Below are 72,089 nucleotides of genomic sequence, written 5' to 3'. Positions count from 1 at the left end.
AGCTAGTAATGTGTTGATGAGGCCTCATGAAACAGCTGATGAGGCATCATGACGCCTTATCTTCATTTTGAAAGCCCCACTACATTAAAATTAGTAAATCAAAGCCAAATATTATGAATCCAGCCCCTCAGATAAAACACTGTCTTTATCTGCTTTTATGACATGGAAGGGGTCAAAAAACTGCTTGAATAAAGAGAAAGAAGTTCTACAATACAGCTACATCCTCATAAACTACTAGTATTCCTTTTTTTTTAGTTTCAGCAGTGCAGGAAGTGCATGACAATTCTCATGACTTGATGCTGAGGAAACATTGCATAACAGGATCACTTGGTACAGAAGTCAATGGTCCATAGTTGCAGCCCTGACAGCTTACCATTACAAGAAAACAGCAGAGGACACAAACCATAACACTATGGGAGGGTTCTGATTGAAAGCCTTGGCAGAAAACAACAAACTCTATAGAGGGATTGGGGTCACCCTAACCTAGTGTCGCCATAAATCTTGCTTAAATGCTGCCCTCCCTAGCAGGGGTTTTACTATTAATGTATTATTTCTTTGAAACTGTCGCACGTAAGTGTAATGAGAGACCCACGGTCGGCAGTAGAAGAGCTTAAAAGTACAAAAAATAAAACAAAAAAAACAACAGTTTAGGTCAAGTCATGAAGTGACAGGAAAAGGCATCACAAAGCAAGGGCAGACAGGAAGTTACCGTGACGGAAACATTAACAACCCGCGTGCAAAGATAGACTTGAGCAGGATATATTCGTCAGTAGAAAGTTGGTTCTATTCAAGGAAGAGAAACATTTTAAGATCCCTACCTTCTTGAAATATTCACCGATTACTCTGATAACTCCACCATTTCACACAAAACGGACCCTACACAGAACATTGAAAAAAAAGGAGACCAGACATTCTCTTGCTCCCCAAAGGGTGGAACAGTCTGCTCCCATTAGCTCGTCTAAGGTTAGTGGCCATTTTCATTTCCTCTGATGTGCATTTCTAAACATTGTATAAGCTTCCTGCATTATTCATTGGCCTTATTAGAAAGTGGTGGACTTAGGGTTATTGCGAATCACAGGAACAAATATTAACCCATGGCATTAGCATACGAATGAGCCGACTTGAAGCTGGATGACTTACACGGGGTGGTTTTACTGAACGTGCCCCCGAGCCAAGTGTGGCAGCAATGTCAACGCAAACAATATAGACGCGCATTAAATTTGTATGACAGTCTCTCCTGGAAGTCTAGCTCGGCTCCTTCAGTTCGGTGAGCATCACAACAATGATAGAAACAGTTAGCCTGAGCATCAGGGTCAGTAGAAGACTCGTCTCCACCGTAGGATTGGGTGGATGGCATCCAAGTCAACACACGTGCCAACACTGCTGGGGCGCGTCTATTAATTTTGGATGAAAAATCAATGATCATCTAGGATCAAGTTGTCTGGAAATGGCCTGAGGATTTTTATTTCTGAGATGGTGGGCTAATGAGGCGCATACACACTCGCTTCTTACCGATCCTGCACCCCCCACCAGCCGGATAGTCTTACACTCCCCATGCCCAGATGCAGATGTCTCCAACACTGGATACTCATTAGCCATAGGGTGCAATTCCGGTCTTGCTTGGCGTTTTCATTTATTATGAAATAGCCATATGAGAATTATTTACAGCCTCAGAGAAAACTAATGGTGTGTCTCAAATCACATACTTCTCTTAGTATACTTGCGGTTAGTATGCATCAGGATAGTGTACGTACTAACTAGTAGGCAAATTCTCAAATCAAACACTGCTGCTAAGCACTAACCGGAAATGACGCAACAGCTTCTTCTTCTACTACTATTTAATGATAGTTGCAACCAGCTGTAGGAACACTACCTGCTGGCAGCACGTTTTGTTTGGATCCAGAAATATGAGAAATGAAAAATTTGCGAGACATTTATCAGCACCAAAGACGTGCCAGCATCCTACTGGCAGAAAATTCAGTATATGAATATATAACGTGAATTCTGTTTTCAACGTCAACGTCACTAAGATGGCGGCCGTTTAGGGTAGAACGTCTGCTTTTTAGTACGCCAATTTGGTGTGCATTGTGTACTAAATTGGCGTACTAAGAATTGAGACGAACTTATGCACTAAAAATACTAACTTTTAGTACGCAAGTATGCGATGTGAGACACGGCTTAAGATCCGTTAATGTAGCCACACTAGCAAGGCAAGGCAAGGCAAGAAGAAGCAAGTACTTAACATCCACCGTGTCCTCACAAAAGATAAAAAACAATGGCTGTTTATTTATTTAAAAAAATTGAATGTAAAGTTATTTTTAAAAATACCTCTCAAGATCAACCCTTCAACAGCTTGCAACAGTTACTAACATATATTAAATTGAAAATTCACAGCGTCTTGTTCATTCCCGTCAATCATGTTTAGCTTGGCAACACCATCTGCCGCCATCAGATATAGCGGTAATCATCTCTTTTTCAGTCAGCATGTACTCACTTGTCATCTCGGTGACGCACACAGCTCAACTTAGCCTGAACCGGTTACATCACCCAGACATCTCTCATCCGTCTTGGTCGCTCATAATTACATTACTGAGAGAAGCGTATGTGTGATTCTGTGCAAGTTAGAAGGTTGTGTGGAGCCGAGCCATAAGGGTCGGCTATAGCTCACCATCGTGAGATCAGTACTAAGGAAAAGATCAAATAAAAGCATGGCAGCCATGAATAAGTCTTTCTTCTAATTCTGACTTTAGATTGACTTCATCGGGCAACACACAAATGACTGAGTTCAATCAGCTTTGCTCATTTTCTCGCAAATGGCACATATGTCCAATTAAATCATTATCCTTCTGGCCAATTTCCACACTTCTATTTTTCCATTGGGCACCTCATTTTAATTATTCCCTCCTTTTTACCTCCAGTTTAAAACCCTCTCATTTATTTAGGAGAAAGTCTTTCTGTTCCTCAGTGTGGGAAGAATAAAGGTATCATCATCATCATCCTTCCTGAAAATGATTGTCCTTAGGTTTTGTCGTTTTCATTCTTTTTCATTTGCCTTTCAACATTAAATAATCCTCTCAAATGACACCTTTTTTGACACTTGTAACTGTATTGACTACCTTTCCATTAATATGATGTTAGTAATTATTTTTCTAATTTCTAATTCTGTACATTTTATTATACTATGGCTATAGTATAATAAAATGGCTATACTACACCATTTCCCCACCATACAACACTTCTTCCATACAACTTCTTCTGTTACAGTATTAAAGTAAATGTCGTTGATATGTGACAATCTGTGATTTACTATATGTGTAAAATATATTTGAAGCATTAACAAAAATCCTCTTTCTTCCTTTATGGCCTCTGGAACACCTCTCCACTGAGACTGAGGGCGGCCAAGACTCTTGGCAGCCCTAAAAAAAACTGGAAACCTTTTTAATTCAAAAGCTCTTATAATTGTTGATTTTGAAAATAACTTTTATTCTCTCTCCTTTATCTGTTTTAACTCTACTGTAGCACATCATGCATGACCAAAAGTGCAATACTAATCAATTGTATTATGATTTACATTATTATTGAACACAAGTTTTACAGGCCTCTTTAAAAGTGCCAGAAACTTTAGATCAAACTCATTTTTTCAGATTTGTTCAAGAGGTTAAAGGTGCTATTTCTGCCTCAAAATTAAGTTAAATATCTAAGTGATTAAACGCGTAACCAAGTATGTAGGTGGAAGGGAATTGCATGATAAGTGGCCCTCTACAAGTCTAAAGGTAGACTATTCTATTGTATACAGTTCAATTCATATCCTTTTTTTCCTGTAGCTTAATTTAAATTCAACTTTTTGATCACACCCATGATTGAATTTGACATGTCTTCTTGGGAATCAAGTACTTACTTAATCCATCTTAATTAAGGGGTGTAAACAACGATATGCAAGAGGAAGCCCACGTAGATGAAGAAGTCTTAATACTGAGATAGGCGGTTCATTGACGAGACTTCGCTGAGGCCATCAGTCTCCGAGATACTGAACCGCAAGCCCGGGTTGTCACGTTTAGTTATAAAGGTCACACTTTAATACTTGTCAAGATGTGACTACCCACTAAATTCTGAAAATACTAAGCCCATTTTTGGTAACCGTCAGACTTTGGACGCCAACTGAGAATGCTAAGAATCAAAACTATATTAAAATCCCTTATTAAATTGGACGTGTGGGAGAAGATACTTCCATTATTTTATCCTTAATTCTTATTGTTTCTTTACCAACTTCATGTTCTTCCATCAGCGCCTCCATGAGACCCACAAGACAGAAGGAGCTTTTCTTTTCTGCCATTTGAGATGATCATAAACATGCTGCAGGCTCCAACTCATCAAATAAAAGACGTTCTGTAAGAGGTCGCGTATCTTGTTTGAAAGGAAGATAATTCAAAATGATAATGGGGAAGCGGCTCTGGAAAAGATGATGAGAGGAAATGGCTGTGTTTTCATCCACTTGTATGTAAGTTTTTCCGCGCTTCATGATTCACTGTCTCAGCACGACAAGCCAGTAATGAGAAAAACTTGAGCAATGACGTTGAAATATGGCCGCCTGTAGGGCTGTCTGCGTAAACTGTTTTCATTTTTTTGGGGTTCCAGCTGAAATGACCACATTGTAAGTGGGTCAGCCGTAATAATGGCCCTCGCTGTCGTCCTTCGTCTGGTAATTTGTGGCATTGATTAAACTCCGTCTCAACTTTTGGTGACCTGAGATGCACAGGAGACACCGTGTCACTCGGGAGGAAGGACAGACAGAAATCAGCAGAGTGGTGGAAGACAGGAACGCGTTCTTCAACATGCTTGACTTGCTTCTTCCAAATATAGCAGCATTTGACCTACAGTCTTGATGTCTGCGGGGAAGATTAAACTTCACTAATAATGAGCCCTCCTTCTAAGAAATTGATAATATACGCCATAGTTGCATGTTCAATGCTTGTTGTTAACCACAATAAATACGATCACTTATTCAAAATATATTTTATTTACATCTCAGGCATACATTTTATATTAATATTTTCCTTACTTTTATCATATCCGAATAAACCACTTCGTCCACCCTGTAACTGACCTGTTTACCAAATTTAATTTATTTTAAAACATATACTGTACATTTATATAAAACATTATAGGACATTTAGTTGGAGATTCTCATTATTTTCGATTCTTTCCTTTTGGGTGGTAAATGTAAGTAAGTAAGTCATTTGTATTTATATAGCGCTTTTCCAGACCAGGGTCACAAACTAACCTTATGTACAAAATGTAACCTTAGAATAAGTGAAGCTAGCACTATTATCATCTAAATCTTAAGCTAGCAAGTTTAGCATTTATTCTAACTTCAAAAAAAAAACCTGCAAATAAATCAAATTGTGTGTGAACCTGTGTTGACATGATCATGAAGATAAGAAGACTCCAGTTTGTGGACCAAAACAAATGATTTATAGAAATTGAAATGAAGGATAGTAAAAAAAATAGTAAATGTGTTGAACTAATATTGGCATTGGGAAGATGTAATAAGTTTTCACTATTCTTATGTAATAGTACAACTAAATAAGTACCAAAATTAGGTTGATCCTTTATTTCTATTGTCGACTACAGTCCAAAAAAAAAAATGTAATATTAAACACTGGTTCAAAGTAATATTGTTTTATGTGACCAAATTTAATAGATATATTTATATTATCATAAGGACACCGTAGTTTTGATTCCAAGAGTCAAACTCCAGCCATTTAAAGGTGAATTTGTAAAATTGAAAAATGATATCTTGTGTTGACAAAGTACATGTTTGTTTGTTATTTGTTTTTAATGTTTCACTCTGCAATCTGCCACGTCCATTTCATCTTCCATCAATGCATAATTGATGACAGGAAGTGGAATTAAGAAGCAGAGTGGAGTACTTCGCCAGCTGTTGGAAAAAAATAAAATAAACTTTTGATAGAAAATCAGCTCAACAACATTTATCAAAGACACTGAAAGATAAAAGTCCTTCCAGGAAGGTACTTCAACATGTTCATGCAAACCTAATGAGGTCAGAGTAATACTATAAAACTGGTCTAAAAATGTTTCCAACTTTTTTGGGAACATTATTTTTGGGTTTCACACGCATTGCATAAATCCAAATGCATGAGTCACCAAAAGTAGTTTGAAAGCCATTTAATTTCAGTCTAAAAACAAAACACCAAACCCTGGCTTATTAAGGTAAAACAAAGAAACAACAAAAAGGTCCAGGAAATATTCCAGGAAGGAAAAGAAAATGAAAGACTAGCATGGCCTGGACAAAGACGTAAAGCATGTCCATGACATCAACGGCGCAGTAGTAAAGGACAAAGTAAGAGGGGAGCCTTAATAGAGAAGGGACCAGGTGTTGACACTCACACCAGGTGCAGACAATGAAGGGTAATCGGACCAGACGTGGAGCAGACACGCAGGAGAAGGAACCATCACCAAAATAAAGCCAAGCGGCATAAAATCCAAAAAACAAGATATGTTAAAACATTTGAACAACATTAGATGACCTTTGACCCTTGTCATATGTATTTCTGGAAGCCAGGGAGGTTGATTACCTTGAACCTGAGATAAGGCCAGGGCTAAACATTAGTTGTAAATTAAATTTTAGTTCATTAATTTGAGTAATTTTGTTCCCAAAATAAATCAAAAGATAAATGTTTATTATTGAGGATATTTGAGTGATAAATAAAAGGACACACAATGGAATTTCAACTTAAACTTAATTATTTGAGTTAAGCTTTTCCATCAAATGAAGCCATCTTTTCTTCATCAGTTCATTTGGCTCAACAGCCTGCCATGAAAGTCACATGCTGTGTCTCAAATTCTTCTCTAAGTGCTCTGCTTTACACTACACTGTAAGACAGTGCATTTACCTGTGCAGTGCTCAAATTTTGACTGGGTAGTACTGTCTCAAATCAAACACTACCGCTACAAACTTGACTCGACAGCTTGTTCTTCTACTCCTTTTTAACGCTGATCACAACCAGCTGTTGGAACACTATTGCAGACACTTGACAGCGCTTTTGGCCAATTGATGCAAGTTATTAAGTTGTGTTCCATTGTGTCATATACTGTTGTTGTAAGATGGCGGATTTTACGTTGAGCTACGATTGTAAAAAAAAGAAAGAAAAAGAAACAGGGGATGAAAACCTCTGTGATGAATGGTTCTTTCATTTTCCTTCCTTCGAGAAATGGTCAAATATTTCTAGTTGACCGAATACGCAACGACGATGACAGCCACGTTTGTTCGTTTTAGTTATTTAGCGTTCATCGCTACTCCGATACCAATAATCTCATTGTCATAATCAATGTTTCCCAGGGGACAAGGCATGGATCGCCCAACATTCATGGCTAAAGATTCCAATACAGGTCGTACGATTTGTCCTTGCCCAACCCCCCCTGTTCCCCCTGCACATCTATTTTCTATTGAGTGCAATTCATCATTGGCTCACTCAAACATGCTTCATGTGAGTACACATAATGTGCTCGTAAAAAGACAGATGCCGGGCCGCATAAGCAGCAGCAGATAATGACCTGCTTTCTTTTTCTGGACTTGAGGGTATTTGTCACTTTTGTTTGTACACCAAATACGAAAGGTGCACCAGCAAGGACGACTGTGGTTTACATGAGCCGCTGGCAGGCAGCCGAGCGAAGACTAATAGCGGAGATGGGAAGAAAAAAAAAGAAGCCACCTCACGTCGTTTGTTGTGCTCAAGACAGAGGAGTGATGTGTCGACGACGTGTCACAGGAGAGATTTGTAGCATCTTCAGCTTCCAGCGTTCACTGATCGGACTTTTCTATTCATGCTCTGTTATTCAAATTCATGTTACAAAAATTAACAAACACAAATCCTGATCAGTGAGCTGAACTCAAATGTGAAAACAAAGACCACATTTTCACATCCCAGATCCGGACAGGTTGTTTTGAAATATTCCAACGCGTCTAATTGTGCATTTTGAGCTGGCAGAGGTCAGCCGCTTGATGCTGCGCTGACACACATATTATTTCTCCCCTGTGGCCTCATCTTCCTCGATCTTGCTCTCTTTCTGACAGTGCTTTCTCTGCTGCAGCCAGATGGCATTTCACAACACAAATGAACCCGGGTGCTGAACGAATGCCTGAAACACGGCAAAGAAAAAAAAATTGTGACGTGCGAGTGTGGCGATGCTGAATAAATCATGCGCTGTAGAACAAAAGCGTCCGGCGGTTTGATCAACGGTGCACATTTAAATCTCTTTTTAATATGCTAAGACCTGCGGAATGTATCAACCTGGCTGCATTAAACTCAGATTAACATTTCCGACGACGTGAGAGAAGCTGTTAATTCCTCATTTATCTGGTGGAAAAGGCCACTCTACAAGGTGTGCTTTGTTAGTCTCTATTAGTCAATGACACAGTTGCTTCTCGTCCTCATTAATTGGCTCTGGTTTTGAGTGAGTCTTTTATTCAGAAAAAAATGCTTCATATTTTTCAAAAGTAAAATGAAAGGTAGGCCCACAGGAAATCCCCACACATCTTTGACTTTGGAGTACAAACACCTTTAAAAAGTTAGCTTGTTATTTTCCCATGATTATAGTGTGTAAAAATCAAGGCTGACGGTTCAGATCCAGCCTCAAAAAACTCTTGCCTGTGATGTACTTGTATGTTCTATAGAATAAATATCCAACTACTGACACAATGGACCACAATGAAAAAAAAAGCAATAGAATGGTTTCTCTAGAACAAGATGATCACGTATAGTTTTACTAATTTTAACAATTTTACAGGCTTGTCTACTCGAAAACCTCACCTAGTCCAAGTCAGTGTCAAGATGTGTGAAGAGGCTCACGTTACTTAATGGAAAATCCGGTCTATAAAAAGTAAAATAAAAGTACACAATGTATAACATACATTTTTTTGATTTACTTTTGGTAGTAAAGTATCTCAAGGACCTGGTCGGTACCAAACCCTGCCCTTAAGTGGAGGACTTCTCATTTCCATTTTTAATATATATTAATCCATTTTAATTATCACACCTTTAAAGCTTAACATTTTTTGAGTATTTGTGATCCATTCTTGGCATTGGTGATCTCCAGATTCGTGGAAAGAGTCGCTGAAGGAGCAAAAAGAGAAATACCGTGACGGACGGCACTGTCTGCCGTGACCGATGAAAACTCAGCTGTCATATCTGGCTTGTGAGCTTTGAGGTGGACATGTATAGCTGTATTTTTTGTCTCTTTTCTGATTAAGGTGATGTATTTCAATCTTTACGGGACTAACTAGCTAACCTGTTTGTGGTTAGTATATGTTAGATTGTGTTTGCACAGTCGTCTATAATTATTTTAATGTCCAAAAGGTCAAGATTGTGTTTGTTTTTACGTGTAAATAAAGTACATTTCCATTCCTCATCTAAAGCAAACCTTGGGAGTATTGATCATCTCCTGGCTCTCCTTTGTGTTGGCATTCTGTGAGGAATCCAGCACATGTTCAGTGGCTTTCTTTCGACAAGGCCATCACCAATCAACAAGTATCTAGTATTCCTTCACATTCGACACTCACTCAAAATGTTTTTTTTTCTTCTGTTCTTTTCCCACATCGCACGACGATTAACCTTTTCAAAAAGACGGCTTTGATACACGCGGGCCAGCTTTACGCGTTAATTAGCTTCCTAAAATCAACCTTTTCATGATGACGAAGTCCCTGTAAAAGCTGCGTCAGAAATGTAGGTCAGGTCCAGACACGACGTGCCGGTTATTGAACACTGCCATCCTCGCCCGCCTCCACCTCGTGTTTATCTGACAGATACTCTCAAATATTGACCACATGCATTAGGCAGCTGGGGGAAACACAGCTACAAAAGTTGCTCATTAGAAGTTTGGGTTTCTTTCAACATAATGAGGGGAGGTGCAGTATTGATCGCTTCAAGATAGCTAACTGGAAAACACTTCCCATCAGAGAGGGCTGAAGCTCATTTGGGAGGAATGAAGCTAGCAAGCTGGAGACTATTCCACATCTGGTTATTGGACCCCGGGCGGTAGTGAGTACAACGAGTTTCTCCTGCAATCAGGAAACACTAGGAAATCTATATGTGGTAATTACAAATTCATGCCACCACTGTGAAATTGAACACTTGGCGTCATTATAAAGTAATGGGAGCATTAGAGGGACAATGATTTCCCTCTATGCTTCTTCTACGAGTGCCATCAGCAGTGATCCTCGGCAACATTAGACTGTCACATTGTGCGGAGAATGATAAGATATGAGGCAGCGACAATGAAGTGTGCTCGCAGAAACAAAGTGGGGAGATACTGAAAGAGAGGATCATAGATTCTTCTCTAGTGCAAAGTAAATCCTTCACTTTGCTTACCAAGCTCATTCGGAAGCCATTATTTCAACAAGGGTTATTATATTTCGACGACAACTGCACTTTAGGATCTAAAATATATTATGACTCACATCTTCTCTTTCCATGTGTGATACAATTACCTCACATGCTGTAACTGTAACTCCATAAATATTCATTAGATTCCAGCAGTTCATAGGATGCTCTTCAACGGAAGCAATATGGCAAAGAGAATGAAAAAAAAAAAATCTATGTTTGATGGGATGTGAACGGCTGAATTAATCCCCAAAGCCACCAAGACAATAGACATAGGTCATAAAGAATCAAGTCCACCTCATCACACAGAATGACTATCATTATTTTACACAGAGGCCCACTTACGGGCTCATGCATTTGATAAAGTAAAAGGAAAATGTTTTCTTTTATGGTCGTATATAAAAGACTTTTTTTTTGTTACTCAGCCCATCATCGACAGCCTTTAATCAGCGCATAAAGCCAGACTCTGTGGTACCAGCTCAATAGAAGGCTTGTTTTAAAGAACCATTTTTTTTTATTCATGATTATCATTATTAGTATGTACTTTGTGTTCTAGGGATCAAAGCATCTCTGATTCTTGTTGTTCAGAAGTACGTGCAGCTTTTCTCAAATGCATCCATTTGCTTTATGTGAATGTCGAGCCACTGGCGCGAATCCAGTGTGGGCTGCGGGGGTCCAGGCTCCCACGGAATTGTACCCAACAGTCGTAATTGCCAGCCTACGACCATTTACATCCTGCTACCACACTTGCGTCGGTTGGTTCAGTCATAAGTCACACGCAGGAAATTGAAATGGCAGCAACGCAAAAGGTTAGTCGGCTGAATTCGCCTCCCACTGTGAACCCAGTTGGGATGTCTTGTAAAATATGCTCTTTTCCTCAATATACTTTCAACAGGATGTGATGGTAAACTATGGCACTCAGGATAATAGGGAGGAACATAAGAAAGTACCGCTATCTACCAATAAAAAGTGTAGTTGTAATGCCAAGCTACTGTGTGAAGTTCTCCCTCTGGCATACGTCAACATGACTTATGTATAAACCACTTATAATGCTTTCCAAGTCCGTTAAGATGTCCAGACTCAGTCCAGGGAAACAGCGAGAGTCTCTTTTTCCTCTCGCTGGTCTATCCAAAGGTCTCCCCCCCATCAATCAAAGGCTTAAATGATGTGTACAAAGCTAATTGAAATGCTTCTACGAGGGCATCTCTACCTTCTTGTTGTTTTTACTACACTGAATTTGGGCCCAGTCGTCTGGAAATGAGAGAGAGAGGTGGTGACGGGTCGCTGTTTGTTCTGGCCATGCTTGATGAGGCTGCTAATTGTCCTTGGCCATGTAAAGCTAATGTAAACCTGCAATCCCCTTTTTCATTACGGCTCCTGTGCTCCCTCTTTCTTCTCCCGGACCGCCACTGTACTCCTGGAGCTCACCGCTGATAAAGAACAAAGGGCCGGATCTTGTACATCAAGTTTCTTTTTTATTCCACGGAACCCTCCTAGTCAGCCGTGAGCATTAGCAGGACACATCCTCGGTGACGCATATAATGGTGATTATTAACCTGGAATAAAAGTGTGAGGAAAGTCCCTTGATCCTCTGGTGTATCCACAGATTAACAGCCTTACTGTGACATTTTCATACTTAAACTGTTCAAGATAAATGTCGATGTAAATTGAATCAATAGCATCAAAGTTCAATGTGGTTTGTATCTTGTTGTTGAATGGGCTTTGAGTCCAGTCATTATACTGGTTAATCCATTTCAGGATTACCTGATGTCAAACAAATGGTTGGTTCATATGGTTAGGTAATGTACCTGCATTTGCACTTCTACATATTTTTCAAATGAACAGGAAATGTTTAGAATGGTACAAAGAATAGATGATAACATTTCAGTGCAGTCCACTTGTTCCATCTGGAACCTGGGAGGTTATAGGTGAACTGGGATTCACTTTAATTGCTTTTAACTGTAGATACTAGTGCGCCCTTGAGTGCTAGATACGAAAACTGACTGTGGTGACAAAATGTATTTTAATTTTAAATTGACATTGTGTTACTGCTGATAAGAATCAACAAATAAATAATAATAAATGATAAATGATAAAGAATAAGAAATAGGATCAAGTACTCATTCATTCTTCGGGCTACTAAATTGTACAATTCTGAGTTTGGGGGCAGGAGTGGAGAAAAAGTTTCATTTTGTTATTTTATGTTAGTCTTTGTATCCTTTGTCTTTGTTATTTTTCTTTGATCTATGTTTTTTATCTTTATCTTTAGACGTAGATTGTATCATCTTGTTCTTTCTCTTTATTTCTCTTTGTTCTTGTTATTATTTTATTTTTATTTATTTTTTAATGAAAAATTGCTATATTTGCTGTGGCTAATTGGAAAAAACAATTTCCTGAAGGAGAACTCCTGAGAGATCAATAAAGTTCTACCTAACCTATAAGCAATTCTAGTAATACAGCTATTTGAATGTCTCCTATTGAGGTTCTTTTACTATTTTTTTAATCAACAGGTTTTAGTTTTTTGTTGCTCTGATTGTATGCTGTGTTTCATCCATCTTCCTGGCGAGGTATTCACTGCCTCATTGGTTTTCCACTTTAACATAACGGATACAACAATATGGGAAGGAAATGCCTTGAAGGTTAACAAAAAGAGAGTATAAGGAAAATTAATTTAAAAACTGAAAGAAAATAAAAGAGCAAAAGATTAGGTTGCAAATGTTTATGTTATGATAGTTGAGTGCAGTCTCTTTACAACAAAAGGAGCTAAACTAAGGAACATTCAGGATAAAAACTGTTGCCAGTATCTGGTACATTGATATGAAAAGTTCTTGTCAGATCACCTGCCTCTTTCAACACACAGAGGAAACAGGAAGTGACCATAGCAAGTAAAACAAAAACATATTTCTGTAACATGGAACAAAATAAAACACATGTGGGTCGTTGACAGGGTTAACACCTACGTGCTGCTGTTTCTGTTCGAAGCTTCTGAGGTGCAGGCAGGCTGGAAACCCTCAGATAAACTCAAGATTGGGTTTCAATAATGGGGATAGTTCATCAATTATTGCAGGAAAAAAAAACGGAGACAGTTTGACAGTAAGTTTCTTGATGTGATTGAAGTCGATTGCGACCAATGGAGGCTCCAGGGCAGCATCATGATAGTGTATCTTATGGTTATTTAATTAAAAAGCATGATTATGACCTCATGTGGTTGGGCCAAGAGTTGTATAAATACAATGTAATTGCGACGTCTAAACAAAATTTGTTGAGAAAAAAAACTTTGACATCCTTACAATTATGCTACTGCCCAACCCCCGCCAACCAATTAAACAACTTGAACTTTGACTCTTTGCACTTCGACGCATTTTGTTTCACCTCTGTATAGTCTAAAGCTTCAAATAACGCAAGACTGACACTGACAAGTGGTGATTTAAAACCCTAATGATGGGCTTTTTGCTCCTTTGACATGCTTGAGTTAGTTTTAAATACAGATTCAAGTCATGACAAGTCAATCGCAGCAACAATGTCGCTGAAGGTGCTTGAGGTGATACGAGTTATCCTGGAACCAAAGTGAGCTGTGTGTGACATACCAACAGTTGAGTTTGAATCTGACACTTGACTTCATTAGAATATTTTCTCCAGCAAAACATGTTTGAAAGATGTGTTATATTGTATTTGTATTGAATATTTGAAATACAAGGCAGCTCTGAAGATGGAAATACAAATGTTTATTAATTGCGAGCATCAGTGAATAAGCAACCCTGGGGTTTTTCACCCCCCCCCAATGCTTCTTAAGTCACTGGCACTTTAAATTGTTACGCTCACACTCACAAAACACACCAATGGGCTTGACAGCTGAAATAAAATTGAAACATCTCAGTGAAGTTTCAGTTGCATGCAATCACTCACGGGGACGTTGCGAGGCTTCATAAATACTTCCCGGGGTCTTCTTAACATTCCTGCAGAATATTTGGGACAGAATGCTGAGATTAATGCTCGAATGTGGACTGCCACCTCGCCTCGTCTCTCGCTAATGCATGGCATCGAGGAAATGTATAAATCTGACGGAATCACTGGCGCCTTTCATTTTTCAATATAATGACTGTGGCATTAACAGCTGCTAGTCGTTGTCTTATCGTCATTTATTACCACCCATGTTATCCCAGTCTGCCATTTTACTACCATAGCAGCATAAATCAGAGGGGCAAGAAGGGGGCCAGCGCCCCCATCCACGCCTGTTTCTGGAGAATATATGGCTTATTGCTGAGACACCACAGGAGGAGGTGGAAATATGTCGGGAAAAGTAGCTTTTAAAGTGTCTTAAAAGTGATTTAATGGAAAAACTCGAGACCAAAAACACAAATATTGTCACTCCAGGCATGAGTCATATTCCACCTTGATGACATCACAAATAACAACAATTACCGCCGTAAAATAAATACCGACATCAAGCATATACTTGATAAATAATTAAGAATTTGACCATATTTTTAACGAGCAATAGCACGTATGTTCCAACAGTAACCACAACTCAACTCTTCTTCGATAAATCATTCAATCATTTCCCTATAGGCCACTCAGACTAGTGGAGGGCCAGCTATATTATTCATCAAACCTCCTATAAAGAAACATGAAGGAATAAAAACATTTAAAGGAAGAATGTAGAAGATGGGGGAGGACACAGATTAACATTATATTAAATATAAGGACTATGATGAATAATTTTTAAGAGGGAAAAAAGGAAAAAAAAAATCTTATTACAAAGAGTAAAATGCATGAAATCCCAATGAAAAAAATGTTAAGAACCTATCCCAAAAAAATGTCTTTGGCATCATAAGGGGTTCCTTCAAACCCCATGTTGAATAATGCCCTCACATGAACAACATGAAAACCTGTGCCAGATGAACTCTTCAGTGCTACGCTAACAAACCTTTCCGTCTAACTCTTCTACACCAAAGTCGTCCAGAGTCAGAAATTCATTCTTGCCCATTCTCTGGAATATGATCTCATAAAATGCTTGCTTGTTTCCTTACTATTGACCTTCCATAATTGTTGGTTGGCTCGGATACATGTCAGTTCAGTTACCAAACAGGTATTTTTTTGTTATCCATAAAACCCACTGGTGTGGAAGACTGAACAGACTTGTTTCTAAGCACCGTCATTTATGAGCAGTGTTGCACTTTAGCACCAACACCTCAGTTTACATCTGCATTTAGTCGAACACAAAAATAAATACTCTTATTTTGGAGTGTTCTCAGACCCTTCATGGAAATGAATGCAATCTCCATCTTAAACCGTCATAGAGCGGCTTGATCGTCACATTATAATTTGTCCAGGTAACCTTGAAGAGCACCGTTAAAATATTACTTAGTAAATGATACATTTTAATCACCAAAACTAACTCAGGGTGCCTCACTGGTGGTGTGACCCACCAGGACCTGCTTGAAAGACTGTCTGGCCTGGGAATGCCTTGGAGATGGTTGACCCGACTCCTGATCCGGTCTAATTTAGGCGACAACAATCCAACAACACAGCGTCAACCTCATTGTTAATTAGTTGCCACAGTTTTGATTAGTTAAACTTCTGGATGTACGGTGCTTACAAAACATACATTTCCCAATGCCACAGTTTTAATGGGAATCTTTTTTGATATGCAAGCTGCAACCATCTGGAGTTGACAGCTTCCTCCATCTGTCATCAAAATGGGCCTAAACTGTCATTATTATGCACAACAGGAATCCAGAAATCATCCCATTTTGCAACTGCAGCGAGAAGATTAGCAGCAAAAAATAGCATTTAGCGGAAGTATATGTTTAAATAATTTGAATCAAAGAGTCAAATTGGCTATAATGCCGCAGTCGTTTCCTGTGATTAAGATCCAGTTGGTGAATAGATTCCATGGCCAGGCACTTGACTGTGAGGGATGTTCCGATAAGAAGTGGGGGAACAAGTATATTTCTACTGACTCGTAGCCTGTCTGATGTCTGGAAACACCAGGGAGTATATAAATGTTTTGGCCACAACAGTGCGAGCCAATATATCCCTGCTTGGCCCATTTGCTCCTGTGTGGCATGGCAGCACGCCGCATTTAATTTCAGCTCGACTAAATGTACCAAGGGAGGCACTCCATAATTCATGAGGGAAAAGAAAGGGGGGAAAAAAAAACATGATGAATCTACAGTTGCTATTCATGTATCCCCTTTCTGAATTTTCAACTGAATGATAATAGGCAGAGACAAAAGAAAATAAGAGCGATGTACACTGGCGGCAGAGATACATATCCCAGGTTACTAAATGCGAGGATGTGTTTGGGTGTGTTTGTGCAGACGGAGCATGATCCCAAAGTGAATTGCAATGAGACAGAGGGAGAAGTAATCTCAGACTTTGCATTTATCATTGCCAATTCTGTTCCTAGCCATTTTCTTATCTCCATAATTAAGTAATTAACAATCCTCCGTGCCAGTTAGCCTCACGCTCGGACGCGACACAGCAAGAAAATAATAACAGTAAATCACTCAAGCAAAGCAGCGTTTTTGGAACTGACTCTTTGCCTAATCAAAGATTAAAAGGTAACGAATGAAGGAGTAGTAGATGCTGGCTTGCCAGTTGCTGGAGGGGGGAAACATTCTCACACTCCGGGCTGCGTCTGCGAACGCACACACACACATTTACACACAAGCCCCACAGAGAGAAGAAAAATGACCACAGGCGTTTTCACACACTTAACACTGCGGCGCATGCTCACAAGCTACGAACTCACCCACAAAATGCATAAAGCTGACCTGTAAATCAGCTCTTGACAGGAGAGAATTCATTACAGATCTTTGCACTTTTCTTTTCCCACATGGGACCAAACACAAAGCCCAAGAAGCGATGGTGATATATTGCTTAGATTCTATCTCGCCGACGACACACTCATGATGAGAAATGGCGGTCAATTAGTAGCTCGGCTTCATTGGATATCAATACGCTTTTTAAAGTTGATTTTTCACCTCGGATTTATGCTCGTCGACCTTCTGGAAAAGTGCTTGCCCCGTTCCCAGCGTGAGCTTCTCGCACCTGGTGCCGCTGAATGCAGTTTATTAGACGCGATAACAAACGACTGTAAAAGTTAACAAGCTCACTCTTAAAACCAGTTTACAAGGTTGACGGCCACACGGCATGTAGGATTAATCTTTACGTTTCATTTTGCATTCTGCTCAACGCCTGCTATCAATTTATATTATAATCAATAACTTTAATGTTATTGCGCAATATTAATAATAGAAGTCATGTTTACGCTTCTATAAACATCGTTGCTGTTGTTCATGCTCCCAATAATCAAGGCCTTGAGTCTAGACCCTGACGTTGTGCGTACTCGGGGCCACTTGTGTCTCTTTAAAAGCTTTTTAACTCTCATATCAACACTGTTGATTTATGTATACTCATTTGTCAAGCTTGAAAATAAGTTTATGTATTTAAATGATCAGCGTAAATTGATGCAGTTTATAGTTTTTTTATCCTCCACTTTGTATGCAGAAGAGATTGCGTCTGCTGATACTAACAAGTCCGTACAGTGACTAAGGGACCAAGACAAGACTAAGAACTTTCCAGATGCAAGACCAAGACTGAAATCGAACACATAATTCTATTAACAACTTTAAGACCACTGTAATGGCCCATGACTGGGTAAGTGGGAGAAAACCTCAGACAATAGACTGACGAGACCAAGACCTATGCTGTGTCTCAATTTGCGCACTTCTCTTACTGCATTGCTTTACAGTACACTGTAAGAGAGTGCACTTAATTGCGCTAATTTACTGGAAATGACTCAACAGCTTCTTCTTCTACTACTTTTTAGGGCTGATTGCAACTGACAACACCATCGATGCCACTTGACAGCGGTTTTCACCAATTTAAACGAGTAATTAAGTTGTGGTTAATTGTGTTTTTATAGTTGTTGTTCTTGTTTTGTGGCAAAATGAGTGTTTTCTCAAACATTAACGCCGGTATCTGCTCCATAGAGCGTCCGTTTAGCGTCATCCACATTGTAACGTGGCGGCCATTAAGGGTGGAAAGTGTCCATCGATCCACACTCCATTTTTTGGCCATTTGAGTGCACCAATCGAGTACATTTTACACACTGCTCAGTTTGACCACACTTGTGTACTCAAAATATTAAGTGTAAGTGCAGAAGTGCGCAATTTGGGACACACCACTTATGAACTTCATCACTTTGCAATGGTTAATCTAAACTAGACCACAAAGTAGACCAAAAGAATAAACCATTTATTTTATTTTCATGTTATAAAATATGAAATTGTGAATGTTTTTTTGTTATAAAAAATGATTTATTTTCTTTTAGACCTTACATTTTGTTTGTGCCACTTGTCAAGATGCTTTTCATTGTCATACTGATACAAAAATAGATGATTCTGCAAGAAACCTTAATGAAAACAATACTTAATGGGACCATGTTGTTATAGAGAGAACACCAAAAGGATAGGGACAGAAATGCAGTAATCTGGAGGTGTGTCAGAGGAATCTCCTTGCAAATGTTTGGCACAGACACTATTACTACCTTCAGTCGAACAAGCTTGAACAAGACATAGCTTGACGAGCAAACCCTGGTGTGTTACATGGCTTGAGGACAGTGAGGAGGAAAAAAAAAAAAAAAAAAAAGATGCAGGGAGGTTTGTTCCAGCAGTGACATCAATGAATACACAAATGACTTGATTAAATTGAAAACATGGCACAAGATGAGTGAAGGCTGCTTAGTAGTTGAGGAGTGAGACAGCTGTGCTATTTAAATATCAGCTCACAGTGCTGTTAGTACACCAGAGCTCAGGAGGAATCAACAGACTCATCAGCTGATTGTTGGAAGCGATCTAACAGATGGAACTTAAAGTGAGGACAGAACAAACGCTTAATGCTCACCTCATTACTTATTATGAATATGAACAATCCAAAGTGTCTTTTAAACCTGTTCTTAAAACGATTGTCGACAACTAACCTTCAAGAATTGATAGTCTGAAAACTTTATTGTGGTTTCTCTGTAGTTCAAACACAGTTGATCAAACAGTTCTTCTGTTTTTTTAGTCATATCCACTGTGTTAAAGCACTTCATACAATAAATCCATGCATCCGTTTCCTTTCACTTCAAATGTAAGGTTGCAGGGTCAGTAGTCGAAGCAAAGACACGGACTTTGTTCTCTGTAGAATCCTCTCTTTTGGCCCTTGGACACCCAGAGTACAGGACTTTTGTTCAAATGTCCTAGTGTTGCTTGAGATTTTTCCAGCACTTATGTCATAATCAGTTGTCGCCTTACAACAATGACGACAGTGTACTGCTTATGTGCAAACACCGGTTGATCTTATCTGAGATATTAATCCATAGTATTCTGGTAATCTCACATTATAATGAACATGAATATGTACTGCATTGTTTTTTTGTTACTTTCAGTGTTTTATGTTGACACCTGAACTGCTTTTCTTTTGCACTTTTTTTAAAACGGGGAGGAAAAGGATCGGATTTTATCGTGGTGTGGACGAAGCACTTCTCTTCTCCATGATTACAGCAGTGTTTCCTGAGACAACTCTCAGGTCCGATACATCCAGGATTTGTGGCTCTGCTCTGCTCCTCTTCCACTGGTTGACCAAGGTTCTGTCATTAAGGCGGAGCTCAAACACTCAGGTGGTGGTAAACAGAGAGGTGTTAAATTGATAAGGAATAAAGCTTCACAGATTCCTTTTACAACTCCCTTCTTAAAGCGTCATTGGCAGACCATAGACAGGTGTCTTTATTGAAAACGTATTGACAGCATATTGATTTTGTAGGAATGGAAGGTTTCGGATCGTTGTTTAGTCAATACCGGATTACTAGGTCAGTTGAATCGTAATACTTTTGAGAGAGCTTGCATTTTAACGGATGATTAAATAAAAAGTCCAGATGTCTGATGACAGTGGCATGAATGAGGGATTCTACAAGATAATCTTTAATTCTGGAGTCTGGAATGATTCTGTTGTGTGAACAATTGCTGATCTGTAACATGTTTGATGTTGGATTGAAAAGAGCAGTGTCCAGAATGATCACACAGGGTAGGCCAATGAATGTGCAAAACCTTCCTTAGGAGTCAAAGTTGATTGTTACTCAAAATGAATTTAAATAGACTGGCCATTATTGGATTTTATAATGGCACTTTGTGAGTCATTACCCATCTCTACAGAGACACACACATCTTTCCCTCTGACAGATACACACCAGAGCACATAGGAACCATTCATTCCCATCACGAGCAGAATGTCTGGCAGATTAAAAAGAATCTCAGAGCTACCATACATCAAGAGGTCTTCTCTGCTGGTAGATCTTCCTCTGTGGTGCCATTGTGAGAGCGCGAGACTCTGCTGGGGGTAGGAGGGTTGCTGATTTCCGGTCGCCGCTAGTCTTTGTCATATTTCTCTTCCGAAGCCCTTTTATTAAGGGTGAGATAGGCTGGGCTTGCAGCTGGAGTCGGGTTAATCCTCCGCTATAATAGTCTCTCTTTTCCTCGACAATGTATCTGAGCATGTCCTAGTGATTCTGAGGCCTTGTTCCAATCTGGCTCCAATCAGCGTTTTGATTCGTCGCTGATTTTCTCTCCTCAGATGAGTGATCGTGGGGAGACAGTCGGACATGCGCTGCCAGGCCTGGATCGCATGTGCTGCAAAATAACACAATCTCGCGCTGAAATGACCAACTGCTTGTGTGTGTCCGCGAGTACATGCGTGTCGTGCCAAGGCAGTATGCTGAAGCAAAATGTACTGGCCTGCATCCAGAGTGAACATTCTATTAATCCTCCATCTGCACGGTTACGTGCAGGTTCACCGTGCACCGAAAACCCAAATACCTTCACACATACTTATGAGCGTTTCCTGGGCGAAGACACAGTGATATTGTTCTGCTTGACTTTGATGTGGGTGAGTGAAAAATCAGCTCTATAACCTGTTAAAATGCCTCCTTGCTGGGAAAAAAAACCCTCTGTTCCTATTGAAGTACGATTGTCAATGGCGACCTACCGGATCAAAACCACCACATTGTAAACCCCCGTTGCTTTAACATCTTTGACGATTCCTTTAGAAAAGGCTAGGCAGACATTCAAAGAGGACATGGGAGAGGTTATTACTTTGTCAAAGAACAAGTGCAAATGACAAAAGATGAGAAATATTCTTTCTCTCTTGGAAACAGCGGGTGAAATTGTGAAAGGGTAACCTTGGCGGTTGGAAAATCACTGACCCAGGTCACTTTCCCTGATGTATGATGCGGCGCCACGCCACGTACAGCACATTTATTAGACTGCGTAATGATAAAAAGATAGCTGGGGAAATGGATGATGGTTGAACTGGAGCCCACACATCGCGACGAGGCTTCTACTTGCAGTCTCTTGATGGTAATATCATAAAGCAGGCGTGAGAAGATGCTCCCCGGGAATACAAATGTTGCCTTTAAGTTGCAAACGTGTGGCCTGAGATGTGCCACCATATAAAGAGGGGGACGATTTAGCTCTTTAGCCGATTAATCTTTGTCATCATCTTGGCATTGTGGAAATGCAATTTAGATGGTAAATACAGTTCGCAATCCATACATCATCGGGTTGGGGCCCTGGCAAGGCAGACTTTGGCGGCACATTTGTGGGATAAACTAGATTTATGCTGAATAAATGTTCTTGTGTGTCACAGGAGATTTTTTATTTTTATCATGACACCAACAAGGAGTTTTATAAGCATATCTAAATTTTATCATCGTTGGGAGATTTTCAACGGGTGGGACAAATAGTCGTTAGAAGGAGAAATGTGTTACTATGCATGTAAATAGAGTGGGAGACATTCCTAAGCCACCAGTTCTGCTGGGTGGGAGACACTTTATCACTCACCGAACCCGTTACTATGGCCGTAGAAAACCAAACTGTCACTCAGTTGACTAAACACAGGGGAAAGGACGTCAAAAAATATTTTTAAATAAGCAACTTAGAAAAAGAAGTGTACTTAATGTTAATACATTTTCCAAAGGTGGTGAAGATATATTGTTTGGAAATACATAAAAAACAAGCTTTTTTCTTAATAAACAAGTGTGACGCTGAATCCTGTATGTTAGTTTTAAACTCACTGCATATCTTTTTAACTTTTGAGGAAAAAATAGCCCATTTTCTTCATTGATTTTCTTTATAACTCTCTCCTAAATGCATTTTGTTGCCCTAATTATTTGAAAATAGATGCATCTCTCTACTGTCTATAATATATTGATATATGGTTGGAACACTAATAACTACACTAGTGTGCTCGATAAATAACATTTTAAGTTATTAATTCCATTCAACACTCTTGGTAATTACCGAGATCCTTATGTTCGCTACAAATCTTCACTCTTACGTTGATATTCTGAGTTGGACGTTCAACCTTTATTTCACACCATTTATATCGACATATTAAAACATATGTTTCAAATTCTACGCATGTTTATTTATACACGTGTGGTGGTATCTTCCTACACAACATAGTTCTTTTATATCACCGGAACAAGGTAAGATTACAAAACTGATTTTAACTGATTGATAGAACTGACACTAATGATTTAACTTTTTTTTAAGTGCTTTTTTTGATTCATTGATCCTTTATGTGAATTTTTCTGTTCCCTCAACATAAATTGATAGTACGAAATACAAATATATATATATATTATATATTTGTATAATATTATTAAGTCTTCATTCACAATTAAATAAAATGTGTATTGGCTTAATGGTCCCTCACAACATTCAACATATATAAATGGCTCTTTCCTGCTCTTAAATAAGCAGTTTACTATCATTTTAAACATTGTTGTCCTTGCACAATAAAGGTTAATACAATTCTATTGTTCATGTTTTGAGATTCTCATTTATAAGAAGTTGTTATGGCAACAGAATCTAATTAAGTCTTCTCTTTTTCCATGGAAGCGCTCTGACAAATATTTGTACAACTAAACCTCCCACTGCTCACTCAGGCCACCATCTCTGCGAATTTCAACACATCTGATGTCATAACCATCTTAACAAAATGGAATTGGGAGGTCTCTTCCCACTGCTGGGTCTGCTTTTCCTCTCGTCAGTTTATCTAATGTGCAAAATAATCCTGGCATCCCTACAGAACCAAAGCCGCTCCACCACTTCCTCCTCGATTTCTCTCTTGAAAAGAATCACAGTGGCACAGCACAAGAAGGATATTTTTCTCTCGGATGAAAACATCCGAGGTCGACTCCGAGCGGACGGGTGACAGCGGAGGTTTGATAGTGGCCTGTGTTTTCTATTCAGAAGTCAATGAGGTGAAAAGTGAATTGTACTTCAGCCCGGCAGCAACAGATTGTCTCGTCTGTGTGCAAACAAATGCAAAACAATTTTTACATATGGTATTCATATGACATCCAAAGCTAATGGAAAAGATATAGGACGCGTCGTCACGCTGAGTGATGGATTTTTAAATTGTATTCTACACATGAATGGCTCCGGGGCTGACCGCTGGTCCTGAGACGCCGCTGTATGGTAAACAGAGGCAGAAGATTTCTTCCTCAGGAAAATAAAAGAAGCAGAAAGCCTCCTCTCTCTCTCGGTATCAATGTGCAGTCAGATTTCAATTGAGGATGAAACATAAGAGAAGTGAACCATCATTCATCAGTTCACAAGGAAGCTTATCCCAGCTACCCGGAGTCACTCGAGTCACACACCCTTACAGGGACTATCCCGTGTCACTCGCCTGTATTCTTTTTTGGACCAGAGTGCCTCGAGGAAACCCCAGCAAGAACAGGGAGAACATAAACTCCTCGCAGAAAGAACATGTTCGCTCCAAACCTCATTCATTATCGTGACAGTCTCCAGGCAGACTTCACCAGAAAACGTCTGACTCTGCTTCGGCTCGTTCAGAAATTCTGCTGCCAGAGGTTTAGAAGCGATTTGAGCATATTACTCCAATTCTTAAATCCGAACATTGGCTCCCTGTAAGTCAGGAAATTGATACAAAATATGGGAGGGCCGGATTAAGTTTAGAATAAACCTCCAGATGATTTAAAGAGTCGCTCCGATTGGGACCACATTTAGAAACAAGCCTTAAGAGTTTATTTGTTAATTCAGCAGTTTTTTTTTATTCATTTACCACACGTCCAGCTTTGCACTTTTGTGCATCACAAGGTTTAATCTATACTTGTGTAGACTGAATCCTAATCATTACCACTTAATCCCCCCTCTTGTTTCTGTGGTTGTCAACCATATCAGGTAGCCCTAAAACAACATTTTAAATAAACAGCATGTTTTGCCACCACAGACCAACAAATGTTGATATATTTGAGTGATGTTTTTATACATGTAAAGATAAGGTTCTCACCTTTCTGTACTATTGGATTAGATAAGAGATTAGATAAAACGTTCATCTCTACCACCCAGGAAATTCAACAGAGAAAAACTCTCCTTAAAGTATATATTCATTTTATTTACTATTAAAATATGATCAATACAATAGTGCAATAGATCTACTGCTTTTCCACTGCCTGTGGTGGCTCGGGCAGGATTGAAAAGCACACACACAGGAAAAGCAAGTAATGATCCAAGGAATAAACAAAAAGTATGTATAGATTTATCCAAGTTTGACATACATAAACATACATACATACAAATGTACTTTCCCAGTAATTCCGCTTAAAAGTGGAACTGACAGATGAATGCTGACTATCATGTTGGCAGTGGTTAAAAAGTGTGATGCTTATAAAAGTCGCTAGAAATTCCTTGAAACTTACAGCAGATGTTTAAATAGAAATGCTTCTTAATATTATACTTAAATGGCAACCAATGTGTTGATTTAAGTGTGTCTTAAGTTGATCTTGAACTCTATTGTACTCATCAGTATGTGTCTGTTTGTACAAAAATCTCTTTTCATTGAAATATTGACATTAGAAAATGTGCTTAAGCCCCGCCCACTGAAACCACTTTGTTTTTCTGGAGAGGAAATCTTGTTTACCATAACCACACCTACTCTGCTGTAGTGTGTCACCGCGCATCATCAATCCACACTCTCGCTACAATAGAGAGTGCATTATGTCATAACGGACTCTCATAAACTTTTGTTCGCCGAGATTTCAGACGGAGGAGAATATAGCTAATAAGTAATTAGTTCAAATCATGGTCAATATGAGAGACTTACTGCATCTTGGAGAGGAAGACTTCAACCCTTGAAACATGTAAGTGAGTCAGGGAAGACAGGTTTTCACATTAGTTGTTCTTCAAGAAGGAAACTAACCACTTACTTGAAACGACTCTTTGGAATTTTTGGACTAATTCTGCTGTTCCCTTGACTTCACTTTCACAATAGTGAACGAGGATTGCATGTTTTAAGGGCACCCTGAAAGCAGGATTTATCATTCCAAAACATCAATGAATTCAAAATGCATTTGTTGAGTCGAGTCATGAAGTCTATATAGGTTTAATTAAAAAGTTTGCTGCTAAAATGTAATGGCAGCCGGTTATTTAACAAACAAATACATGAAAATATCACATTTAAATATTATTTGGAATAAATCTGGACCAGTCTTCCTTTGTTTCCTCTTCTTCTCTTTCAGTCCAGTCCTGAGCTGAGCTTCTGACGAGGATGATGTCATCCGCAGACGCCACTACACACACTGACCTTACATCCCTGTAGTCGAGTGAGCGTTGACTATGGGGAACACAGGCTCGGGTAATTGACAGTGGAGCGGCTTTGAAATGCTGATGTAGCACAACCTGCCCCATCACCCCACACCCACACACATGCACACAGACCCCGCATGTGGCGCGAGGAGGAATCCTTAAAAGTGAGTGGCTCGAGCACGGAATCATCTCGCATCAGGATTCAAGGCCACTTCGACAGAGATGCTTGAAAAGCAAAGGGAGGGGGAAGTGTTGGTGTGTATATGTGTGTGTGTGTGAATTCATTAGACGTCAGCGCTTCATTAAAACCTGCTCTCTGGTTATTATTTCCTCGGTAGCAGCAGAGTGGATTCGTCATATGAATCCTGTCACTGTCGCACTCCTCTGCCTTCCACACTGTGTGCTGTTCGCTGCCGGTTCACGCCGTGTTACGGCTTCACAGCCCGATTAAGATCGCATTTGGAATTAAAATTTTAAGGCTCATTAATTTTTAAATTACCATTCACGTGCCAGATTATGTTAACACGGTTTGGACCATTTACAAACCTAGTAAATTTGCAACATCATTTCAATTACTAAACATCAACAGGATTTTTTTTTGGGGGGGAATGCTTCGAGGAATATGTTAATGATCTCATTACGTAGAATTTACTTTGAAGCGTTTTGGAGGAAACATGGGTCAGGAACTGAGCCTTGCCAAGAAACACGTCCCTCACGTCCTATTACGCCTGTTCGACTTTTTAAAGTCAGAGACCATGGTTCTCATGCAGAAACTTGAGGATCCTTACCCTGGTGGAGGAAGATCTCGGGCCCCTTATTCCTGACTCTGATGGACTAGGAGTCATGGTAACCACATTGGGAAAAACCTAGGTTTGCATTAGGGTTTAACATACAGTTCCAAATGCATGTAGTTTAATAGCTATTTAATTTCTTGGGGACACAGCCCTGGACTAATAGTAATGAAGAGCAAGGTCACGGACAAAGACATGAAATCAGGACATAATGACAACGGTCCAAGGAAGTGGGGGAGCTTCATAGAAAGGGCACCAGGACCAAGTGTTGACACTGAAGGGGAATCGCACCAGGTGCAGACAATGAGTCAGACAGAAAAATGCAGACATAGTGCAGACACACAGGAAAGGGAATCCTATTCAAAAATAAAACAGGAAGTGACAAAGCTCAATAGGCTCTAGTAAGGAGCTTCCTCCAAAAACTGGCAATGAATTATATTACACAATTCAACAAAACATTCATAATTAAAGAGTTTGTATATATATATTCTTGGTGTCCCGAAACAAAAATGAATGAATATTCAAAAGCACATTTTTAAAAGCGGTCATGAAATCTCTCTCCACAATGTCAGTTAAAGCAGCAGACAAATCATGCTTTTAGTGTATGAATTTAAGGGCATTTAGTTTGTATAGTCAAAAACATATAAATGAATTAGACCCTTCACTGACACAGCAATTGGATCAAAACCAAGGGGCAGATTTCCATTGCAATCCAATTTCAGTAAGATACTGTAAATAAAGTCTTTCAGACACAGACTGAAAACATGGCTGCTACGCAAATTAATTAATTAATTAAAAAAAATATTGCTATCAATCAGTCAGAGCTCTTTATGGAAATGTATCCTGTATCTTGGAATTTCCAACAACTACTTGAGAACACCTACGTGGAAAACAAGGGACATTTAAAAATAAAATGAGCCACATGACCTCCTTGGCAACAGAAACATTATTTCATATCCTAATATTGATATTTTTTGTGGACTCAAACACGCGATTCCCAGAGGACCTGAATACCTCTTTTAATTAGGATCATATACTCTTGTTTGAAACGTATACGGCTGCACACGTGCAGATTTATAAATGCTGCAAAGACTTGGCTCCCCTTGGCAGCCATTTGGCAGCCAGATTTAAATTCCTGCTACACAAACTCACAAGCGCATTTCGGGCAGCTCAGTTACATGTTAATGATCTAATTAACCAGTGCTTAGAATCCCGTGTTTAATCGCTGAGCAGGAAACTAAGGGCAGAAATTGAACTTCAGGGACACCACCATTGTCTCGTCTTGCCAATAACCGGGAAGGTCAGCGCGCCGGGGCTCATTTGTCTCCTCCGGACCTGATGAGAATTATTGACCAAGAGGCAGCGAAGCCTCCGCCAAAATGCCATCGCACAACTTTTTCACTCTGACATATATGAGCGGCGGGGCAGTGAGTGCAGATTAAAAGACTGCAAGAAAAAGAGAGAGCTATCACTCAGGATGACGGATTCAGGAGCAGCGGTGGGGGGGGGTTTACGTCGCCACCGTTTCGGCTCACCCTCTTTTTCCGGGTAGACAGTCAATAGCAACAGACTGGAAACGCATAGGTCGAGGCTGGCAGACAAAAGTGATGGCCCTGCCGTCGTCTCGTCGCACCACGGGAACGGTCAAATTTGTCCCCTGGGAGTGAAGAGACCTTCTAACATAACTCAACCTTTTGACCTTGCAACCTCTTCCCCCGGTGTGATGGATGGCTCATTGAGGATGGTCCCATGATTTACAGAGCTGCAAATATTTACTCTTAGCAACCCCTGTGTGTGATTTTTTTTTCTTCTTTTAACTGAATCTCTGTTTCTTGTCAAGGATGACTCACTTTCATTTCTATATAGATTTATTTCTCTTACAAATAAACACTCTTGGCTTCAGTCATATATGAATGTGGTGTGAGGCTGTTGAGCTTAGTTACAGATGGATATATGATCATGTCACACCCCCCCCCCCTCGTACCCCCCTCTAGCTCAGCACTGCAGAGGTAATTCTTTATGTTTTTAATATCCTTGTGTCAGAATGTATGTTTAATGTCTTCCCACAGGCTATAGGTTAAAATACATTTTCTATTTTACTGTTGAAGGGAAACTCCCACGGTGAGGTAACCTTTATGAAAAAAATAAAGCGAAACAATATCAAGAAGTGTGTGCGTTTGATATTGACAGAGACGGATTGATCATCCCTTCACATAATTATTTTGGCGTCACATATTTTTCCGATATAAAGAAAGAAAGAAACCCCCTCCCCCCCACATAATTTCCTCTCGTGCCGGTCAAACCAGAGCACGGGATATGTCGGCTTCCTTGACAGATTGAGTGGAACATGCCTGCTGGTGAAAAGTCATGAGGAAATGGAATTCTCTTTTATGTTGGAAAGAAACATGTTACGCTTCAAAGAAAATACACAAGTTGATAGAAATCAGAATAAAAGTCATGAGAACTGCATATTGTGGTTCACAAGAATGGATTCTGAAAGGCCGGCTTGTGTGGAGAAAGAACTCAAGTATGCGTGATATTTAATGTCAGTCGAAAATATGTTACGAGATCAAAGAAAATATTTAAACTGGAACTTTAGACCATGGAGTTTTTTTGGATGGTCTCAGTCTTAACTTAGATGCGTGAACCACATTCAGGGTTAGATTTAAAAAGGTGTTGGAGATATTTAAAGAAGGGATGGTGAAAATTGAAAATATAAAAATATTATTATTAAAAATATGTCTTTTATGTTTGTATTTATTTTTATTTTGTCAATTCCTTTCTTCCTTTTTGTGTACTTGACAGGTTAATGACAGCTGTAACCAATCAGCAATCAAGTTTCTACAAAAAAAAAACCTGGTTCCAGTCCGCAGTGTCAGATCATTCTATCTGTTGCATGTTAAAGTTGACATCTTCCTAGGTTTTTTCTAGCTCTAATCTGTGATTGTGTTTTCAAACCACCACACATTTTCAGTTTCCGTCATATTTGTATTTACTGTTATCAAAGTATTGAAGGCAAAGTTATCCTTTTATATGAATATTTATTTCTTTATGTGTATTCAGTCTCATGGTTTTGTACATCTTAAATACATTTCAAACTTAATCTTGTTGTGTCGAGACACACTGTCTTCCATCACTACATGTGCAGATTGATATACAAGTACTACATGAACCCAACCTAGACCTTCCCACCTGGTTAAAAAAAAAGGAGTGTAGGAACCTACATAAGTTCTTCTAAAAAACTTTTGGAGAAGCTTCATTTGCCCACACGTGCTCAGAAAACCCTATCCAGCCACTGCAAACATATATGTGTCTTTGCCCAACACACACAGTCATGCACTCTCCAGTCCTGCAGCGTCTGTGACGCCCACACACTGCCCACAGCCACTTGATTGATATACATGACAACCAGTCTAACATGTCAGTCAGGAGCTCAACTAGGTCACAGGCTTGGAAAAAAAAAAGTTGCTACTTGGAGTCGGTGATAGAATGTTCAGCAAACATGCTAACTGGGGAAGACAGTATTTTGGCACTTTGGCAGACATAAATATTTGCTCATATTTTAGAATACACAATGCATTTCAGAATGCACAGCTTAGAACTGGATGCCACAATGTGTTTATAGGGAAAGTGTTTACTTTTACGGTCATTTCTTCTACTTAACCTTGGGTAATGCATAGAGAACTTTCTTCCATAAGTAAGTGAAAGTTTTCAGTTTCAAAAATACACATGACTTGGATGTTCATTGAGACTCCGATACCAACATTCATCGCATTAAGATTTGTTTGTAAAAATAAAAAATGCTTCGTGAGGCAAGTGAAATTCACTCTCGTAAAAACACACAGATTCGCACAAAAATATATAAAATGAAGGAATTGATAATTATGGATATGTAACGACACCACAACAGAAACAGTTCTGACAGTTCCGAATACTGACATACAGAAAAGTAACATATACAGTATTTCAGTGCTTCATTTCGGTTTTGGTTTCCTCATTATTTTTTTGGTCGAAAATACAAGCATTAAAAATGTATATGAAAAAGAAAAAAAAAGTCATTCCCAGGGCTCTCAGTCCAATTGACAAATTGAGCATCAAATAATACTTACAGAACTTAATACCGAAATTTGATTTGTTTAATTTGATTTGTATTTAAAAATGTAACATGGTAAAAATTATGCAAAACATTTCCATTTCCATATACATAATACAATATAATGGTTATAAAGAATGTTGAATTATTTATCTTTAAAAGCAAACTAAAAATAACAATTAATATTTAATCTCATAATTAATTCCTCTTTTAACTGTGAAAACAACTCTGGTTTCCTACAAGTGCTTGACTATGACTGCAGAGCAGATGTGAAACTGTAACCTTTGACTCTACAATGATTCTTAACCACGGAAAATAGAGATTTAACCATGAAAGATTCATCTTCTCCAAGGCATGTTGGTAACTCTATAAAAAGTAAACGCATTCATGCTTTAAACTGCTCTTTTGAAACTTTTCCTTTCGCTCCACTTTGTGATCCCCTTGTCAACCAGCTGCCTGTCGACATAAGCTACTCTTGAAAGAAGGAAGCAGTGACTAACCAAGTGACGCTGGCGTGAAAATGACCAAAATCTTTTTCTTCCAGAAACGCCGGGGCTCTCATGCAGTCTACAGAATGCATAGGCCGAGTGGAAAATCACGGCCAGGTTGTGTAGTATGAAACTGTGTTACATAATAAGCTGACAGGTTATTACAGTGCAAGAGCCTCCCTGCAGACAAGTGACCCAGAAATATGTGCAGCCGGTTTATGGCACGTACTGCATTACATACTGTTCCTCGCACGTAGTCGGGCAGGTTCAGCCGGGCACTGGCTGCACGTACAGAGTCGCTGCCAAGAATGAGAAGCATCTTAATGGTAGTAAAGCCACAGAAACACATTTTCATATTTCACCTAGTTCTTCACGTTTCCCGTGGGGTAGAAAGACAGACGGCGGAAACCTAACCTACTTGTCAGAGGTAATTCTACTCTTTCTCATAAATATAGCATTTTTATGAATAAATTGTATTTGCACGTAACAAAACCTACATGGAGGAGCTTTGAACACCAACATGGAGATCATAGTCGCTTCTTCTACTTTACATTATGTTAACTTCTTTAAAAAATGTGCTGCATCTGACTCACAGAGGAAGTGGTAAAAACCACATGACAACAAGCTCACGAGGATACGCAATGTTTTATTCACTAAATGAGATTGGCTAATGTTCAAAGGCAAACATCCATTGAGTACGGAAGTTTCTAACAATCTGAACCGTCCAATGTTAACAGGTTAGCATGCAAGACACACTAAGACAAGCAGTGGATTGGACATATGTCAAATCAAGTCAATCATTTTTCTGTTAGGGCTTATGGTTTTGAAACAAATTAAGGGGTGGTGGTGAAATAGAGAAAAGAAAAAGATGGAATGTCATGACGTTGCATTGGAGAAAGCCATTTAAAACACCATTCATCTAAAATATCAATATACACCAACATATTGGGCGGTAATTTAACAAATTTATCCATGTCATAAAGGCAAAAGTAGCAAAAGTTTACGTATTTCTCTTGCATTTGAGCTCCAGCTTTGACGCGCATGTGAATTATTGTTTTAAGGCTTTACTGTTCTTCAATGATTCAGGATGACCATGTGTTGATGACTAGCTAGACTCGGCCGGTTTGTAACCCTAATGAATAGCCAGAAGTTGCAAATCAGGAGTTAGTCAGACACAAGTCACTCTGGATTGTGAAGCGTTACTATCACAAAGCTACTTGTCTTGTTTTCTAATAAAGAATGACTCTTTAGACACATTTGAAAGTAACTACAAAATCATAAGCTTTGGAAATTAAAGAGCTTGCACTGTGTGAAACATCCGGAAATGATGAATCATAAGTTGCAATCAAATCACTAAAAAAGAAGACTAGTGCTGGTACACGAAGGCAAAATCTCTTTAGTGACGTACAAACCTCGCTCCCCTGATGACACCGGTGTATTGCTGAAAACATTAGGCCTATAGTGGAAACAGATGATGCACTTTTTCCATTTCAAAAACACAATAAAGGCACTTATGCTAGGAGCCAAAACAAGCTAATCCTTTAACAAAACCCGGTATGTAGTCGTTAAGCGATTTGGTGTAAGCGTGATCCTAAAAAGCTGACTGGAGACCACCTCAAAAACAGCCGCAGGTTCGGCAAACAAAAATAGGCAGGTGCTTTAGATGTAGCGGCTAATTGGTGAATATAATGTGAATATTTACAGATGAAAACAATTTAATCAGGCCGTAAGCTACGCTGCGCTCTAACTCCGCATCTATGTAAACAGTCATTAAATCCAGCCAGTTGTTGGGACAGCTGTTGCTCCGCGCGTGTAACAAGCTTTAAAACCTGATTCCCACAAAAATTCACTTCACCATATCTCAAGCGAAATTTGAGTGACACCCATAAACCCGGCATTGAGCTCCATCGACCACAGGCAACGGTACTGAAAGCATGGCTAAGTGCATTTCTTTGAGAAGAAGAAACAAAATAGCTACAGGCCAGCGTAATTAATTTAAATCCTGCTCAAAACATCAGTGAATCACTTCCGAAAATCTCCCTCCCAGCCAGCTGTGCTGTTTACAACTTGTTTCAGATTACACGATACACACACAAAAAGCTTTTCTGCGCCGTTTTAACAGCAGAAAGTAAGCGACGAACCGGAGAGGGAAGAAAAAAGGAATAATTACACAGATCAGAGCGGGAGTCTCTTTTGCTAGAGGTCATGTGGTTGATAAACGATAAGCTCGACTGCGATGCATGTTAAGTGAATGCCGGTGTAATTATCCAGACTACCCGGCGAATGAATGTGTGTAATGTCATGGCCTTTCTTCCTGCAACCCCTCAGGCGCTTTCCTTCCTTGTCAGATGCCGCACAGACAGGGAGAGAAGGTCACTTGACCACATGAAAAAAGGTCAAGGGAGGGACCAGGACTGTGACACTTTGAAATGCAAAATTCATTAGGTCTGGGAGGGGAATTTTTCCTCTACTATCTGTGGTCGTATTTTTCTAAAAGATTAACACTGAGTTTAAAAACTCTTTTGTCTTTAAAATAAAACTTTTTTTATGCTGTTAAACACATTTTGTTGAAGGTTTCTCTGTGACATATAACACATTTTTAGGGTTCTCCAATTGTACTGTATAAACGATACTGTCATGGATAACAAAAATACATCATGGCTACCTTTACTACATAAAAATCTGCAAACCCTTTATACACACGCATGAATGCAAAATACTACGTTTTCTTTTGTATATTTATGTAATTTTAGATGACCAGAGTTAACATTATAACCTCCATATTGGTTGGGCTAGGGAAATACATTTTGTTAAACTCAAAATCTGTTTTGTTTTTTCTGTTACAGGACAAACAGAAAATGTTATTAGATAGGACTTCTATAGGTGTTTTCAATCACTGGAATAAATATTCCACTTGTTTTAAATCCTAAATAGTTTCATTGTGTTTAACTTGTCTTCCAAAACCAACAAAAACACAAATCATCGCAAATGTAGTCTTGATATTCGACAGTCGTAGTAAAAGATTCAATATTTATTTTCACCAATAACAGGGACATAATATTGTTAGTCAAACGGTGAAATGCACTCACAACGGTCCGCTGACTTTCATAAGATTTGGTGAAATGAGAGTCAACTGATAGTGTTTTCTCTCTGATGTCACGTGTGTGCGCCCTTACACAGCGAGGAATCATCGGCCGGTAGAAGATCGTATGGCGTCGGCAGATAGTTTGCATGTCTCTGTCAAGTCTCGCCCATCCCTTATTTTCATGCCAGCATTCTGCAGCCTGTTGTGCATTGTCGATTGTTTTAATGACAGCGTGAACTGTTTGAACCTGTGTTGAAACAGGAAAGGATTGCAAAGTTATTTATAGTATTCATAGTTATAGACAGGAGTTGCCATTAAAAACAAAATGATGTACATGATCCATGACAGGATAATTTCCCTGAATCTTATCCAAGACGAGCATCAGGTTTGTGTCAAGGCAAAACTGTGAGCGACGTTTTGGTCCCTCAAAAGGTCAAATTGGAAGCCATCAGAGTATTTTGCCATAACAGGCAGTTGAGAGCGAGAGTTTTTCCCCTCCATCTCTCGTCTGCAAAGTCTTTAATATTCTTCTTCTCTAAAAGAAAAGACGCTTCAATCAAACGAGGAGGGAACCCCCCTCGAGGGGCTGATGAAGGTTTATGCGCTTATTTTCACTTTCCATCCCCCTTTTTTTTTTTAAAAGAAACTTTCTGGAAAATATTTCACCAAAAATTCCCTTTCTACCTAAATTTGAAGGTTCTCGCATAACGAGGCTCTCGCTGAAACTGGAAAGATGTCGTCATTAAAACATCAAAAACCCAGCAGAGCTCATCCAAGGCAGACCTTCTTCCTGTAAAGCGAGAGGAGCTCGTGCCATGACAATCTGTGCTTGCTTTGCAGATTCCACGGAGCCGACGGGGGGACCCAGTGCAATAAAAAAAGGAGCCCTTCCTGATGGTGTGGTGCTGTGTTTCTGTGGGCGACACGCAGGAGATCAAGGGAGCGAAAGAACTGACTGGGCAGGCCCGGAGCCGTCTCCCTCTCCGGGGACTCTTCGCTTTAATCACAGTGCAGTCAAGCAAAGTGATGGTGAACTCCACATGCCTTTGGTCTCCCTTTCTGTGTCTTCATTTCTGTCTACCTCATTCTTCTTCTGTTTCACTTGTATCCCTTCTGTTTTTTCTCTCGTCTCACTCCCACCTTTCTTAATGACCGCTCTTAATACTTCTGTTGGTGCACTTGCTTTTGAAGAACATCACCTATAGAGGGTAAACAACAGCTTTAATTGAAGCCTGGATGCTTCACTGATGTCCAAACCTCCAGAGAGTGGTTGCCATAAAAAAAAAAAATATGCTCCAAGCTGTTATTACCGCACAGCAAAACATGTGGTGTCAGGTATCTTTAGATTTTACTGTCCAGCGCACACCGAAGGCTCCGGACGAGACGAGCTGACCATTAGAAGGAAGCGCTCCGGAGAATCAGCAGGAACTTTACCCTCGCAGAAATCCGGATTAAAGCATCATGGAAAACACTTTGTACACACATTTATTTGTGCATCCACTGCTTTATAAGGACATTACGCTTAAGTGGCCTTCTACTGTTTAATTGGTTTCCCCTCGGTTACATCGTCGTCTCTCTTGGGTTCACTTTTTTTTTCTGTAACTAGCAGCCAGTTTGAAGGTGTTGACTTTCTCAAATCTGTTGTTAATTGTACCATTTGCATGCCCTTGTGGCGGGTAGTTAGAGGAAAATAAAACGCTTAAGTAAGCGGAAAAAGAAAGGGGATAGGGTTAGTTTTACCATTATGACCACATGCCTAATATTGCGTGGATTCCACTAATGCTCCCAAAAACTGCAAGTCTTTTGAAAAGAGGTTCAATAGAGCGGCAGCACTAAACCTGCTACGAGTCAATGATGCACGTGAAGTTCGAGGCTGAGTTGCATCTACTGCTGACCTTGATAGCAAACTTTCATTTTACACAGCATAATTTTTCTCTTTTTTTTCTTCTTCAGGCCATACTTTCTTCTGGGAGTGACAACAATGGATGCTAATAGTCAAATAAATTATGATTCATCAGACTCAACGCTAATAAAATAAAGGCTCCACATACATCAAAAGACTGGTTCTCCAAAAGTACCTGTTTTGGTTACATATATGTTATCATATAAATCTAACAGCTCATTGCTAGAAACAGAAACGTACAGCACAAAACGTGCCTCCAGATAACACACGGATGCAGCTAAACTGAATTGACTCATCGGAAGGAAACAACTGAAAGACGCCGTCTCTGATAGGCAGATACACAATCAGAGCATGGGCTGCTGACGTTTACATCTGGTAGTGATATTGAAACAGATTATACAACTGTCACACAGTATGAAAAGCCACCAAAGAGTTGTTTTCTTCAGAGACAAGTCGGACACTGACATGAGATGTCAAGTAAAGCTTCTGTGACTTTTGTACCATGTCTGATTTCTCATTTGTGTTTGAGTGCACAGATTCCTAACCTGACACTACATTCTACACAAGTTTAAACTGTTTTAGAGTGGGAAAAAAACAGTTTTGTTACAGCAATCATTATTTAACGCAGCAAAAAGCTAGTAGTCATAAGATAAGTGAGTTATGGTCATGGGTTCCAGTGGTCAACGTTAAGTGCAATAGGATGCTTCACTTTCATTCCTTTTTTCCCCGTCTTACCACTTGTATCCCTTTAACTTTTACTCCAAAAGCACAAACCCTAACAATACATATTTAAAAAGAATGTTACAGAGTAGTTGGTTTATTTATTTCAAATCAGATAAATCAAAAAGTTAAGAAAACAGGAATAATCGTATGAATAACACATGTTTGTCAATGTTATTAGTTAACACTGCCAATGACAGCCGCAGAATAAAGTGTGAATCTTCTTTAACAAACTCTCCGGCAAATGACAAACTCTCCTGACCTACATCAGAAGGAGCTCACGGCTGCAATAGGTGCACGCAACATTAGTTTGATAAAAAAAACTATTCACTATTCTAGAGGCTTTTTAGAATAGAACAGTCTTCACGCCAACTGCTTGTTAACTCGTATAAAGAAATAACAAGGCATATATTTTTGGGTTAAGTCATTATTCTGACTGCCGAAGTGTTGAGTTATTTTTGGATAATTTATTTGCAAAAACGAATGAAATAAAAAAATAATTGGTTTAATGGATGACGTTGAGGAGAACAAAATGTGATGAGTGTGACTGGGGAGGAAGATTAAGACTTGTAGATGACACCACTGATAGGAAATGACCTTAATGCATCTCAACTAAGGCGTTAGCACATGTACAGATCGGATTTCATCATCTTTTTTTGCCCTCTAAACTGGTTTCGAAGATATAGTTAAAGGGGTTTATGGGTAAGGGAAGGTCTGGTCTAAAAGATACAGAAAAGTTGAACAAAATGTGTCTCTTATAGTTTAGGTAAATTTGTAGCATTGGAAAAAAAATACACTTTTGGTACTTTATAGTGTGCTCTTCCAAAGGGCCTCCATCACAGTCCAAGTATAAGGATCGTACAAAACAACCAGCACAAGCAGGATCACTGTAAAGAATAATATTTTGTAAATTATATACATTTTTGGTCAGTTATGATATACTGTAGTAAGACCGTTATTGTCCATAGCCATATATAAGTTGTTGTTCGTCATTTAGCAGCTACCACTTTAAAATCTATACATACAAATAAGGCAGGAATGAATATTGTTTAATAACCCTTAAGGAAGTTATGTAATACAAAAAGGGGAAATGAATTATCCAATTTCCTTTCACTTCTGAGAAACAGAAGAGAAATGTAACATAAAAGTTGGTACAAACAAACATATTCATTCTGTCAATTGTAGGCATGTCGAATTGTCCAACTTCCGCCGTGCTCAGCAAAGTTTTAAAAGTGCTTTATGAAGGGAAATGGTGGGTTTACTCTTCGTTTATAAGAAGCCACAAATGGAAATTATCCCACAACTTCATCCAAGTGCCCTTATATCCTTGATAATGCATCTCCTCAGACGCAGCAGAGAATGTGAAAGTCATTTGCATTCTACAGCAGATTTGTGTTGCATTAACTTTCTTATTTAAAACTTTTTTTTGTTGTTGTTGCTTGCAGCAAGACGCTATGAAAATTAGCATTTTTTTCCTCTTGCTCTGTAATAATATGCAGAAAGTGTCACTAAATCTTTATCATCCCACTGATGTCTCTGTTGCTTGGCAGGCATCAAAAACAAATGACAGCCAAACGCCGACCATGTTTTCAGACTCATTTCCGCTTCTATGCGCGTGAGGAGGGTGGGGGTGCGGTGGTGGAGCAGCAACATGTTATGGAAGTAACCATGGTGATTCAATTTAGGCAGCAACCAGGCCCACTTCCTTTTTGCCTGCCTCACGCTCATTTCCTCACTAGAACAAAAAAAGCAAATAATTCTTTGAGGAATTCCCTGGGTTGCGCGAGCTGCGTCGGAATTCACCAACAGATCTGAGAGAGGTTTGGGTGAGCGTGTCCCCCCCGCTGGGGATCGCTGCTCAGATATGCATCCGCCCGGATTTGCTGAGCTACTCAGAACCATGTTAATTTCAAGAAGTGTTTTGTGATTGTTGTCTTTTTTGGAGGTAGGGTTCTCATTAAAATGGAAATGGGGGAAGGAGAAAAAGGCAAATCCAGGCAACAGTAGACTTTTGAGTTAATGAACGCCGGGTTTGGAGTGTAAATGTCAGATTGTGTGTGTTCTTTGTACAGCTGCTTAGCATATCATTTACAGCTCTGCCAAGTTCGAATGTCACTTTGGAGAAGGCGGATCGATGCAGCCCAGTGAAGAGCTGTGGCTGCGATGTTTATTTGAAGTCTAAACAGGAAGAGTATTTAGGCTTTAACCCCTCCCACTTCTCAACAGTTTTATTTCCCATCCTAAAATAGCCCAGCAACAGAGGAAGTGAAGAATTCCCAAAAGAAATGACAAGTGGTCAGCTGTCTTTCTCGTGGAGCGATAGAACAGATCTTGTCATCATCAGTGGAACACATTGGACCAACTGTAAACATGACAGATTCGGTGTATTTTTTCCATTAAAGTATGGTTTGTGCTCTGGAATCAAAGCAGATACAGTTCTTTGAACAGAGGACAAGTTAACGCAGCAGTGACAGGATGTTGTTTTTAATTGACAGGCTATGATCGTAGTGATGGACAGAATGCACTGTTAAGTCAGGAGAAGGAAAAATAAACCTTGAAAGATTCATCGTAAGGATTTGAGGAGAGCTTCAACATCCTATCTGTTGATTATGTCACACGAGAAGGAGGCCACGGGGCGGACGCAGGAGTGATTACATCACAAGGCTGGCCAAGGATCACCATGGGAATCCCTAATAAGACGTTTCTGAGCTAAGGTCTGCTCCTCCTATGACCCAACCTAAGACGTACAGACGACAACCTAAGGAAGTAGAGAAAAAAACTGATGGGAAGAAAAAGTTAAATTACTCATCAGTAGATATTGATGTAGAAAACGATTACTTATTCAGGAGACGCCACATTGCTAGTGTTGACTGCATTCACTAGGAGCCCTTCATGAAGATGCAAGACTAAATAATTGCTGTCAGGGCTCAATTCAAATTTTAATCTAGTCTGTCATCAGTATTTATGCATTTCTAACAGCACTTTACATTCCAGTTCAGGTCAGATCTGTCTTTTAGCCGTATAACTTGAAAAAAACTATAAATAGATTTTTCTGAAAAGTTGATAGTTGGTCAATTAGGAAATTATTTGATTGAATTGATATTTAATATTTAAATGCTAAAAAAAAAGGTATTGGGTGATAAAGATACATCTTAAAGGGTGAAAATATTTGCAACAGTAATAATATGGTTGTAAATGAGCTGCTTGGGGGAGGTGTTTCTACACCTGGGTCGAAATAGCATCAATCTGATTCATTCTGATACAAGCTCTTTTGTATTATCTAAATATAAATATTAATAGATATCAATATTATTATAGTAGACATTCAAAAATACTACAATTTACAATTTTTACAGAGACAATACTTCTTTTTTTCAAGTGGAACAAACATCTGCTTCTGTTTCAGACCTGTTATTTATAGTACTTGGTAACTTGTTTATATTTTTTTACACATATGTATATATACTGTATTTATTCAAAAATCTATATTTTAGTCTTTCTATCAGTGTCTCTTCTGTATATAACTGAAGATTATTTTCACGTGAAAGTTCCCACAATGCAACATGATGTTGAATTACCTTTGTTACTCAAAGCAGATCTGAAGCTGGTAAAATCATATTTTATCTTAAGAGAATGCCGTGCAGGACTGTGATCTGAACAAAGGGAGTTTGTAGAAACACACACACACACTCTGGCTGCCGAAGCCTCTACCCCTGACTGTCTCACAGTCGCCATCTGCCACGTTGGAAACCGGCCCTCAGTCTGAGACGTGTTTTGGGAAGCTGAAGCTGAAGCTGTTCGCCCATTTTTAGATGAGGTTCTGAATGTTTTATCACGCATGAATCAGATCCTATTTTAGAGCGTTTTGCAAGTGTTAACGGCGGTGTTACGGGCCAGCCTGAAGTGCTGTGAAAGCACATGGCCATCTAACACCGTTTTGTGGTTTTCCTGCCTGTGTGGCGCAGCAATTAGAGCCACCACATGTTCGGGGGGTTTTACCAGGGAAAAGTTGGCACAACAGAGCAAGAAGGAGGGAAACCCAAGACTCACGCCCGGCAAAAGGTTGACGGGAACACACGTGACACGGCGGCCGTCAGCGGACTGAAGGGGAATTCCTTCCTGTTTGCAGTGTGTTGTCAACCGCCCGGGCTGCTGCCATGGCAACCTGCTGTTTAGTGTACTGACGGTTGGCAGCCAAACAGAAAACAGTCAGATGACGTGCACGTACAGTCATGGCTATTTATAAGCTCCAACCGTAACTGTGGCGTGCACTTGAATGTGACTGCAGTCTCAGTGGAAAGCAACAGGCCATGAGCAGTTACTGAAAGTCTAAATCAGGAGTAAATGCTTGTGAAAGCTAGATCTCCATGGCAACTGCAACACAACAGTGTTCTGAGTTTTTCCAGGTGCTATTTACGTAATCATCTTTACTAAAGAACGCTGATAAAAACACAGTTACTGCATTCTATTGTGAAAGATTCATTCCCGTAAGCAAGGTTCTTTTTCCTAAAGGGCAACATAAATGAAACATTTACCTTGAAAAATGTATTAGTGGGGAATTATTCTCACTTTTTCAAAAAAAAAAGCTGAAATAATGAGATGGACTCCTGGCGCCGGTACAAAGGGTCCAGCCGATCGTGAAGCTGTACAGAGCTCAATTAGGACTCGTCCCGATCATTAACTCCCACTAAACTATTAATGCTCTCCAGCCATGTTTCATGATAAGACTCACACGTTTGAAAAATCCTCATTAGGATCTAAATTGGGAACCCAACGGCGATCAAGTTGGCTTTTTATCTGTTTTACTTAACTACTAAAAATACAGACTGGTATCAAAGTACTCACTTTTTTTGGTCACACCCCTTTCAGATGAATAAAAAAAAGGACGTCAGTCAAGGTAGCGAATTAGAGTCATTGGATTTTTGTACTGAGTTTTCTTGTTGACAAGAGAGATGATGTTTATCATCTATTTGTGTCATGTATTTTTATATGGTGTGAATTGTGTTTTTTTTGTAATTACTGATTTGATGCTAAAGCTTATTTAAGTTTGTCCAATCTGTAGATGCAAATTGTCCTTTACCTTTATTTAAAAAAGTACAGGGAAATATAAAAATAGAATTCAGACCGCTACGAAGAATTATTACCTCTGTCACTCCATCCACAGACTATAAACGTTTTTGTTAACAGAAATAATTGAAAACATTTTAAGTAATCTTTTTTGTCACATGCCCCATTTTCTTCTTGTGCTTAAAAATTAAGTGCCTCCTCTGACTTCGTAGACCTCGAGGAATATCTGAATAAATTCTTTCCCCAAGATGAATACCATACAATTCTAAAATCTATAAAAACCTTCCTGAGTGGACCTCGTTTTATTTCCAAATCAATCCTAAAAAAAAATATTCCTGAAAAATGTGTCTATAACCGATTGCTTATTCTGAAGGTAATATACTGAATTAAAAACAGAAAAACTGGTCAAATATGTGCAAGTTTAGTATGGGCCATTTTATTTTTCTTAGAATATAATTAAATACTACTAATGTCGGTCGTTACTAAATCTCCTACAATGCGTATTGTTTTTGGAACCCTGAGTTGGAAACTACATCCACAAAACTGTTATATCTGCAAAGCAAATTGTATAGTTTTTAAACAACGAGGTTCTTAAGTTTGTGTGCTTTAAGAAACATGTCTTTTGATTTAGTTTTGTTGAACTTTGTTAGATTTGATCGACCACACCAAACATAATGAAAAACAACCTCCTAGAAAATTCTGTTTGACAAGAAGAAGAAAAAAAATATGTCCAGATGTTTGTCTGTGGCGTTTGTATATAAACATTTCTATTAGTTTTAAATGTATTGTGCCCATCAAAATGACTGCCTCTGATGGACGATACACAATAAACTTTATTATTGTTGCACTTCTCGCTGGGCAGTGGTTTTTGGTTTCTGATAAAAGGCCTTCCTTCCGTCTCTAAAGACACATCTAAAAAGGAGGTTAGTTAGTCAGACATTACTAAGATCCTTGAGATACACTATCAGTTCACTGAGGTTCATTTGATTCCACAACTTTTGTTTTCCTCTTTGCATAGGCACTTTAAAAATGTGAACCAAACCAGACCAGAATTCACTTTTTTCCCCACATCTGGCTGCTTCCTTGCCAACCCTAATCCCATTTTGAACTGCAACAGTTGTCATCACATTCTAGTGCCTCCACATTGACACTCAAGACTCATTAATAGTTGCGTGCGAACTCCCCTTGAGAGTATTGGTCAGTAACTCATTCACCTGTCAGAGACGATGAGCAGAGCCATTATTTCTAGACAAGGAAGAGAGTCAGTCAATAACCACACCGATGGTATCACATAGCATTAACTCTGGCTCACTATTAGAGTTAGCTGATGTGAGGTTGTGTTGCCTGGCGACAAATACACACAAACATGAAGAATGTTTGCACCATAACACGAGTGCTAACGGAGGTATTTTTAACTTCCCGTTTCAGTTAGTTCATTCACATAACTCATCATCTCCTCCTCTTGTAATATTCTCGTTAGCTTTTACGATGACACACAGTCCTAAAAAAAAAAGAAAACATCGTGACTTTGACTCGTATAGAATAATATCGCGGTCCCCTGCTCGCTTCCCGGCATTAAGAAAGGAACGCTGCATTTTAAACAGCTCTATAGGAAAGAAAATGAAAGCCATGTAAAAATTAATATTACATTTCCACGACTTCCTATGCTGTTTAAAAAGTAATGAGACAGAATAAAAAAGCACTCAAGTTAATAGCCTTGAAATATTGTGCCCCTGACATTTCGTCTGCACTTCCAGGAAGCAGACAGTATTCAAATTGTTGGCAATATAACCCTCCTTTTGCATAATGGTGGTGTCCGCTTGATAACTTAATTGTTCCCTGCATTAGGACGAGGCTTTTAAAGGTATCCAAGCACACAGCTCCAGGCAGGCAGAAGCAGCTTCAACCAAAAAGAAAAGTCCTATGGAATGCTTGGAAAAGGGCCAGTGACAGATGCACACATACGTTACATATGGGTTTGTTAGACCCGCACACCCACAGCCATTCCGCTCCTCCATGTGTTCTGGGCGTGTTCCTGCATAGGAATGCGGGGCAGGGATATCCCCCAATGGTTTCGGAGAGCTGTGACTCATTTTGGAAACACATTATTTTTCAAGGAGAACACTATGTCCTGTTTGGAGCGCCGGAGGAAGCCCCCCGCTCTGTGGGAGGGTTACGCCTTCCCCGCAAACTTCACTCCACAGGCTGACTCGCCGAGGCATTTCAGGTCACAGTGACCGCGTCGGGAACATTGCTGTAGCAGAACCATTAGAGATTAAAAAATAAGAAGCTCATAATGGTCTCATTTTCTTCTGATCAATTATCTGCTCATTTAAATGTGACTTTGGTAATCCTGAGTCTGACTCCGTCAATCTGCGAATCACAGTCGCACCCCGGAACTGTTATCCCTGGAAATGATGCCGTGTTTGTTTGTTTGACATAAAATATTAATCGCCAGTTGCCTTTGTCACTATTTTCACGATGCACAGCTCTGCTGTCAGACACCCGACATTTGGATTAGATGTAGCTATCAGCAGAGGACAACTATCATGAAAGAGCAAGCTTTTTTTTTTTTGGGTCCATCATAACGCTGCTGTAGCGCAAATACATTGAAGCTAAATCTGCTCCGACACCACAAATAATCCCACTATTGTCCCTAAGATAGCTAAACTTCCACTCTCTTGGCAGGAACCTTTTCCATGCTGGTTGTAAGCACTCAATCTCTTCAGGCAGAGAACAATGTTCTTGAATTTGAAGTGCTGATCCCCATCCCATCTGCTTAAAACTTATCCAAACTTGTGCTGGATGTTCCAGACAGGAATTACTTTTCCCCCAGTAAACTTATAAATAAGAAGAAAGAAAGTTAGGATATCATTTTAAGTGGTAAGAAAAAAAGTAGTTTAAGAGTCACTGAAAAAGAAAAAGCACTGAAAATGGTTGTTGGTGCAAAGTATTCATTACATTTAGAAATACAAAATATTATAAAGAAAAGTCATGGAGGAATAGAATAATTATATTTAATATAATAATCTATGTGTATATTTACTTTAAATATCAAAAATACGATTTTATTATACGTTTTTAATTGTTTCTCTTGAAATGTGAGCAAGGTGAATTCCCCTCCTGGATTATAAAGATGTTAAAAAAAATACTCAGCAGCAGCAACACCAGTACTAATGGAAGCAAAATAAATATTTGTGAATTTTTAATTTTTAGCAATTAAAAACTCATTAGACAGATCACTGGTGTGTGACTGTTTAAATATCTATATCCAATAACAAGATAATTAAAAGACATCCCTTTTTTATTTACCCATCCGCAGTGGGGCTGAGAAGATTCTCGCACTTCAAACCCAAATCATCGTGTTGAAGTTAGTCGTGCACAGACATTGTGCCAGTGAAGGACGAACGGTATTATGTAGAGTGGTGAACTGCAGCTGCCCCTGTTGCTGTCAGCCGACTGGCACAGATCTCCGAAGTGTCAACTTGTCAGCTCTCTCTCGGGGCTTAGCTGGTTGTAAAAAAAAAAAAAAAAGAGGCTTTGGTGGGGGGTTTGATTTTTGGAAAATAAATTATAAAATCCCTTTTTATGACAGTGACCTGAAGTGCTGGTTCAGAAGTGCTTACTACCCAACGAAAACTGCTGTGAACCAGTTTCTGACATCGTGAGCCGTACGACTGACCTAAAAAATTTTAGTGTGTTTATCCAAGAATTGACACACACCGTGGGAAACCAAGAATAGTTTTATTGTAATGCAAACTTAAAAAGTGTGAATGTACAAATAAATGCTACACAAGGCTAGTTTAACTTGTGTAGTGTACTTTCATGTCAACAGTTATTATGTCTAATATTTATATTGTTGGTTACATAGTATTTATCATCAACAGTTAGTACCATAGATAGATATTTTATTGATCCTCAGAGGAGAAATTATCGTGTCCAGCACCAATAACACATCCATCCATACAAACTTTCCTAAACATGTAAAAACAATAAAAATAAAAATTGAAAAAGACAAAATCAAAAAGATTAATAATTTAAAAGTTGCCAACAAACAGTAAAAGGACCTTTGTTCAGAATTTTTGGCGTATTTTTTGACATTCTTCAAAGCTACATGCAAACCTTGGCTCGCAAAATCACTAAGAAGTCATGCATTTAATTTAAGTTTTCACATTATTTGAAAAATGTAAGTATAAATCATCGTCCATTGTTAGGACTTTTGTACCAGGTGCCCTTTTCTGCTCATCTCTCCAAATGTTCCCTTTTCATACCAAACTTTAAATATGTGAATTTACACTGATATCCTGCAGATATAGACACACAGTCTGTGGTCTATCCTTTTATGAAAACCTAAATCAAATAGAGTCCTCTATTATGTACGGGCAAATAGGAAGTCTCCTAAAGACCCATTTTAATCCGTTGACTCTAGTTTTAACTGTATTTTTAATTTTCTAAAGGGAGGTTTTATAATAAAAAGTAGGAGAAACAATGACGTTTCTAAATGATTTAAAGGGTAAAGGTGGAACAGGATGACTTGATGGGGCAAGAAGGGCCATGTGAAGAAGGATAAACATTGCATTGGACAATTTAAAATGAACTCCCCAACCCTTTGAATCAACAATGGTGGTGGTGATTAGGTTAAAACACTTGGATCATCCACTTCTGACACAGAGAAGTCTGAAACAAGAGGATAAAAGGGCTTAATCCAGGTCTCAAACGGCGTAGAGTCAACAATACCAAAAAGACGAGTCAATGGCGTCAACTGAGGGTCGGTGGGGTCACCGTTGAAAACCGAAGAGCAGGAGATTCTCTGGATTGAGGAGAAGTGTCTTTGCCACGGCTGATTAATCGTGATGAGAAACAGGCGAGATTCGGTCCAGGGTGTGGTCGGACACTCAATAGATTACAGAGATTAAGGCAGAACCACCAATTATACTAGCATGATGCATCTGGTGTTAGCGTCGGTTGGATAGTAAAAAAAAAAACACAAAATCCCATCGTTCCATTTCAAATGGGCAAGATTTATGCAGTGGCCCCGGGGTCAAGATCATCATTCCAAGATGTCTCTGTTCTGCACGCTCACATGGAATCAAAGATGCGCTTTAAGGGAATTTATAGTCTTACGTAATATCGGCAGTAAATAGATCAGTGACGGAGCTTCAAGCTTTGCGTTTTTGCACGAGGAAGAAAAATATCATCATCTCATCTTCAGTCTCCGTGTCTGACGTTCAACATCCAAGATTGTCAGATTCCTGACAGATGTTTTTCGGCTAAAGTCTGTTATTAGTAGTGAGATAATAATGTCTGGATTTGCACGGTTTAAGCATTTTCCAGATGAAGACCGAAAAAAAAAAGGATTTCTATTTTGTCATGCTCAAAACTCACAATTCTTCCTTGTCCAGAAAGTCCTACACAGGATTAACACAATTTATTAGCCCTTTATGACCTTTGAAAATAATGTGTTTATACTTAATAAAAAGGGGAACTTAAACGTAAATTGAAGGACATTTTTAACAGAATACAAAAGCATACTTGCAACAGTCGTGATGAGATTAAACATACCATCGTTGTTTTTTTGGAATATTATCTACATAAACATTCTTATATCAAATTGAGGACATGAAATTATTTTGTTAGTATGTTATTTCTTCTTGGACAAAGGGAAGAAAAAGACAACTGAGCTCAAGGAGTGACGTTAAAATGAACATACATTTTGTCCAAAAAGTTTATTTGAAAATAATCCCAACCTTTTAGTCGACATGAGGGTGAGTAGAAATTAGGTGAAGTTTGGTTGAACGATGCCTTTTAGCTTTATGTCTAAAGTGCATCTTGATTAACATGATGTGGTGAAGACTATAAATAATCCCAGGACTAATTTTATTAGTTGATGCGAGTTGTGTTTTTATATGGGCACTAAATAACGAGTCATAAATGTATACACTCCCCCAGATGCTGCCACCAAAGTAGGGATTTTTAGTACAAGAATTGTTGAGTGCCAGGTACAATACTATATTGTGTGGTGATTTTAATGCATACACAGCCTCAAAAGACCGAGTACCTGTGAAACCCCTGAAATTGTCGAGAGAGGGGAAAGCACTGAAGGAGTTGAGTCAAAATTTTGCATAAAAGAAGTTTGTAGAGTTCTGCACCCACAAAAAATAGTTTTGAACTGCTTTGACATGAACGTTAAGATACAAATAGACCGAGTATATGTATCAAAGTATAAAAACGGTGTATTATAAAACAAAACTTTTGATAATTTTACAGTTGAGACATGATTGCTTTTAGGGGATTGCGAACATAGAGCATATTGGAAGTTAAACATTGATGTGCTACAAGAAAAAGAAGTCATCGAGGAACTAATCGCTGAAATACATCTAATCAAGAAGCAAGATGTGTTTTTTACTCTAAGCGAGAACTTTGGGAGTATATGAAGGAAAGTTTAAAAATGTTCTCCAAATACAAATGCAAAGTTTTGAATAAACAGAAAAACAAAAGGTACAAAGAACTCATGATGGCATATATAACTAAGAATTAACCAAAATGAATGATATGTCACAACGTTTACGAATACAGGCCGGGATAAAAGATAAAGATGTGTGCAATATAAACCAGTTCATTAAAAAGTACAGAACTAATCTAAATAATATATATATATATATTTCAACAACAAATAATAGAAAAGGTGAAAATATCACAGAAGAAAAATTAAAAAGGGAAACGGGCAAAGCACTTTGTGAAGAAATGTTCACTTTAAAATGACAAAGAAATACCAAACCTCCAATACAACAACTCTGGAATTGCTATACATGAGATAAAAGAAGCCATTTTGCAGTTAAATAGAGGGAAAGCTCCAGGTCCGGATTGACTTCTTTGTGAGTTTTATCAGTTTTGTGTTGAAGAAATTTCTCCGTTACTTACTGTAGTTTTTAAATTAAGTAATAACATCAGGAATCCTTCACCCCTCTTTTTATAAAGATGTGATGTCACTGGTTTTTAAAAAAGGAGACCTCAACAACTGGAGGCAAATAACTATGACCAACATTGACTACAAAATATTGGGAAGGTTAATGCGGGACAATCTTGCAACTCTCAAGAAATATAACGGAAAACAAACAAGACTTTTACATTCTTACACTAGATCAAAAGAAAGCTTTTGACTATTTATCCAGAGATTACTTGTGGCATGTTTTAAAGAGTTATTTTAAACAAAGTTTTATCGACAAAAATCAAACTTTTATGTGCTCAGTCCTACGTGGAAGTTAATGTAAATGGAATTTTAACCGAACAGTTCTGTATAAAAAGAGGCGTCAAACAGGGCTGTCCCCTGTCTGCAGCATTGTACGTCCTCGCTATTTACCCTCTCTTGAGACGGATGAAAGAAGATCTAAGGTTAAAAGTAACCACCACAACTAACGGAGAGAGAGTAGTAATAATGGCGTACGAACATGACATTTGAACACAAGAACTTTGGACAGTAAAACGACAAATTACAAATTAAGAATTTCAATCATAAAGACATTTGTTTTGTCAAAATTAATATTTTTAGCAAAATCTTCCCTCCAAAAGCCCATATGTTGAAGAACATAAATAAACTTGTAGTCAATTTTATTTGGAGAACCACCAGAGAAGTCACAACACGTAAACTACTTTTCAAAGACTGTTGATACGAGGGACTCGGAGCAATGGATTTGCAAATAAAATGAAACATTGCTTTTTTTTTTTTTTGTAGGAATATTGCTTCAGCTCTCAATATGGTCCGTCTTAAATCAAGATGGGAAAAGAAGAAGGGAAGGGCAAGAAGTAGTCTCCCATATCACCATCTTATATATAGTGACTTTGTAACAGAATATGAACAATTGAAAATGAACTGGATCAACGACTCAAGCGAAAACATTTGGTGTGTTTTGAATATGTTGAATATGTACAGTTTTATGACCTTGCTATGTTTGTTATCTCTATGTAATAAGAAATTAAATTAAATAAAGTTATTTAAAAAGTAAAGACTATAATTATTTAACTATAGTATTAACAAGGGATTTATGCATGAGGTGAAAACATGTTCTTTAATGTTATATAGTGTGGACGGTGAGCCTGACACTCAAAGCATATACAATAAAAGGAAACAATCACAAAAATATAAGCACAACCTTAAAAACAGTTATAGAAGGTTACGTTTTATTCTTTTTAATTCTGCTCTCATTTTTTTTTGGTAAATTTGCCCTTTAAGGCCACCGTACATTTCTGTGTATTTAAAAACAACAACAAGGAAGTTTCTAAAGGGTCTTTGTGTTTAACAGATCTCCAGAGGGATCAATAAAGTTTTATTTATCTATATATTGTATGGGGTAGACGCTTTGGTGGATCATGTTAACATGTAGTGAACAAACTAATGAGACCCTTCATCAATTTGCCTCTACAGTCGTATAAACGGTGTATTGACAATATCATACCAGGTGGAGAGTGTGAACATATGAGCTGTTTGTTTGCTTATGTGTAATGACTGAGAGTGACCTCCGGTGAAGACAAGTGGATCACTGAAGCAAGGTTTCTCCCTTACAGGCTGCAGCAAAGTCTGTTAATTGCATTCAGTCAGATTTGGAAGCAGGTAGCAAAACAAACCTTTCACTGTTCAGCAAACTCCTACACTCCTGATGAATGTTCACAAAGCTGCATCGACTAGACCGGGATAATGAGCTCTGATAAATATAGCAGCGGAGGTGCCGGAGCTACAGTGTTGACAAAGAAAAACAACACAGACTTGTGCTGCTCCTGAAAACTGACATTTATTATCGCTTTACTGTGCCGTTAATGAGCATTTTTAATTTGGGCTTAAGGATTTAAAGTGCACGCCACTATTGTAGAGCCTCATAAACAGCCTGTTCCAACCTGACAGAACTGGTAGGAATCATTTTTAAAAAGGTTATATTTCAGAAAAGAGGGACTTTAAAAGTCACACTTCTACAGAATTTACAGTGTCATGAGGCTTTCTTTAGCCACAGAAGGAGTGTGCTCAGGGCCAGCTTTTCTTGTTCATCATAAGAGAGTAAGCATTAGAAAGGAGAAGAAGAAACAGCTATTTTATTTAGGAGTTAAGGGAAGAAGTGGAAAAAATAGGCATCTTAATTTAGGGTTATGATTCCAGTCCGTAAATCCTAAAAAAAAAAAAAAAGGTTTAAAATGTAAACATAGTCAAAGTTGTTGGCTGAACGAAAGCAACATGTATTGCTTTATTGTGATGTATTTGTGTGTAACTGTGTATTACATTATTTAGGAGATTTTAGTTGTGCTTTTTTTTTTTTAGATCAAAATGCTTGTGACCAAAAATAACGTTCTCAGACTTGAGATTCTAAATGTGATATCGGTCTGCCTTTAATTAATCCACCACAAACTCCGCCTCGTAAAACAAAAATAGACATTCTGTGTTTCAAACATTCCTCAGCTTTCTTTGGTCAAATTCCCTTCAACCAATCGTCAAGATCTATTGGAAAAATAGCTTCTCTCGATGGACCCAGGAACCCTCACAGCTATAGTATTATGACCCCCAAGCTTGAAGGGTTTTAAAGGGGTACCCCCACTGGGGACTTTCAAGGCATGTCTCGAAGGGATTTGTGGACGGCATTAGTAAAGAGCCATCAAGAACATCTGGCTAATGTAAGACCTAAACTTCCCCTTGACCCCCAGGTACGACAGTCCACTAACATGTGGCTTATTCAAGCACAGCATAAAAATAACCCTAAAGAACAGATGGATAAAATATTTTTTGGCAAGTAAACATTTCTTAAAAAATGTCAGTTTCAATTGAATTCTGAAGAGACCGTTCCTGATATGCAAAGGCATCTTAAGAGGGTCAAAAATGATGATGAAATAAGCATCTCTATTCCTCTAACTATTTTCTTTGTTGCAAATTGCTCTTGAAATTAAAGGTTACATTTTTCATAATCATGTTACATTTGTTTTAAATCCTCACATCTTAGCTAATTATGTCCACTTAAAACCCCCCTCCGACTCACTCAGGAAAAATGTTCCTAAAACAACCTTTTGTTTTAATGCAACACATGCTACAATTTAGAGTAATTGTTGACCTCAATTGTACTTGGGACGGCAATGACTCAAGGTTGCAAAGGGTCTGTTTGGAACAAAAATGCCAAATAAAATCATTCAAAATTTGCTTCATTATCCGTGAATTTAGCGACCCATCTGTCTGATTTATTATATTTCCTTTTTTTCCCTTTAAAAACAACCTGAATAACCTTTTTTTTTTTCCTTCACTAAAACACTCTCTCCTGAATATGAATGACACAACATCCCATTTAAAATGCTCTGCCTGCAAACAGTCAATCAGTGTCTCTGTGCCTTTTCGGAGGATTACAACATTACTGCACAAACACAAACAAGCCAAAGGCTCTGGCTGCGTAATTGGGAACATCTGGATGTCATTTTGCGCTTTCCAGTCCCGCAATCATGAACATTATAACATCTTATTTGGCCATTTGCGGAGTTGCAGACTGGTCCGTCAAAACAAATGCTGGAACAAACATCCTTTACTCGCTTGTTGTCTCCTGTCGTCACCCCTAAATGATGCCATCAATTTGGGGGTAGTTTGCAAACAAATCAGGTATGTTTTTCCTTCCATTGACCCCAAACTGCTTATGCATCATGAGGCGTCTCATTTCATCAGGAATAGATTACGGGACGGCGAGGCTTCACCACGGGCTCTCAACATCGGTGGTCTTTTGGTTTCTAGTCGTGCATACACCAGAATTAAACAACGGTAATGGTTCCAGCTCACTGTGCGATGCTCGTTGTTCTTGAGCTGTTGACCGCCACGCCAACAAAGACACGGCTTTATGGCGCTTTTCCAGCGGAGTGGTATTGGAAAGAGCGGGCAGGTGGTTGGGACTTGCCAAGTTAGGCAGCTGCACCTTCATGGGCCCCCCCGATTTCTTCTTTCAATTTTGCTCACTTTCTCAGTTGCCATCCAAGGTCTGGTAAGCCGAGCAAAGCCAGTGGGACACGGTTGGGGCACCTGCAAGAGTACCTGGAGGACGGGTCCGTTCCAAACAAACAATCAACTGGATGATTGCAGGTGGTTATTGGTGACTCGTAATGAATGTGGCCAGGTGTTGCCATGGAGAAGAGTTGTCAATCACGGTGTGGAGCAAACACCCCAAAATACACTCTTTTTTGCCAACAATTAGGAACAAGCTATGAAAAATCTCTGATATTTTACACGTTTTTAGAAAAAAGTAACTTTTCCATAGATCAGTAAATATGCCAGATCTGCATCAGGTGTAAATAGTTGTTTGATTCTACCTTGGAAAATGGAACTAATTGTAATGGGTTTTCAAGAATTAGTTTTTTTCTTCTTGTATATTGCGTTATTTATTTGTGGTAAATAATCAACAGGAGAAGGCCAAAACCTGTAGTCCACTGGTGTTGTTAAGTGACGACTACAGAAACAGCGATGTGACATTCTCCTAAAGAGATAGAAGGAAAAAAAACAAAAATAAAGTGCCAGTCAAAGACTTTTTTTTTTGTTTGATTTTCTACCAACTTTCAACTTGAAGATCTGTGGTCTATTCATCGTCTTTTCAGTGTGTACTTACTTTACTTGAATGCAGTATCTGATAAAGAATTTTCTTTCAATTATGATTCCAGGAAATTTTTGTCAATTTCTTTAAGCAATCTTCTCTATAATTAAAGAATCAAAAATGTGGCAGGATGTAAGAGACTAGAGCAAAGTAATTGGCAAAATAACTTTTTGAATTTTGAATAAAAATAAAAACTAGGCACCAAAATGAAATCACATATAACTGCAGTTGGGGAAAGTAAACTTCATTTCTTGAGTCAATAAAACTGAATTTGTCTCAAAATGCTCTTTGCGTCGATGTGCCTTATTGAAACCTATCATTTTGTGAAATACAACTTGAGCCACAAAGTCTTGAGATTGAAAACAAACTAATTATTCATTATTGTTTGTCGCTTCTGTGATTACATTCTGCGTCGCTGCTATGGCAACTTGAAAAAAAAAACATGAAGTCAGGACCTGAGGAGTGAAAGTTTAATGGCGAGAGGAAAAGAACAGCAAACGAGGCTCATGCATCACCTGCAGGTCTTGAACCGGGGCCACCTTCTTGTTGATTAAATTGCATTTGACAGGTGAAAAGCCCGGGCGAAGCAATACAGTGAGGATTAGAAAATGAAAATAAATGAGCTCTTAAAGGCTAATGATGGATTTAACCTAAATGAAACACAGGTGGCTGTTAAGAGCTGCTGCTGCCTGGACATACACGGCAGCCAATGTTTTTGCTTTCAGCACCTCCTCCCCTTCCTCTCCTCCTCTCGCTCTGGTATTTACTCTCACTTCCTCCATGTCCTTGTGTCACCATCCGTAGTTGATGGGAACGTGCCATTTCCCTTTGTTTTCATTGGCCTGGGCAAGGAGGGTCACACATGGGAAAAATAACTCGGGTTTCCACTTTGAATGCCCTCCTCGCTCACCGGGTCGAGATTTACCACGTACGGTTTCCTAAAGACGTGTCGGGAAATGATGATGTCAGAGGCATGTTGACCTTAGTTTGAAGCAGGCATTTAATCCTCATCACGCTTAAAGTTCACGAACTGCTATCATAACTGTTATCTCGTGGAAACGTTGGTCCGACTTGAAACAATGGATCGTAATTTAATATCCTGGTTGCTTTATAGCCGTGTGATTCGTATTTCACAGTTCAAACTGAATTCAAACAATCACCGCGCAATTAATTGTTTCTTTTTTACTCCTTAAACTTGTTCTCCTAAAAGGTCACCTTCTGTCTTGTACCTGAGATTTATTTTCGGAGATATTAAAGCACTTTGTTCGTATTCCAGACTTCTTGTTTGTCTTTCTTGGACTGCCAACAACAGAAACCAATCAAATCTTGTTATGTAACAACTGTAGCTATTCATATAGCAGACGCTTGTCAATTACGTCTTAATATGTTTGAGACATTGTTACATAAGAAGCGCAGATGATTAACCTCATTTAAATCTTCGTGTTGTTTTCGTAAATCTCAGCTATGACGGTATTGAGACACAGCTCTTCTGGAGAATCTTAGCTGTATTTATTAAGCAGCCTCACAAAGAGGAAATTATCCCAAAAAATGCATGAATAAATAGTATAATTCATCTTGGATAATTGCCTGCCAGTGTGTGCGCCTCTGTACAAAAATGTGATTTTAATCTATTCATGCAGGTGAGGTGTTTGGTAAATTAAGATTCAGTGTTTCCAGTAGTGATCACAGAGTTATTCCGTATAATGTGATTGGTAGGATGAGTTTTACTGGTTGCTATGAGAGCATATTGAGATGATTATTAGGCATTTATGACGCATCAGCTCAGATAGACCTGCTTAACAGAAAACATTTATACTTCTTTTATTCCACTAAACTAATCTTAAAGTAAAACACTACAAAGATATAAAGAGGCATAACAATTGTCAACTATTTTAAGAGGTTATTCAACAAATAAAGTCCCTTAAAGCACTTAAAAGAAAGCAGAACCCCCCAAAGCAGCTCCAAGGTTGGAATTACTTTTACTGACAGGGAAGTATTTTTTCCCTGAAAAGTATTTTTGTAGGTAATTGAATACCTTTAAGGATTTCAAAACATCATTCACGGCATTGGACTCAATCCGACAGCACTAGTAGTAGAAGTGTTAAAATACTCGCTGGCACAACACACACAGTAAACGCCAAGATAACTTGTTTGAGAGAGAGTTATTGCATATTCAAAAGTGTCTTTTATCCACATGCAACTCAAAAACAAAATGTCATATTATTTCCAGGTTCCAACATTAGTTATTAGTTATTTTTCCAACAGTCAGACAGAAGCTGAAAATTAATGACAGGGCTGATTAATAACTACAACTAGATTTAACAGAGCCAGCCAAAAAAAACATTTGTAAGCGTGTGCTCTAAATATTAACACCAAACACGGACGTAATTCATTTCTTAAAACCATAACATGTTTTTCTCTGAAAGCGTATCTGGTGGTTCAAAAATTCCTGCTTAACAACTTGTTGAAGAAAGACAGCCTCGCAGTATCTCAAAGTCAACTCTGGACGTCCATGACAAATGAGTCCAACAGTCATACTGAACCACACAAGTCATTCTCCCTTCCTGGGTTGATCCTGGGTGTGGTACCGCAAAGCTCCAGCTGGGACATTCTGTACAAGTGAATAATCCAATGGGTTGTGTTTAAGGAGGCTTATATCAACCGTTAGTCATTCATGAATCATAAAGAGCGGAGGAACACCTACTCTCCGCTCTGCGTTTCATCCCTTCCCATTTATGGTTACAGGTTCACCACTTTTGAACCAGACCCAGGCCTGGTTCTGCTCCCAACACTCTGACTAACAGCATGTCAAATTCACGTTTGATCAATGATTCAAAAACATGTTTGGCTCTCAGGACATTTATTTTAGCACGAGAGAGTCATCCCTTCAGAGTGCTGCTTTCGTGAATAATATCCAAAAAAAAAAAACAACATGCAGAAACACACGATCTACGCGAGCACTTTGTCACTATTCCTAATATTTAACCCTGACCTGAATCACTCGCGTCAACACACCTGCCGAATGTAAATACTAGTCTAATTCCAGATGAGGTAGTCTGCTCGCTCAACCTAACAATGATGCACTGAGGAGGAATTAATTAATAGGAAAGGTGGCATTGAAATTCAAGGCTGTGGACGACAGTGTCATTCATGTTTGGACGCTTCATTTAGATGTATACCTTGTTTGAATAGTGATTATACAATAATGAGATCTTCAGGAAATGCATTCGGCTTTTGTTTGCTGTAAAGGGGCTAATGTATTGAAATTAGATTAGTTTTGACCTTGTGCCACCGTGGAGCCAAACACACAAAATAACAAGATACATTTACTTTTTTACACAAGGTCCACTGGATGCCATGGTTGAAACAAAACAAGTACAGAATGTTTTTTGGAAACACTTTTGGGCTCTGAGAGCAGTGTCCGGCATCCTTGAAGGCTGCAAGATTAACTCAAGTGTTATCCTTTGAGCATAATTTCGAGAGCCGAAGTGTCTCCTCCAACCGGAGCCAGTCCATTGTTTCGTGTTTTTTATCACTCCGGCATTACAGCTTGTGACATTTCCTTCGCCTCTTATGATTCTTTTGGCACTTCAAACAGGGAAAAGATGTCGGTACGAGCAACACAACTGAAAGGTGTCAAACTCAATAACAGAGGAGGCTCAAGTAAAACATAGGAGAATCAAAAACATGCCAAATAAATAACTTGTTAGATCAGACTCAGATTTACTGAATGCGTCAAAGGCTGTAGGAACTTATCGACAGGGAATCCAGAACTAACTGGAGGGGGTGGAGGCAGTGAACTCAACTCTTTAAAACAAATATGAAAACATGGAACAAAAAGGCATCACTGAACCTTGACAGAGAAACGCGTAACAGACCTGACCAGAACAATAGCTGGATAAAAAACAGAAAAACCATAAAATTGCATTAGTGTAAACAAAATCATAGGCATGAAGTAAAGAACATAGAAACTGTATGAATAGACAACTTTAAAGCAGATGGAGGATCAGTAACACACTCACAGAAGAAGCTAGAGAAAGTGAAAGCATTAGCGAGAAAACAGGAGAACAATTGGGAGGTCAATGTTACCAGCATAAGAATGAGGACAATCTGACACCCCGGACTGGAACCAGAAAGCTTAAAATGAGTGGCTGCAGGGCTTTTGATTGCAGATTATAGTGTCACGGAAAGGAAATAACAAAATAAAAGGGACTAAATACAGCGAATTAAACTGTTGTGATTATATCCTGTGTTTCTGCTATGAGAACTTAAAAAAAAACTACATACACTGTACAACCAACAAACAGGACAAGTAATTACTGTATAACTTTATTTTTTGCTAAGAAACAGTCTTGTTTTCTGGCTTATGATGCTGTTTAGCGGGTATGAGGTGACACTGCTAAATCCGGAATAAAATAGTTTAGCATAGCAATTGTGTCACTTAAAGTGATAGTTCACCCAAAATTCAAACTTCACTAATTTTCTACTCACTCTCTTTTTTTACTCTTTTCAAAGTAATCTGTTACCTTTTCAAGTTATAGACAAAAATGTGTGTCCATTTTAACGTAGCGAATGGAGTTTTTTGGTCTTCCTCCAAAAAAACCTGTGCTGTGTCTCAAATCGCATATTTCTCTTAGTATACTAGAAGTTAGTATGCATCAGGATAGTGTACATACTAACTAGTACGCAAATTCTCAACAGATAGTATGTCTGAAATCAAACACTGCCGCTACGCACTAACCGTTTAGGGTGGTTAGGGTGCTTAGTGTTCATACCATACTCAGTTTTGTGGGCGTTTTAGTAGGCCAATTTAGTGTGCATGGCGCACTAAATTTCGCATACTAAGAATTGAGACGCACTTACGCACTAAAAATTCTAACTTTAAGTATGAAAGTATGCGATTTTAGACACAGCACTGGATAAATATCATGAGCGCTTTCAGTGTAGACAGTAGACTGTATGTGCTCTGGAAGCGATCTTGTACTTACTGTCTGTATCACCTTTTATTCTCTCTGCTACAAACAAGCTTAAAAATCAAGATTTATTGAAGTTTTTTTGGAATAATTCCTCATGTTGAAGCTTCAATACAAGATGGACGTTACAGACGAGGTATTGTGATGTTTTTGAATGTCTTTTTAGAAGAATATGAAGACAAAAAGCTCCAGTCACTACATTAAAATGAACATATATCTTTGCCTATAACTCTAAAAATGAACTGATCCCAACCCCTTAGGGTTAAAAAATGAGTGAAATTGGACTTTGGGCTAACCATTGCTTTAAGTAAAGGGAAAACTCGTTTTAAATTTGAAAAACTGACACCACTCTGGATCAATTATTTGCCTCTCATTCCGTCTGCGTCCCGACTTTCCCCGTGACATTTGAGACCAAAATTACTTTAGCCATATGAGACAAAAGAATAAATTTAATAAGCCTGCCGACTCCCTCAGGTCGCAGTCCCAAGCCGGTGCCCAATGGGTCGAGAGCGGGGAGACTTTCACCTTATCCCATATTGATCTGGCCTCCGGAGCTGTGTCATTTATTTGCAGGGTGATATAAGTGGGACTGATTAGAACAAGGGGCCTGATTGATTTGCGCACACATGCTGCGCGACAACCAGGAGAAAATCAGAGCCAGTGGGGAGGAAGAGCGTTCGTCTGCGCTTTGTCCAGCTCTCTCATGCCAAAAGACATTATCTGATGAGTGCGTGTGTGTGTGTTGGCATGGATACATGTGTGTGAGTAATTGTGGGATATGCAAGTGCTTTAAATCAGCTGAAAAAGCTTTAAGGGCAGAAAAAAAAAGCAAACAAATGCAATTTGCATTTCAATTTGTTTACACAGCTTCCTTATGCACGGTCAGATAAGGAGATAGACGATGGCATGTTCTTCCGCCAAAGCACTCCAGAGATTCAAACTCCGGAGATTGATTGGAGGCGGACGCTGACCCTGGCATGGAGGCACCATTATAAACATCTCCAATGTCCTTGTTTGTGCATTATGTCAAGCCGGGTAACTCTAATGAGCCTCTTTTGCCAGAGAGAGAGTGGCATCTCTGGATTCATTAAGGCAACTTTTTTTCCCTCCCACCCACGTCACTTCTTCCGCAGCTCAAAACTCAAAGACAATTATTGATCGCCTTTTATTGAGCTGACTAGAGTATAAATGTCTACTTCATCAGTCAATACTTCACATGAACACATGCCCCTAATTTCCCCCAAAGTTCTCATAAACAACTCTGCATGACAGCCACTCCTCTTTTTTTTTTTTTCAAAGGCCGCCGTCATTGCATTACGAGCCTGTTGATGAAAAGAAAGCAGGATCTGAGCCACCAGGGAAGATTTCACAAGCTTCTCTGTCTTGTCTGCAGGAGCAGGAGCTGCTCAAATATTCCCCTAAAAGTTTCCTCTCCGCTTGTCAGATCGATGGACTTCTAAAAGTTGGGTTGAGTTGTCAGATGAAAAGTAACAACTTTCATCAATTCCCTGAATTGTGGCACAGTGCACGCTGGTTGTTGTGTTGTGTCCGGATGTGAGAGAAGTATTTGGATGCTCCATGGGTTTGACAATTAGCTGCGTTTTACAAGCCCTTGGTGAGACTTCAGCCCAATCAAGACCGGAGACTCACACTTGAGAAATGTTTTTTTAGAAGCTTCCTCGAGCGCTGGTGCATGCCAGTCGTGTGCAGCCTAAAGAAGAAGTGTTTGCTGAATGGAAAAGTGTACGATGAGCTCTTGAAAATGTAAAATGCATTTCAAATTTTAAAAACAGTTACTTGAAATGATGTGGATTTTATCATGCATTGTGAATAATAAAAGGTATTATCATTATTATCATAAATCCATATACATTTTCTCAAATCATTTATTACTCTTAATACAAATATGTGAATAATGATTACTTTCAAAATAATCAATTGAACTGTTGCAGAAGCAATCAGGAAGCAATTTTCATTTGCTATTTTTTAGTAGTTATATATAATCTTGAGTTTTATTCATTTGCTTTTTTTCAATATTAATGTTTGGTCAAGGAAATTTTAAACACAATTGTATAAAGCTACAATCTGAAGAGAGATTATTTTCATATAATTCGTAAATTAATATCTTAAATATAATTCTGTAAATGATCAATAAAAAAAAAGGGGTTTTAAATTAAACTGAGGACAGAAAACAGGTTAGTTTGTACAAAAATATATCTACATATAGATATATATTGAAGTCTCAACTGAATCTTGTCCATTTCGTGGCAAGATTTCATAAAAATGGGCAAAGTTTTTAAGATATTTAACATCTTTCCATGTATAAAATGAAATAATAAATCAACTTAGAGTTGAAATATCTATATTTTCTACGATACAAAACCAGTGTCAAAGATGACCATTTGTGTCACTAGTACGGTGAGGGTTCAACTCTGAAACTGTGAGTGGCACATATAAAAAAAACTTTTTCAAATTTAAAAGGCACACAATGGTTGATCAGTCCCAAAAGGAACACAAAAAGATCCCAGTCAAATGACGAAAATAAGATCTTGTCACTTGCCACTCATCAAGGTCAACTTGCTCCCCCGTGGTCAACAGAAGCCTCCGAATGAAAACACCCTTTGTCTACGAAACAGTGTCCTGCTGCTGGGCAGTAAATCAAGGTCCAATTTATGGGACACCCTGGACAGTTCTGCCGTCCTCTCACACGATCAAACAGAATGCAAATGTGTGAACAAGTATTGGTTCATTTGTTCTCACATGTAGACAGGAAACCACTCACACACAAATCAGAGGTCATCAGTTGACCTTTGTGTGCGGTTGGACTTTTTTGACCCGTAGGAATTATCGGTGTTTCATTGAATCACAGTATCTCCAACAATGGAGACATTTTAATGGCATTTTTTTCATCCGCATTAGTCTACCAACATGACACCTGCGAGGAAGCTTTGGATTTGTGCTGAATATTGGTCAAGAAAACCCAACTTCCAGGAGGACGACTTGGCAGCAGAGGGCATTTTCATCTTCACAAAACTGTTTACTTTTTCAGTAGAAATTGGATTATTTATCAAATTCCTTTTGTAAAACCTAATTTCAAAACCATTTTATTCAAGTCTGCATTTTTGTTTGATTATGGGTCTGACGTAAGCCAAGACAAACGCGCCTCGTCTGAAATTACCTCCAACAAGGAGGTTGAGTCACGGCCATATCTGTCTGTTAGCAAATGGATTCAATTAAAAAAAATGGATCATGGACATGTCAGAAAATGTTTAAGGTAGCAGAGGGAATTCATCTTGATATGGGAAAACAGTTTATTCATTCAATTGCATGGCTCCTAACAGTTCTATTCTAGAATACAGAAAACTAATGTGAGTTTAACATGATCTGCTCTTTACTCAATCCCATGTTTGATACAATCGTCATTGGAATTTTGGAATTTCTTAATTAAAGAAATGGATTTTTTTTTTAATTCATTAATGTTTGCCGAGTATAATAAAGTCATGAACAATAAGCATCATGGCAGAGGTATGCAGTGGCTCAGTGCTTTATTTACCGTTTAAAAACCCCAAATATAATCAGTGTAATTTGCTTTAATTTATGCAACACAACTAATCACCGTCTTTGCAACACAATTCTTTGTTACTCAGACACGCACAGACGCCGGCAAGTTTGATTTTACAATGGTTTTATATTTGCATGAATCAAGAACACACAGTGTCTCCTCATTGTTTACAGCAAGTCAATTAAAGAAAGGTATTTACACAGATTGTCTGATGTCTGCGGAAAAAGCGGCGCCTGGTTAATAATCAACGCTGCCGGAGAAATAATAAATGATGCCGTCAAAAGAGAAACGTAAAAGCATCTATCTGGATGTAAATAAACAGAGAAATACATTTGAAGTTTCGTCACAGACTCTCCGGACCGTGTCAGAAAAAAAACTCTTCATCAAAGGAAGCTATAAATCGTGAAACTAATTGAAGAGAAGCTGGACAAACAAAAACAGATGTTAAGAAAGTCGGAATTCGTTGCGTGTGGTTTATCATCCTGTCTGAGAGCAGGTTTTGAGAAGAATTGTGGGAAACTAGGAGTGATGAACGGGCTTCAGTCATTTGGATGCAACTCCTTATAAGCGTTTACGCTTCTACGACAATATATAGAAACACTGAGGACTTTCAACTGTGAGGTTCTCATTATATGACCATTAACAAATCAAAGGGGTGAATTGATTCCTCGTCACTTCGGCTTGTTTTTGTGCGTCTTCACACCGCAGCAACATACACAACGCAAGTGTACACTAGTTGTCAAGTTTAAATACTTGTGGTGTACGTGTTGTCCCGGACGACGAGATGCATCCAACGTGAATTGTGGGATGTTTAGACCTGTGCAGTGTGCGTGTTAGCGTCACAACCAAACACCACTTGAGACTCGTGTGTGTGCGAGCCGAAACGTTTACAACCCTTCTGTGCCGCATCTGTCTCCCTTTCCAATTACCAAGAGTTGTGTCCAGTCAAGTAAAGGTAAGACCTATACCCTGAAGCCAGGTTTAACTTCATACCACCACGGAAACGATGTAGCCATATTTATTGATTTTTGTGCTTGGAAAAAAAAAAAATGCTAACAAACACATGCATTTTAATAGAACAACCTTTTAAATTTTCATATTTACGAAATTATCTTTTAGGCATCTTTCGAGAAGGATCGTCCTGAAACTATCGTTTAATAATAAATTATGCATTTCCATTAATATTTAAAAGATTTTGTGCTCATGCTAAACCTAACAGAATATGTTACAAACATTGTTACGCCTCCAGTTAGCAGGGTGTAGCATAGGGCCTCGAGTCGAGTGAGTGAGGATGTATACACACAAAAACCAGGAGATAAATAGTTTCCAAGATTTAAACAAAAATGTGCAACACAGGAAACAGAAAGGACTCAAAAGTAAATTAAAAGCATAAGACAAAACAAAAACCCTCCCCCCCAATGATAGGTGCAAAAGCACCCCAAAAATACAGAGTGTGGTGCACACCACTAACCTATGCTGTGTCTCAAATCACATACTTCTCCAAGTATACTAGAAGTTAGTATGCGATTTGAGACACAGCACTAGTGTTTCTAGGCAGCAGTGCTGTGTCTCAAATCGCATACTACTCTTAGTATGCTAGAAGTTAGTATGCATCAGTTTAGTGTACGTACTAACTAGTACGCAAATTCTCCACAGATAGTATGTCTCAAATCAAACACTGAAGCTACACACTAACCGGAAATCACATGACAGCTTCTTCTTCTTCTATTTAACGATGTTTCAACCAGCTGTTTGAACGCTATCGCCGACACCTGCTGGCAGCACGTTTTGCAGCGTTGGAAAAAGAAATAAAGAAAAAATATGAGAATCTAAATAATCGAGAGATATTTAAGCTGGTATCAGCAGCGAAGACGTGTTTATCCCGCTACTGCTGCTGAAAATGCACCTGTAAGTATATGAATATATATGCATTTATATATGAATTAACTTCCGTTTAAAACGTCACTAAGATGGCGGCTGTTTAGTGTGTTTAGTGTCCATCGAACCATGCTCAGTTTTGTGTTAGTACGCTAATTTAGTGTGCATGGCGCACTAAATTTCGCATACTAAGAATTGAGACGCACTAAAAATACTAACTTTTAGTACGCTAGTATGCGATTTGAGATACAGCCCAGGTGTCCTACGTGAGTGGAGATGAAGACCCCTGGATGTTTGCAATAGTCATGTTCCTGTGCAAAAATACACCAGTTAGACACAAACTTAAATGTTGCCAAATGCACGTGAACTGACAGAAACAACAAAACAACTAATTTGAATTACCAGCAATATTGCCAAACCAAAAACCACAGAGATCAAACACACCAAGCTCCAGAGAGAGGGGGAACTGAAGACAAGCTGTCTTTATGGAGGGGACCAGGTGAACTGATTGTAGGGGGAGGGATGATGAAAATCATGTGTACCACTGAACCTGTGGAGAACACAAAACAGAAACGAACCCAAGACAAATCAAAAAAGGCCCACCCCCTAGAAAGAACAAGTAAATAACCCCAACATTTAACAAAAATTCACTACTCATACTTTACACATAGAATAACTTCTGACTCTCCAATAATTTAATCACAAATGATTAAAGGAATTCACTACTTAAACTTTTTTTTAACCCCCACCCCCCAGAAGCTCATTTTGTTCAATTTGTGTATTTTATAGGTAGTTTTGGCAAAGATAAAAGTTTATTTTCATTCATTTTAAATTGAGTAAGCAGCAGAACAAACTCCACTAATATTTATATACATTCGCATCTTCAGTTTCTTATCCAGGGTCCAGTCGTGTGGGCAGCAGTCGGAGGAAAGAAACCTTTATTTTATTCTCAGTGGAAACCTTCATATTTTCTGGGACACATAGTATCTCTAGTTGGACATACCAGAACACCGTCCAGGAAGCATTTGAAAAAGATTAAACATTTTTTCTGCTTTATTCTTTGCAACTACCCAAAGTTAGTGACCAGAGAGTAGAAACATAGATGGTTGAGTAAAACAAGGGCCGTCGCTTTTGACTCAGCATTTTCTTCCCGAGGACAGACATTAGAGATCCCTGATGATTCAAGTTACTCAGAGTCCTCTGCATGACCTTAAAATGCCTCCTCAAGTTTTTTAAAATACAAGAAAAATAAAAAAAAATAGATATTTCATTGGATAACCACGAAATAATAACATCACTTAAAAATAAATATTAAACTTGTTTTAATAAATCATGTTATATGTAACATATACGCTGCTGTATATTATTATGACATGTATTGCTGTGTTTGGATTATTTAGTCATTTTACTTCCTGTTCTTAGTTTTTACTGTTGCAATATGTCACATGATAAAATTTCCTTTTAATATTAAGGAGCTGTTTCCTGGTGTCTTATTGGGAACCAATACTTTCATATGCATCCATTCATAGATGATCAAATTCTTAATTTGAAATCAAATAAATGTTATTCAAAAAAATTTAATAAAATTGCCCATCATGTTGAGGATTGTGGTTGCCAGATTTAAGTTAACGTTACTACTTTGGTCTGAATAAATGTCAAGATCAAAGAAATGTTTTTAAATGTAAAAAGTACAAAGTTTACTCCCATTCTTAGGAGCATAAGTTCTATTTTAGGTTGTAATACATCGAAAGCTATCTGATACCATCTTTGAATATTTTGCCAAAGCAGGTTCAACTAGTTTAAATTCCTGTGATAAGAATTATATATTGCTTCTTGTTTTACTGCCTCTCTCTGTGTTTCAACTCAAAGTTCTCAAGGAATAAGTTTCTCACATAGAAGTGAAACTAAAGTAGACTTGCTCTGCAGTGTCAGTACAATTTCTGTCTTTCAACCGGATTCGAGGCCTATATCTGCTTCTTTCATTGTTAACGGAAGCTCTTAGTCTGCATCTTCCCTCGGCAATTGATCTTCGATGTCCTTCGCTCTACGGGGACTTCACAATGTCCCTGTTCCTTAATGCTCGTCTTCCTGCCACTTATTCTTTCTATCTTTCTGCCCGTTTCCGTCGTCCTCACTCTGTCTCACTTGCTCCGGCTTGATGCATATTAACGAAATGTGGCTCGTTCCTCCGAGCCTAATAGTCGTTTACCCTAATGCAGGAGGAAGCTGTGGCTTCGCCGGCCTCCTCATGACTTATTCAGGATAATGTGCGACAGTGACGCCCTAATGGCATCCTGTTGTACACCCGCAAACAAATGGTCGACCTGTAGTGTCCACCCAGAGGCTGATTAATAAGCGGTGGCAATCGATGAAGGGGGCTTGACCCCCGGGGCAATACTTACGAGCAGGACCAGACGGGACAAGAGTATGGACAGAGTGTACATAATCGACCATATGTTGGAGCAGATGAGTGTGTGGGAGCCGCCGTGAAACGACAGGATTCCTCCTATACTTAAATATACCCTCAACGGTACCTGTGTTTCACCGTTCATCTTTGTTTTTATTGACCATCACGTTTTGGTGGTCAGGCCGACAAGAAAACACATCAATAAAAACTACAGAGACCACATCCCTGCAGTGCCCCCCCCCCCCTCACCCCCCAAACAACATCCGCTTCTAGTAAACTCCCGAACGATGACAAGCCAATTAACCTGCATCATTAGCTGGACAGGAAGCTCCTTTTAAATGAAACCACGAGACAGAACTTTGAGGAGGTTTTGCATTATTGATCTAATGTCAGGGCCGGAAGCGGTGGCTGTCATTGGGGAGTTGACGCAGGCTGGAGAGAATTACCGTAATGGTTATCTGTGCCATCTGAAAATCAGCTATCTTTGTTAACCACTAATGGGCTGTTACATACTGTTAGTGTGCTTACTAATGCATCGCAGATTAGCTGGATTCGGTTTCCTCCTCTTCATCTGTTCCTGGAGCCAACAGTCATGAAGGGCATTGTTTTTGCCTTGTCATTACCACTGAGTGCTTTGGAGTCAAGTGTTTGTGTAGAGAGATTATGATCAGATTACATTTTTATCTTACTTAATAGCAGACTTTTTGCATTTTCTCCGTGAACCTTGTTATCGCACACTGAGAGTAGTGAAGGCATTGTAGAATCAAAACTCTTTAAATGACTGTAGGAAGAGTGTGTTTTGTTAAATAAGTAGTTTAGATTATCTGCAGTAATATGGAGGAAAAACTGCAGAATTCTCCACCAACATAATACTTTTATGAATTGAATGAAACACTTAAAAGCAGGGTTAGGAATTTTCTCAGTGGTGTACATTTTAGACTATATAAAAGTCAAATTGAAATGATTTTATTTTAATGAATAACATTTTCTCTGAGTGTTGGATAAAGTGTACCAATTAATTCAAGTGACTTAAAAAACAAATTCCTACAAGTATTGGAATAATATAATAGTTGTTTATGTCAGTAGCAAACATTCCACATGATTAATTGTACTGGTGTTCTTTGTTGGTATAACCAGATATTGAATTAATCCTTTGTGGAGCAGAATGTTTTAAAGTCCTGACACTCTGAAGTCCATAACAAATATTTCAAGATTAATCATTTTTTTGTGTTATTTTCACTATAGGTTTTTGCTTGGGTTTTCTTTATTGTTCATAAACCCACAAGTTCCCTTTCCCTGCGTCTTAGGCAGCATTAAGAACCAGTCACTAGAAAGTCTTTCCTCTCTAAGTCTCTTGTAAGTCATCGATTCTAACTTATGGAATTCTTTCTTTAAACCTCTTAACGTTTGCAAACCCCTGAGTTCTTACATTGTTATTATTATGTATTAACATTTAATTTCCTGCCCTGATCTCTGGCCGTGCCTCAGTATAATGTTTGTCTTTGGTTTCGATGGTCAATCTTCCAGTGATTTGTTGAATTATGTTTTATTACCAACTGAACTTTGCTCTGTTATTGAGACTGTATCCGCCCACGGATTCGTGTGATGTTAAAATCTGAACACCAGTGGCACAAATTGTATTGTAAACGGAGCTCATGTATTGAGAAGACAGAAGGGAAACGATTCCTCATCAAATTCTCCCATGAATCTTGACATCAAACCGTGTATTAAAAGTCAACTTCCATGCTTATGTAATTAAGGGCACGCTAAATCCCAGTCATACCAACAACCCAAATTTCAATACAGATTAGAAAAAAGTTTGAAACACTTATTAAAGTGTTTTTAAAGACAGGTAACTGATTAATACATGTTGCAACCTCTAATACAGTATCACATGGGGAATTATCCTGGGGTCTGAACAACATGCATTCAATGTTTTGGTCAGTTAGAATAAACCAGAGTGACCCGATGTAACCCACGCAAGCGCAACTAGAACATAAAAAAACACACACACTTCTTTTGCTGCAGGGGGAAGAAAGCCGATTGGTGAATTGACTCGGACTGCGGTTTGTATTTCACCCCCCATGATGAAATCATCCCATGCTCTTTTCAAAATACATCTCTGTAGCATCCGTCAAAGTTCGGCACAAGTTTATTCTCTCGTGTCTGTTAACTTGAGCCCTGTGAGGAGATTTAGAGCTCTTGAACCATCCAAGCGACACCAAAGTGAATTTGCTGGAAGGCTGGAACTGATTTACTGCTGGATGTCGCCACAGAGTTTGTATATCACATGAACTTTTAAAGTCTTTGTTCTGTGTACATTTCACATATTTTACTCTTGTCAAGTAGCACGCCTTAGATTTATGAGACGGAACCCAGGCGGCGGTTAAATTCTTTAACCCTTTTTACAAGGGCTTGTAAGGATTATTGAATTCCTGAATGCTAGATTACCATAAACACTTAATAAAAAAACACATTTTACATGAATAATATATTGAATAGTTTATGACCCTGCTATCAATTTAACACCCAGTTCTTGGGCTGAAGCATTTAATCATATAGTGCAGTTTTTGTGGGTTATTATAAAAAATATTACTATCGCATTAACCTTGCATGTTATTAATAAAAAATGGGGGAGATTTCATGGATGTAAGAGCTTCGTAAAAATGCCTGATGAATTTCACGTTTGTGCATATTACAGTTAACAGACTCTTGAATTGAGCTCTTTAATTTTGTTCCGGCTAAAAGAACTGGATCTCCCTCAGGATGTTGTTATTACCGTCACGTAGATGTCAAAGTTGATGATCAGGACCCAGAGTACAAAGTTTCCTCCACTTCAACAACCTTTTTTTTTTTTTTTTTCTATTCCTTAACAGCCTTACATGCCCTACGAGGGGGAAGGGCACAATCCCGCGCTTCATTAGAAATGTACCACACATGCCTACTAAAGTGATAAGTAAGCAGAAAAGAAAGCCAATGGAGAACCCGCCGCTCTGCCATGGCGGCGCTCTCTGCTTCTCTGTGCCACGAGCATGCCTCATTACCTTCAAAGAGCATTTTCAAACAGTATTTTGGGATGGTTGCCAACATTATTTCTTTTTCCTGGGGAAATTTCTCAAAAACAATTTGGTTTTGCCATCTTTATTTTTGCGATTTGAATGTTGAATAATTAATGCTCGCGCTGCTGTGGCACATCAGAAACGGAACACTGACACACACACACACACACACACATACACACGTGTTTGTTATCAACAAGAAAGAGACTGAATCTCAAGATATCAGACTACATAGGTGCGGTGTTGTAGATAAGCACAGCAGGTTATTACCAATAAAGTGAGTCATTATCCCCAAGTGTTTACAGAGACAAGAAACAGCATATTGAGTGTCATCGACTAGATTCATCAATTTTACTGCTTCTTGCTTGCTTTTATTTGAGGGGGAAAATATTTTAGCATCCCAAAGCTGCTACAAAACGATGCATTCAGCATATTGCTTCAACACGTAAAGTGGTGTTAACCTCTGAGGATTCCAAAATGAACAGTAAGCACTGCACTTCCGAAGACGTTTAAAGACAAACGCGCTCAACAGAATGTTGGCGAATTTGCTTAAATATCCTCCGACTTCACAGCAATATCAGTCGGCTCCAGCGTGCGGTTATATCCTCTGCTCTGCCGTGTAGCCGAGATGCAATTATAGATGTTCTCTTGTATGTGGAGGATGTGTTTGTGCGTCTCCGCCTGCATGCACATTCGACCGGTGGATCGGCTGCATTTGTCTGCATGCTCGGTCGAGAATTCCGAGTTCATCTCCCCATATGACTGATAGCTGCCCTGCAGCTTTGGCTACCTCTGACCCCGTGATCTTTCACCTTCCCCACCTCTCTGGTAAATCTTGCCTCTCTGCTACTTTTTTATGCAGTGGCCGGACTTCAAAAGAAGGCAGGAATGTTGCAATGAAGATGTCATTACTGCAATAAATGGACTTTCTTTCTGTTTTCGAGCATTTGTATCCGCCAGTCGACAAGACTAAATGAATAAAATATTGCTGCTAATGAGCTGTTTGCATCACAGCGGAGAAATGTCCATGTTATAACAGCAATATGAATAAAACACTCAGCGAGTCAATTCCACTTTCTTCTCTGTATTTCTAGTGTGTTTTCAGTACTCTTATCACCCTGCTGGGGGCGCTACGTGCTGAACTGAAAGAAGATCATCTTTTTTATATCAAATAATAATAAAAATAATAATTGATTTTCTGGAACTCCTGTGTTGTTCCCAGTATTATCTTATATTTTATTGAGTATTGTTTTAGGTCTTTGTGACCCTGGTCTGGAAAAGCGCTTTATGAATACAAATTACTTAATTAAATACCATTGTGACTGTGCATCCGCCCAGTTAGACAGATTCACTTATGCAGCTCCATGAACATTATTTTAGCACCGATGTTAAACCACGCTAATGATCATGTTTCTTTGCACCATATTGCCTCAAGCTAAACATCTCACCCCTGCCTAGCTTTATCCAGAGAAATCTGGTACAAAATCTACAAAATAAGGTGCATTATTATTATAATTAAATCCACCTCTCCACTCCTCTTGTATCCGTCTATTGTGTAGCTTTCCCTTAAGTAAGTAACTTGGTTTGATTCTGATTCTTGGTTCGAGCCTCGACGGGTTGATTATCTTTTTAATGATTGTAGTTTGAAAGCATCTGCTAAATGATCTGAAGATTCTGGATCATTTGTTTTCAAAGCCCCAACTTTTAAGCGAGGCCAAATGTTTGGTCTTGCCTAACCAACCTATTTCCACCGGCAGCGGCACGCGGCAGATGAGAGTGTACCAAAAAGACAAGTCATGGCCAGTCTCTGGTACATCCCAGATGTGTTCTGACAAGGTGCTTCGCTGAAATATGGCTTATACTCTTACATGGTTAGATAGGTAGGTGGATAGAAGTGTTGGTCTGATGAAGCTTCATGAGTGTTTCAGACCTCATTAGATGGCGGTCTTTGCACTATTTTCCTTTGTTTTTAACAACTGTTCTAATGGATCATCAGATCATTTTTAAACTCATGGCGTCACCTACTGACCTCCTAACAACATGACACTGTTTCATGAAGCTTCATCAGCACATCACCAGTAGGTAAGTACAGTATGTAGATAGGTAGGTCTGGTTGGACAGAAATCAAGTGTAAAAATGAGGTGAAAATAAAAACCTATTAACTATATATATATATATATATATATCCTGAGGGATCAATAAAGTTCTACCTAACCTAACCTAATGCTACGCTAACTGTTCGTTGGTAATACAAATGTTCTATTTGCGAGACCTAATAGCTTTCATTCTGGTTTTATTAGACTCAAAGTGAAGTAAATCGAACAGGTAGTTACAATGAACAAGCTAACAACTGTAACTATGTTACCAGATAACTGATGGCAAGGTTCAAAATTAATGTTATAGAATTGAC

Source organism: Callionymus lyra, chromosome 4, assembly GCF_982586985.1.
Source record: "Callionymus lyra chromosome 4, fCalLyr1.hap1.1, whole genome shotgun sequence".
Lineage (NCBI taxonomy): Eukaryota > Metazoa > Chordata > Actinopteri > Syngnathiformes > Callionymidae > Callionymus > Callionymus lyra.
This window is presented reverse-complemented; position numbering follows the sequence as displayed.